At 35.7% G+C, this 72,089-nt stretch overlaps 1 long non-coding RNA gene and 2 pseudogenes across 1 annotated transcript; 2 read left to right on the top strand and 1 right to left on the bottom strand.

The window, feature by feature from the left end:
* Window positions 1–28,888: 28,888 nt before the first annotated feature.
* Window positions 28,889–30,256, bottom strand: LOC127135320 (uncharacterized). Its single transcript, XR_007808512.1, has 3 exons — window positions 30,039–30,256; window positions 29,503–29,936; window positions 28,889–29,414 (listed from the first exon to the last, which is right to left on the bottom strand). It is a non-coding gene; the product is annotated as an uncharacterized LOC127135320 (long non-coding RNA).
* A 4,194-nt stretch (window positions 30,257–34,450) lies between these two features.
* Window positions 34,451–37,599, top strand: LOC127136543 (MMS19 nucleotide excision repair protein homolog; annotated as a pseudogene).
* A 779-nt stretch (window positions 37,600–38,378) lies between these two features.
* LOC127136542 (MMS19 nucleotide excision repair protein homolog) lies at window positions 38,379–50,605 on the top strand (annotated as a pseudogene).
* Window positions 50,606–72,089: the final 21,484 nt, after the last annotated feature.

Raw genomic sequence — 72,089 nt, 5'->3', positions numbered from 1 at the left:
TAAAATTAGGAAATATTTTAATCAATAAATAGTAAATAATATATATATATTATTATATATATATATTATATATATATAATATATATATATATATATATATATAGAAGAGAGAGAGAGAGAGAGAGAGAGAGAGAGAGAGAGAGAGAGAGAGAGAGAGAGAGAGAGAGAGAGAGAGAGAGAGAGAGAGAGAGAGAGAGAGAGAGAGAGAGAGAGAGAGAGAGAGAGAGAGAGAGAGAGAGAGAGAGAGGAGAGAGAGAGAGAGAGAGAGAGAGAGAGAGAGAGAGAGAGAGAGAGAGAGAGAGAGAGAGAGAGAGAGAGAGAAGAGAGAGATATTAATTACTATGCACTGTCAGTGTCAATGTAAAAAATTCAACATTCAATGTCTATAATTAACCGACGGTGTAAAATCCTTTTACACTGTCAGTGTATTTTAATTAAATCCATATATATATATATATATATATATATATATATATATATATATATATATATATATATATATATATATAACAAGTTGTAAGTTGTTTGAAAAGTAGAACATGAAATAGACGAAATATATTATATGAAATGTATTATTTTAAAATAATAATAGTAAAAAATATGATATTAGAGAATACATAAATGAATATAATGTTTGAAAAAAATAGTGTAAATCAAATTGATTATTTTAGTTCGTTTCAATTTTTTAAAAGTAATAAAAATCAAATCAAATCAAATCAAATCGATGGAGATATCATCACTTTGGACATATAGTTTTTTCAACAAAAACTGGTCCAAATCAAATTTATTACACCCTTATAGATATTCATCTCGGATTTTGGCAGGATAATGCAAGGATAAGGGTTACGAGAAGTCGTATAAACCACCCAGGGTCGAGAATCTCCAGATATGTCTTTATGAGCATTTATAATCATGATCAACATGTCTAAAATATGTCTCTCGAGCTCTATAATGAATAAATATTTGTGTTTATGACCATTGATCGACATTAATACCTTTTGTCCATCATCCCCTTATCATAGTGGAATCACTCTATAAGCAAACTAACTTCGAATTAGAATGAGCATTGAGATCATTAAGTAGAAAAGTCACCACATATATATTGCCCGACTCAAGGGTCTCACATTTCTCCTTCAGCCCATCCCGCTCCCTAGAAAGATCGCATGAGCTCAAGACATCGTCCTGGTCAGCAGCTACTAGAGAAATCAAGGATCCTGCCTTAAACAAGGTACGAGAAGCATATGCAAAAAGACCTCGTATTTTAGATGTAGATAAGCTCCGAACAAAATTCAAATCCTCATTAGCCACGACAACAAAAAATTCCTCCAGAGTGCTTGGTACATGGGATGGAAGAATGACAGGAAGCTGGAAGAAAAAAATAAAAGCCTCCATCTTGGCACCCTCTAGCCAGCGAGCCCATTTAGAAGAACCCTCTTTAGTAGGGGTATATGGGTTATCACCCTGACTCCTCTTGATAGGAGATGAAGACGACTAAGGCTCATGAAAAGAAAATCCAGCTGTCGCAGTAGTCAATTGTTCCACCTCGGGGGTATAACCCAAGTAACATATGTAATTACCACCTGGACAGTCACTACAACCAGTGTCTGAACCCCTATAACAGGAGTAGAAGCAACAACATGAGCCACCGACATTCATCCAGATAAGCCAGTTGTAAGACCCTGGTCCTTGAAGAGTGCAAAAGCCTGATATAATTGTTCCATGTTATCTGCACGACATGTGTAATACTGTAAAAGAAATGCTCTGGATCCCCATCCTCACCAAAGAGTTTTTGCCTCTTGGCATGACCACGGGGACGAATAATCCCATAATAATGCATTTGTTTCTTACTTTGCTGAGAAAGGAGTACCTCGCATGAGAAGAGTCGAAGCCTTAAAGTTATGAAAATTTAAATGTGTAACAGTTGTTACTCCTGAAGGAAATGATCTCATAGAAGAGGACGAGGTTCAAGAAGGCAATGGAAATTCGATCTAAAAGTGGTAAAAAAATGTTTCCCCCCTTCTCTCTCTCTCCTCATATAAACGAAGGCAGTCGAACGAATTGGATTGAAAGCAAAAAGCAAGGATAAATCAACAGTCAAATTTCATCTTGGAAACTCACCCAAACTCAAGTACACTCAAGTGTACTATATACTACGTCACGCCACTCCGCACTTTTTCAAGTCACACGTCAAGAAAAAAAAGAAAAAACACTTCAATAATGGGATTGCATTTAATGCTCTCGTCCTCCACTATACTTTGACAAACCCAAAGCAACACATCACAACCGACGCATGGGCAACCATTTTAAAAAGTAAGCCACAACTACTAAAAGTCTCCCTTGGCACCCAGAATGCGCGACGAGTTTTGTGGGCAACTATTTTGTGTTGGCCAAAGGCCTCGGGGCCCACTACTCCATGCATGTTAAATGTCCAATAGTACAAGGACCACTTATTCTATTTGCTCTATCAAGCTCAAAGTATAAATACATTCATAAAAAATTTCAGCTACATAATCTCTAATCTCCACTTCCATTGCGATTATGGCAAATCTTAAACTAACTTGGACGTTGAAGTGCTAACTATACAGGTGCCCCCTAGGTCCACCGTAATAGAGGTTAGCAACGTCGATTCAAGATCGACGCCAATCAACAATGTCAATTCAAAATCAACATTTCCGATCTAAGAAGTACCGTGATCGCAACCTTTAATCCACGATATCGCATCGCAAAATTGTCGACAAAACTGCATTCCATCGTGACTTTCATGATTGCATCCATTTCTAATTCCGAAACAAATCAATATGAACTCTACGTATAAATAAGTCTTAAAAAAAATCCGTCAAAAATCATTTCTTAAAAAATAAAATAGAACTATAGTTTGGTTTTTAGCTAAGTATCATAAATAAAGACGGAACCTCCATATTACATCCTTTAATTAATTATAGTTGGTGGCATGGTGCTATCAACTGTGCAGTACGTTTCAAACATGTATCAGATGTATTTAATTATTAATAAAATGTGTTTTGTGTGAAAGCTGAGCCAATAATTAGCATCTTTTCCATGCCTAAAACTAGAGACAAAGCAAGGAATTTCATTTTTCAAACCTCTTTAAATTTAAACTTGAAGCATCCATACTCTTTCCTACCAAACTTGTGGGTTAGCGTCTTAGGAAGCTTATTAATCACTACTTACTAGTACAACTGAAAATTAATCAGATAATTATTACCTCATTTTCAATCAATCAACCTCGCTAAAATTCCTGGTCTACGATGAGCTGCACCAAGACATGCTTTTCCAAAGGTAGAAGAATACGCACATGCAAAAAGCATGATTGTGTTGGTGTGGCAGCGTGGCTATGTCAAAGTGTCGCAGCTACCTTTTTTGCTTCCTTAGAATTGTGTTGTTGCATGAACATTGATACAAGAGATGGCCCCGAAGATGATTCCGTTGTGCAACTCAATCTTATTCCTTTTGCAGAAAAGGAGGACTGTAATAGTGCCCAAATCTTGAAGCATAATTGAACTGCTAAAGAAGAACTTTACAGCTTAAAATCAGGCCAAATCAATGTTTGAGATGTATATAAAAGTTTTTACTCTCGATAAATAGTAGAATATCCGTTCTTAAATATTAGACGAGTGAAAAAAAATTACGAGAATTAAGAAAGTTGGATGTAGTAATTAATTTTTTATTATGTATGATTTTTTTTTTTGTATTTGTAATAAATTATTTTAAATTTATATAATTATTGTTGTAACAAAATAAAATGACATAATTAATCATCAAATTCTTTAATTTAATTTTTAATGTTTTATTTTAATCCCTTAACAGAAAAATGTTACAAAATAATCCCTTAAAAATCACTATGTTACCTAAAGTAGTTTCTTAACTAAACAAATATTATGAAGTAATCCCTTAAAAATCATTGTATTATCCGAAAGGGAATGTAGAGCGCGACTTTCTTTTCTTCTTCTTTTGTTAAACTTATTACATGATGAAAATAGTGATGTAAATAATAACTCTATTTAATCTTAGCTAATCATAGTTGTAACTGAATTAGGAGTTAAGTTAGGAGTTAAGTTAGGAGCTAAGTTATGAGTTAGTTAGTTCCCTAGTTTACTATATATATTAATTACACTTGTATATTGTAATTAGGTTTGTATAATGAATATACTTTCTTTAAATAATTTCTCTCCTCTGATATTCCAAAGTTAACATGGTATCAGTTTGAAACCTTTTTTTTCCGCGATTCATCTTCTTCCTTTTTTCGTTATTCAATTTCCTTTCTTGCTGAATCACCTCAACAATGGTGATTTCTTACTCTGATTTTGCTACCAATCCCTCCAATCCATATTATATGCATCCGAATGAGAATCCATCTCTTATTCTCGTTCAACCTGTGCTTGATAACAAGAATTATCAAATCTGGTGCAGATCGATGAAGGTGACTCTTATCTCCAAGAACAAGGTAAAATTTGTTGATGGCACTCTTTCTCCTCCTCCTATCTCTGACCCTCTCTATGAACCCTGGCTTCGATGTAACAACCTCGTCCTCTCATGGCTTCAACGTTCCATCTCTGAAGATATTGCGAAATCTCTCCTCTGGTGTGATCGTGCTTCTCTTGTATGGAAAAGTTTAGAGAATCGGTTCTCTCAGGGTGATATTTTTCGCATTGCTGATATTCAAGAGGAAGTAGCTCGTCTTCAACAAGGAATTCTTGATATCTCTTCGTATTTCACCAAATTAATGACACTTTGGGAAGAAATCGAAACTTTTCACCCAATTCGTGATTGTACATGTGCTATACCGTGTTCTTGTGGTGTTGCTGCAGATCTACGTAAATTCAAGGAGCAAGACAAGGTAATCAAGTTCTTGAAAGGTCTTGGTGATCAATACTCTCATGTTCGTTCGCAGATTATGCTGATGTCTCCACTTCCAACCCTAGACAATGCGTTCAATTTGATTCTTCAACAAGAACGCCTGTTCAATCTTGATTCAACCACTGATTCTTCATTTGAGAATCAATCGTCAGTGAATTACTCCTTTCAAACGCCTTCTCGTTCTTCTCACAACTCCGGTCGTGGTCGTGGCCGTGGATATTCCTCCGGTGGCCGTGGCAACCGGCTCTGCACTCACCGTGGTCGCACCAACCACACTATTGAGACTTGTTTCATCAAGCACGGGTATCCTCCTGGTTTTCAACATCGTAAGCAACATCTCTCATCACCTGCTGGAAATGCTTCTGTGGTGAACTCTGTTCAAGATGCTGGTTTTGCTCCAATTTCCTCATCATCATCTGCTTCCACATCAACAAATGGATCAAGTGCCTCTTTGTCCACGATTCAAGAGCAATATACTCAGATTTTACAGCTTCTCCAACAATCCAACTTGCAGTCTCATTCACCCTCTTTAGTTAATTCTCTTTTTGCTATAAATTCTGTCTCTCATACCTCTCCCTCTCCTTCATCTGGTAACAATCTCTCCAAACCCCAAGGAGATAATAATAGTCAATGATGGATTATTGACACTGGTGCCACTGATCACATCACTCATATCTTTGACAGTTATTTTTCCACATATCACATTGCACCCAAATCTATGACCATGCCTAATGGTGACACTGTTACTACCATAATAGCTGGTTCAGTTTTGTTATATGACTCCCTTGTTCTTCATAATGTTTACTATTTTCCTTCATTTCATGTCAACATTATCTCTTTTACTACTCTATTTGATTCCACCTTATATGATGTCAAACTCTTCCCTAATTGTTGTAAAATTGTGCAGCTACACCATCCCAAGATGACTGGATTTACAACTAGGAGGATTGGCAAATTGTATGTGCTTGACACTACCTCATTTCTGGATCTCTCTCCCACACCTGATTCTGTCAACAACTCCATCTCTACTCATTCACATTCTTCCAAACCTGATCCTGCCACCATTTGGCATTTTAGACTAGGACATTTAAGTTCTCATATACACAAATGTATTTCATCTCACTTTCCTTTTGTCACTTTCAATGACAATCATAAACCTTGTCATACTTGTCATTTGGCTAAACAAAGAAATTTACCCTTTGCTCACAGTAATACTAAATCTGTTGCCATTTTTGATTTAATTCATGCTGATATATGGGGACCTCTTTCCACCCCTTCCATATGTGGTCATAAGTATTTTCTAACACTTGTAGATGATTACAGCAGGTTTACTTGGACAATTTTCATGAAAAATAAAAGTGAAACCTGAACTCACTTAATTAATTTCATTTCTTTCATAGAAACTCAATTCAATAAGAAACTCAAATGTATTCGTAGTGACAATGGGTCTGAGTTTCTCATGACTAGTTTTTACCTTTCTAGAGGTATCATCCATCATAGGTCATGTGTTGAAACACCTCAACAAAATGGCATCGTGGAAAGAAAGCACCAACACATATTGAATGTTGCACGTGCTCTTTCTTTTCACTCTCACCTCCCTCATAACCTTTGGCACCTCTCCATACAACAAGCTATTCACATTATCAACAGGCTTCCCACCCCTCTTTTGAACAACCTCACCCCTTATCAAATGCTTCATTCTACTCCTCCCAGCCTTAATCATTTAAAAAGTTTTTGGATGTCTTGCATACTCCTTGACCTTACACAACAATAGAACAAAATTTGCACCACGGGCAAGAAAATCCATCTTTCTTGGATATAGGGAAGGCACCAAAGGCTACCTCCTTTATGATCCTCTCACCCATGAATTTTATGTTTCAAGGAATGTAACTTTCCATGAAACTATCTTTCCTTTTGCTTCACCTCCACCTGAAAATAATTCTGTCAGTATCAACCCTAATACAAATACCATTGACACATTTGACATTCTCACAGATATTCCACCATCCTTAACTTCACCAAATGAACCTACCTCTCCTCCATCTCTTCATGATTTACCTCCTCTAACACATGACATCACCTCTTCTCCCTCTCCTCACCAATTACCTCCTTTACCACATGACATAATCTCTCCTACTTCCCCTCCTGTACCAACCAGAAAATCTAACAGACTCACAAAACCACCAGCTTATCTCTCTGAATATCACTGCAATTTTCTATCCTCAATGCTGCCAGCATCTAATCCAGGTAACTCTCCTTACCCTCTTTCTTCTGTCCTATCCTATGACAAATTTAGCCCATGTCACAAACAGTTTTGCCTATCCATTAGTTCCCTTACAGAACCCAAAACCTATAAACAAGCCTGTAAGTTTGACTGTTGGAATCTTGCTATGAAATCTGAGTTAGATGCTCTTGTATCCACAAGCACTTGGTCTGTTGTTGATTTTCCTGCAGGTAAGCAACCAATTGGTTGCAAATGGGTCTACAAGATCAAACATCATGCTGATGGATCCATTGAACGATACAAGGCCCGTTTAGTGGCAAAGGGATACACTCAACTAGAAGGTGTGGATTATTTTGATACCTTCTCACCAGTTGCTAAGCTCACAACAATTCGCACCCTTCTATCTCTGGCTGCTATTAAGGACTGGCATTTAGAACGACTTGATGTTAACAACACATTCCTTCATGGTGATCTGCATGAGGAAGTGTATATGGATCTGCCTCCTGGGTTCTTGCCCCCTAATTCTTCTTCTAATACAGTCTGCAAATTACATAAATCCTTATATGGACTGAAACAGGCTAGCCGACAGTAGTTTTCAAAATTATCCACTGCTCTTATCTCCCTTGGATATTCACATTCATATGCTGACCATTCTTTATTCACAAAACTACATAATTCTCATTTCACTGCTCTTCTAGTCTATGTTGACGATATTGTCTTGACAGGTGATGATCTTCAGGAAATACATTCTGTCAAACAATTTCTTGATTCCACATTCAAATTCAAGGTATCTTTCTCAATCAAAGGAAGTATGCATTGGAATTGCTTGAGGACAGTGGTTTATTGGCTACAAAGCCTAGTCCAACTCCCTTTGATTACTCCTTGAAACTACATGACAGTGACTCACCCCTCTATGAAGATGAAACAGCCTATAGAAGACTTGTTGGCCAACTGTTATATTTGACTACAACCAGGCCTGATATTGCTTTCATTGTTCAGCAACTTAGTCAATTTATATCTAAGTCATTACAAGTTCATCACTCTGCAGCAATTAGAGTGCTCAAATACCTCAAAAGTGCTCCTGCTAAGGGATTGTTTTATTCTTCCTCCTCCACACTCAAACTTTCTGGTTTTGCAGACTCGGATTGGGCAAGTTGCCATGCTACTCGCAGATCAGTGACTGGTTACTATGTCTTCCTTGGCACATCTCTGCTGTCCTGGAAATCCAAAAAGCAATCCACAGTATCCAGGTCTAGTTCAGAAGCGGAATATAGAGCTTTGGCTAGCTTAACTTGTGAACTACAATGGTTACAGTATTTGTTTAAGGATCTTCACATTCCTCTTAATCAACCTAGCTCAGTCTATTGTGATAACAAGAGTGCAATCTATCTTGCTCACAACCCCATTTTTCATGAGAGGACAAAACATATTGAAATTGACTGTCATGTCATTCGTGAAAAAATACAAACTGGCCTCATTCACCTCCTGCCAGTTCCTTCTGCTGCACAATTGGCAGATGTACTTACCAAGCCATTGCCTGCTTCCTCCTTCAATTCATTGATTTCCAAGCTTGATCTATTAGACATTCATAGTCCAGCTTGTGGGGGGCTATTACATGATGAAAATAGTGATGTAAATAATAACTCTATTTAATCTTAGTTAATCATAGTTGTAACTGAATTAGGAGCTAAGTTAGGAGTTAAGTTAGGAGCTAAGTTAGGAGTTAGTTAGTTTCCTAGTTTACTATATATATATATATATATATATATATATATATATATATATATATATATATATATATATATATATATATATATATATATATATATATATATATATATATATATATATATATATATATATATATATATATATATATATGTTAATTACACTTGTATATTGTAATTAGGTTTTTATAATGAATATAATTTTTTTAAATAATTTCTCTCCTCTAATATTCCAAAGTTAACAAAACTCTTAGAATTTAGATAAATAATTAAAAATCAAAAGAGAAAAAAAAAGTCAGATTAGATTTTAATGTCCAATAAGACAAAAGTTAATATTTTTTCAAAAAACTAACCGCAGAGACCATTTAGATAACATAATGGTTTTTAAGAAACTACTTTATAATATTTTTTTAGTTAAAAAATTAAAACGAAATACTAAATTCTATTAAGAACCAAAATATCCATTAAATGTGTATGAAGGAAGAAGAAAGAAAGCAATAGCCACTAGCAAACTATATGTGAATAGATAAATGATTTTCGTGTTAAAGGAAAATGGATTGCATTGGATGATTTAGGCGATCATATACAAACAACTTCTTAACAAACTCAAAACTACCGTAACTTATTCTTCAAGTTATATAAGTAACTCAAATCAATCTTAACCAACAAATTATCTTTTATCAAACTTCATAACCAATATTTGTTAAAAAAAGTTTAAATGCATAATTCATGTTTGAAAGTCTTTTCATTTCTATAAGCTTCTTCAATTCCTCAAATTTGCATTTTTCAATAACTTTGTTAGCATGTCAACCAATTGCGTCTCAATTCTATAATATTTGATTTTTCTTCTTCGGAAGAAAGAAATCAGACATAATGTCTGAGGCAATGTGTATGACAAGCTAAATGCGTAGTAGACAAAATAAAAAATAAATATAAATAACACATAAATTGGTAACCTAATTCGGTGCAAAATAACCTACGTCTGAAGGGTGTTAACCCAAAGAAAAGAAATTCACTCTTAATTGTCAAAAGTACAAATTGGTCTTAGTTGAATCCTTCAGGTTCAATGCCTCTTTTTCTAATACTATTTGTGGGTTTCTATTCAGGACTCCTTTGAATATGAGACCCCTCTCACTTTCTCCCAAGCACTCTCCCAAGTGTTTAGACAATTACAATATAGTATTGAAATCAACTGTGGCTCAAAATAAACTTTATTCCTCTATATAGGAATGACAATAAGAATAAAGTTTCACAACATAAAACAAAAATGACTCAACTAAAACTCTCCTATAGAGTAGATTTTTCTCTCTCTAAGTTATGCGTTTTCACAAAGGAGATTTTCTCCTTATATAACAACAACCTAGCTAGAAAGCTCATTAGAGTTAGGTTTTGAATGCGTTTGACATCTCAAAAGTGCAAGGGATCAATCTTTAATAATGGTTGATTAAAAATCTTGAATGATCAAATCTGAATCTCTTGATATTAGTACACCCATTCTTGCTGATTTTGATTTAAATTAAACCTTACCAAAAATGCACATAATAAACCAAATCTTCATTATGATGATTGAGATCCTTGATTGATATAAATATTGAACAAATAAGAACACCAAATGAAATCTTGCTAACAAATATTTTTTGTCCAAATTCAAACACAGGCTAACACACTTATATCTCTAATAGAATAGAAAAGGAAACAAATCTTGAAAGGAAGAAATATACTTCAATTTATCTTGTGTCCCAAGCAAACAATCCGAGACAAGATTTCTAGGACATTGTGTTTGACATCTTGCTTTATGCATACAATTAATTTTAAATCTTCATTAAACAATTCCAATACAATCTTTACTTGATATGAATAAGAATTCTAACCTTTCAAGTAAAGGATTCAGAACACAAAGTCTTCCATAATTTGAGAATGAAGATTTTCTCGTTAGGAGCAATTCCAAATATTGTAATTCAAAAAAAATCAAATTAAATATCTTCATGAAATATTTATTTAATTTATTCTTCAATCAACATCTTTACATATCAATTTAAGCACAATCTTGGATAAAATAAATTTGAACTAAATCTTCCTTCAAAGCATATTCAAATAAATCTTTTCTTCAATGCAAATCCAATCACATCTTCTTTGATAAAACCAAATTTAAATATTTTAATTAATTCATATCCATTTAAATATTCTTCAACCAATATGAATTATGATTTAATAAAATCTTTTTACAAACTGATTTGGATTAACAAACTTCTTCCAAAAGTAATCTTCTGATCGTATTAGAATTGAAACTGATTTTCTAACCAAAAGTTGAAACAACCATATAATGTAGTCTGAATAGTACACGCATCAGAATGTCATACATGCTCAACACATCTTGCTCAATAAATTGTATTCAAAATTTAGCCAACCAATTGTAATAACAATATTCAAGTTTCAATTTGTTATTGTTTATCTGTTTTCTTAACAAATGAAATCTCATTTCAATGTGCTTACCTCTTTTATAGCTAATTGATTTTTTTTAATCGATGGCGGATTTGTTATCGACTAGCAACTCCGTTCTTACAACTTTATGATCCTTCAATTGTTTTAGTAACATCTCAATCAGTTGTAGTTGACAAGGTGCAAAGAAGGCTGTAACATAGTATGCCTCGTATGATGAATAAGAAACTATTTGGTTGTTTTTTTTAACTCCATGAAATGGGTGTTCCAACAACCAAAATAAAATTGTATACAATTATTTTCATGTTATCTTGATAAACTCCTTAGTCATAATCTAAGTAACATCATGCAATTGCTTCATGTATAAACTAGTAACAAGAGTCCTAGCCAAGAGATTAGGAGAGTTGATAAATAAGCTTATCTCTTCGTCTCAATCATCTTTTTTAAAAGGTAGAATGTTGGTTGATAGAGTGGTAATGATTAATGAGTTGGTTGATTCAGTGAAACACTCTAGAAAAGTCTGTCTTATCTTTAAAGTCGATTTAGAGAAAGCATATGACACTATCAGTTAGCGCTTCCTGAAGTATAGGCTTATCAAATTTGGATTTAATAATAAGTTAAGATCCTAGATTAGATTGTGTGTCTTCTTTGGTAATATTTCTGTGTTTGTCAACGATTCTCCAACCCAAGAAATTAAAATTCAAAGAGGTTTGAAGCAAGGGGATCCCCTTACCCCATTCCTCTTCCTCCATGTAGCTGAAGGTCTGAATGGGATGATCAGGAGAGCATTGGACTTAATACTTTTGTCTAGTTTTAGAGTTGATTCATCTAGTATTGAGATTTCCCATCTCTAGTATGCTGATGATACATTTATCTTGGTTGAGCCTTCAGTCGATAACTTTTGCACCTTAAAAGTTGATCTTAGGGGTTTCGAGCAGAAGTATCTTAGGTCCTCCTGAATTTTATCCTCGATGTTATTCCTATTTTCTTCCTATCTTTCATTAAGGTGCATGTGAAAGTTTGGAAGACCTTAGTGAGGCCTTCGAGGAGGTTCCTCTGGGGCGGTGTGAAAGGAGATTCTAAGATATCCTGGGTGAAGTGGTAAGATGTCTAGAAACCTAACAATAAAGGGGTTTGGGAGTTAGTTATATTTGGTTGGTTAATTTATCCTTATAGTCAAATGGATAATGAGACTTATCTCTAGTGTTTCGCGTCTCTCGTGTGATATTTTGTCTTCCCTTTATGGAGTACCTAGTTTTATTCCTTAAGCGGAGGTAGGATTTATGGGTTGCGCTTGGTATCTTCTTGATTGTGAGGTATGTCTCTTCTTGGGTCTAATAAGAAATATCCTTCTAAGTTATTTGAGAAACGTATAATTAGGAAGGTTGAATCATGTCTCTAGACCTCTTTTGGGGGTGACCCCAAGATCAGGAATATTCCTTTTAGATATCGCCCCTTTTTAGTCCATGAGGAACCTCTAGTTGTTGAATTCTTTTTGGTTCTCTGATATGTTCAACTTTCTTATGAGAGAGATATGTGGATTTATATGCATAATAGATAGGGTATTTTTTCAGTAGCATCTGCTTACCATCTCTAACAAAATTTATTTAGTATAGTTAAATATACACCCCCTGCATTTTTATTTATTTAGTTATTTATTCATTTTTTTCTTAATAAATATTATTATTAGGTTAATTCTTAATTAATGTAGGATTAGTATTGATACTTATTTTAATTAGGTTGATTAAAAAAATATAATTAAAAAAAATCAATTAAAGTTTTTATCTTATTAACAACAAATACAAAAAAAATATAATCTAAAATTTGATTAGAGTTTTTTATTAGGATAATTTTTATGATTAATGTTATGACTAATATTAAGATAGAAATTAGGGTTAATTAAGCTAATTAGATTACTCAATAATTAGGGTTAAATAATTAAGCAAAATATTAAAATATAATATTATTTAATTTTCTATTTTTATTAGATAAATATATGTACGAATATTATTTTCCTAAATTAAATTAACTATAACATTTTGCAATTAGCAGTCAATTAAAATCAATTCCATACAGTCAAACTATAAGTCATATGTCTTTGTGTATTGAGGCATTTTTTCAAATCAAACATCTCTGCACCCCTGATGCGTTGAGAATTTTCACAATCTTAAAACAACATACAAACAAATATTTTTTAGAAGAACTACGGTGCTCTGACCCTTCACCTAATGTGGAGATACGTAGGCATATAGTCTTAACACTCTAGGGAGTATGATAATCAAAAAACATTTTATATGTGCTCCCGTATAAATCAAACTATTTTCTTCTAAATAATAAAATTTTCTTAATAAATAAATAGATAAAAAAAATATATGCAAACATTCCCTTAAAAATACACACTAACCCTAGGATTAGAGAATGATCTCATTGAGTACAATGGAAGTAAGGGGTGCCTAACACCTTCCCCTTGCTTAACCGACTCCTGAACCCTAGTCTCACCCTTTAACCATAAGTTTTTATCATGATTTCCATGTTTCTTGGGAGCGAATAAAATATGGTGCCGACTCTGTAAATTTTCCAGCCGCGACACATTGATTGGAGTTGTTGCCTACGAGGGTGGCTTTGTCACCGCCTCTTTCGAATCTACAGGATGTTTTTCATGTATCTCAGCTTCGAAAGTACATTCTCGGTCCATATCATATAATCCAAATAGACAATGTGCAAGTGCATGATAATCTGATTATTGAAGTATTTCCTGTAAGGGTTGAGGATCGAGAAGTAAAACAGCTCATAGGTAAGGAGATTGTTTTAATGAAGGTGGTCTAGGGAGGACCTGCTTGAGGAGGTTTGACTTGGGGACTGGATAGTCGGATGAAGGAATCTTATCCAGATCTACTTTCGTTGGATAATATTTTAGGGTGAAAATCTTTTTAAGTGAGGGAGAGTTGTAACATCCTGATTTTTAAATCTAGTATTTTAATTAAGTATTGCTTTGTTTTATTCATTATACTTGAATTTTTTGTACTTTTCAGCATGTATGGGTATTTTGGTAATTTAATAATTATTGGGGTTATAGAATTGGAGAGCAGAAAATGAGATGGAATTATTGAGGTAATTATGAATAATTGAATAATTTAATTATTTTTGTAATAATTTGAGAAAGTAAAAAATTAAGAAATTTTGATTAAATATTTATTTGAATTAAATACTTATTTAAATTAAATATTTATTTAACTTAAATAATAATTTATGAAAATTTGAGAGTAGTGAAGAAATTAGAGTTAAATAAAATTGGAGGATTAAGTTGTAGGAATGAGATGTTGTGGGTAAATTTGAGAAATTGGCAAAACCTATTAGGTTATTAAATAGAAAAAATTGGGATTGAGAGAAAGGATGATTCGTGAAATTGGGAGAAACAGAGAAGCAATTGCTAGGAAACCCTAAGAAGAACTCTAGGAAGGAGAAGAAGTAGCTTAATCATAAACTCTACAATTCCAAGGTAAGGGTTATCTTATTGATGGGTGATTAGGCCGACATGATGGCGGGGGTTTCTTAGCCTCCCATCAGCGTCTTGGGGTAATGCAATTTCCCCTAATTACGTATGATCTGTGTAATTTTCCGAATTAAGGATTGGGTAAAACCTTATGGGAATATTCGATGATTTTTTTTGTAATGCGTTGTTGTTTCTAGGTTTACAAACATTGTTGTTGATTATGATGTTATTGCTATGAATATGTATATGTATTGTTGCGATTACATTTTTGAGTTTCAATTTTGTCCCGAGAATTCGAGCGACTTTTTTTAAGTTATATGGTTTCCCATTTTTTTGTCTGCAGAACCGTGTGTTTTCCCTATTTTTCCCAGAACTGTAACCAGTGTTTCAAAAAACTTCCAGATCCCATGAAACTAATTTTTCTAAAAAATGAGACATTTTTCAAGAAAAATCACAAATTAGAAAATTTAAAAACAGAGAGTTTTTCAGAAAAATAGAAAATTAGTTCGGGGGTGGAGGGCGGCGGTGGGAGCCGCGCCGCGGGTCTTCGGCCACTCGACTAGCCGCGCCGTGTGCGCCATGTGTCACCAACGACTATGACCAAAGTCGCGCGATGGTTTTGTGTAGGCTGGTCGCACCGAAAGTCGGCGGCCAGGGTGCGACTAGTTATTTTCGGACAAGTTGCGCGACATCAGACCACGCCGCAAGGTGACATCCGGTGGTGTCGTGCCGGAGTCTCGCAACGACGACGACAGTCGTGATTTTTCAGTAGTAGTGCTTTTTGGGAGTTTCGTGTGTTTTTCGGTTTCGGGTGTGTTTCGAAAGCTCTTCGAGTTCGGGAGTCTTTTGGTATTGTTTTTTAGCAACTTTTGATGATGGAACTGTTTTGTTAACCTTAAAGTTGCTTTTGAGCAATTTGAGTCAAACTGCCCACGCTTTATGCTTTGTAGAGTTATCACCTATGAAACCTTTACCTTTAGAGCATTTTGAATACTTTAGAGTACTTTTGAGTTACTCTCACTACTAAAAAAACACATATCACAATGATTAGAAAAGGGATACCACCACGTTGGACCAACCATTGTGAGGTAAGGTGTGATTGTATGTATGATACTTTCCAACATGATCGTGCGACCGTGATTATAAATCAAGTAGCACACTACCTACCACAAAAACACTTTAAACAAATGTTGTTGTATGTCTCAATCTATCACAACGGTTACTTTAAATAACCGTTGTAGTATGTCTTTTAATAAAATAAATAAAAAACGCAGTAGTACAACAACAACAACAACAATAATAACAATAACAACAAGAACAACAACAAGAACAAGAATAACAACATTAACAAGAAGAAGAAAAAGAAGAAGAAGAAGAAGAAGAAGAAGAAGAAGAACAACAACAACAACAACAACAATAACAACAACAGCAATAAGAAGAACAACAAGAACAACAACAACAACAAAAACAACAATAACAATCACAACAAAAAAAAGAACAACAAGAACGACAACAACTAACATTGCTAACTTAAATCTATGTTTTCCTTGTCTCATTCAAGTTAGAGAAGAGGCGATGAAGTTCTAAAATTTGTTAATGAAAGAAATGATGTTTTCGAGTTTTGATATGGAAGAAATGATGTTTCGAGCTTGGTTTAGTGGAGAAAAGGAGTGTTCTAAATGAAGAAGATGTTTAGAGGTAGAAGATGAAGTTCGTCTAAGTTGGAAGTTCATCTAAGTTTTAGGTTTCACGCAGATCACTAATGGTAGTGTCTTGAGCGTTGATACTCTCTAAATGGACGACAGAGATTTGTTTAAGAACGGTGAAGAAAATCAATAAACATGATTATATAAAGTGGCTTAAAAATAAATAAAAATAAAACTGTAGGTTCCAACCTATCACAATAGGTACTTTAAATAACCGTTGTTATATGTCTCAACCTATCACCACAGTTGTTGTATGTCTTTTAATAAATAAAAACAAACCTGTAGGTGCTAGGATTCGAACTCATGACCAGGCGCCACTTTTCACCACATTTGGAAGTTCCAACCATGGTGAAAAGTGGCTTAGAAATAAATAAATAAAAAATTGTAGGTGCTAGAATTTGAATGCATGACCAGACGCCACTTTTCACCACGGTTAGTACCTATGACCTTTGTGAAATGTCTTATAGTAAATACCAATAATAAAAAAGCGCAAAAAAAATTATTACCACGATTAATATGAAGACCATTGTAAAATGAGTGTTATGAAAAGTCTATTTTATAGTAGTGTCTAGAGTTACTTTTGAAAACTGAGAGGTGTTAAGATGTTTTGAGTTTCCCTGAGAATTTTTTATGAGTTGGAGGTTTGGGTAGTAAAATAAATTTTCCTTTTTTGATGAAAAATAAATAAATTTTAAAACCATAATTTTTTAGTATAGTAATCTAGAGGGATTATAGTGACAACCTTAATTTGACGATTTATGAGATTAGTAATTCGAAAGGATTACAATGACGACCTTAATTTAGATATTTTTTATTATTGGTAATCCGAAAGGATTATAGTTATAACCTGTGACTTGAAACCTATAGGCTCAAGAGTGGAACCTTCTGATGATGTTTTTGATGGTGTTAAATATGTTTATGAGCTTGATAATGGTCCAATGATGCTGACAATGTGTTTGATGATGTTAATGATGTTGATGATATTTTTGATGATGTTTATAATGTTGATGATGTTTTTGATGATGCTTATGATATTTATGATGTGGATGTTGTTGATGATATTGCATGCTTACATTGTACATGATCAAGCATGCATTTATTTTGGAGTCAGGTATAACTTTGGTCCAGTGATGGCCTGGTTCAGAGAGGGAGTATGGAAGTCTCACGTCCAGAGAGGGACACGATTCAAGAGGAGAAGGAGACATGGGTAAATCAGTAACATACCTCTGATCCCAAAAATCTGATACCACATGCATTTTTTATGAGGAGTTGGTGGCAATAGAATTGCATAATTACTTGACTTTGATTGTGTTTTTGGTGTGAATGTTGTACTTATGAATTTTTTATTACATCATGTTGATAAATTTCACCGTTAACATTTGTAAGGTGTATTCTTTCCCTTTTTTGTTGTTGTGGCATGTGTGCTCCTCTGGAGTACCGACAATCAGGTACTCAACAAGAGTAGTTGCTTGTGAGATGGAAGATGGCCTTGAAACTTTCTTTGTTTATTTCATATTTATCGTTATTTAGTTGGTCGTTATGCTCTGGTCTGTAACGTCGAGAATGAGGTATAATATTTGTTTTGGAGTTACTTTTGTTGAGTATATGATTTACATAATTATTTTATGTTTTGAGATATTTTGAATTCCGCTGCAAAGTTTTTGAAAAATATCCTTGAGGTTGCATGTTTTCCATTGAGTAGCATCCTAAGTTGTGGAAATTCTCTTTTATATTAAGATACGGGGTTTAGGGTGTTATATAGATCATGACTGCTGGTTTTAATCAAAGGGTGGAAAACACAGTTAACGTCCTAATGGTTGACCGGGGCGCCTAGTGGACTTCTAATTGGGCCCAATTCGCTTTTCCCACCCACTTTTTGCTTTGTTTCTTTTTTTTATTATATTTTTTTGTTTGCTTAAGTTGGACCTTGGATCATTTATTTTAATATTATTTTATTTTGTTTGCTAAGCTCTCATCCCCCTTATTTCTACTTCACCCCATTTCTTTTCTTTTATTAATTTTTTTATTTTATTTTTATTTCTTTCTTATTTTGTTAATTATTTTTAATTAATAAAATAATTAAGGAATAAACAAATAATAATTGAATAAATATTTTTGAACACTTTAAAACTATTGATTCAACGCCAAGTGAATTTTTCAAAACTCGTTTCTTTCGATTCAATACAAATTTAAAATATCGATTAACATCAAGGACATTTTTCAAATATCAAAATCAATTTTCACCATCATTTCAAAACTATCATTCATTTCGTTATTCGACATTTTCCCTTTCCTTCTTTGGAATAAATAAAGTTCGGTGGCGACTCTGTTCAATCATTCTGCAAGTGCTCGTAGGTCATATTTTTTGCGATGCGACACTTCTCTCTGAAGAAATCTATTGGCTACAAGTCTTGCTTTGTGTTTGGTTACTTCTCATTTGGATCCAACTTCACTTTATAAACCCACTACACATCAATTTCCTTCTTGTCTCATGGAAATTTTACTAATGACCAGGCATTGTTAACTTCTATGGACTTCAGTTCTTCATCCATCGCCTGCATCCATTTTGAGTCTTTCAATGCCTTAATTGGATTGACTGGCTCAATATCTGCATATAAGGCGTAATGGACAAGTTCACCTTCATCATCGACCATATCATCTGATGAAATCACACATTCCTACAACCTTACATGCATGTTTCTTATTCTTTAAGGTCTGCTTATGTCTGCTTAACCTCTGACTTCTTCTTGTTGAACTTCTCTGTCAGCCTCACTAATTGGTTCATCACATATAGTTTCCACTGAATCCTTCTTGACATTGTCTTTCCAATTCCATTCCTTCAGCTCATCTATGGTCACATCTCTGATGATTATAACTTTCTTGTTCACTGGGTTGAACAGTTTGTATCCACCAATTGAGTGATATCCTATCAAGATCATCTGGATTGACTTGTTATCAAGTTTCATCCTCATCTTGTTAGGCACATGTCTATGTGTTATTGATTCAAACACTTTCAGATGACTTAAGATAGGCTTGAAACTAAACCAAGATTCTAATGATATTATTCCTTCTAGCTTTTTAGTCAGATATCTTCTTAGGATGTATGTTGCAATTGACATAGCCTCACCCCATAGTTCATTAGGTAAGTACATGCGTCTTATCATACTTCTCACCATATTCATGATGGTTCTATTTTTCCTTTCTGCACTTCTGTTTTGCTATGGAATGTAGGGTGACACCACCTCATGCACAATCCACTATTTCTCACATAAAGCAGCAAAATCATTTGAAACATATTCTCCACCACCATCAATTCTCAGAGTCTTGAGCTTTCGACCATTTTGTTTCTCCACCATAGATTTAAACTTTGTGAACACCTCAAGCACATCACTTTTCTTGATTAGGTATGTCCACAGTTTTTAACTGAAATCATCTATAAATGTGACAAAGCATATGTTACCTCCAATCGAACCCACCTAGATATGGCCACACAAATCTGAATATATCACTTCAAGAATTGCCTTGGACTTGCTTCCTGCATCTTTGCTGAAGTTATTCTTGTGTTGCTTTGCTTGAACACATTTTTCACACACTTCATTTGGAATATCAATTTTTGGTAATCCTGAAACCATGTTTATTTTCTTCAAATTTCTAATGTCTTTGAAGTTGAGATGGCCAAGTCTGTAGTGCCATAACCATTCATCTCTACTACCTGTAGTTTCCAGACTCTTGTGCTCCATCACATTTAGTTCAATCTTGAAGTTTATGTTCTTAGACATGGGTGCTTTGAAGATTAACCTAACATCTGATTCAAAAACTCTCACCATCTTATCTTTGATCAACACTTTGTAATTTTTCTCGATCAGTTTCCCAATGCTGAGCAAATTTCTTTTCATGCTTGGTATGTACAGTACATTGGAAATTACTGATCTTTTGCCATATTTCCTCATGATCAGAACATCGCCAATACCTTAAGTAGCCAGGGTATTGTCATTTGTGAATTTCACCTTGTTTTTCATTGAGGGACTTATGTTAACAAACTAATCTTTCCTTTTAGTCATGTGTGACGAGTATCCTGGGTCTAAGTACCATTGATCCTTAAATATTTCTCCATCTTTCATTTGGCCATCAACAACATCTCTTATTCTTCTTCTTCGTGTTTTGCAAGTCTTGCAATACTTTCTTAATTTTCTTTCTTGACTCCTCGACATTGACTTGCATAATGTCCATACTTCTGACAGTTATAACACCGAATATGGCTTTTGTCAGGTTTTCTTCCATCGCCCATTCCTCTACCTGCACCACCACCTCTGTGATTGCTTTGGTTTGAAGATTGTCTATGATTTGATGAACTACATTCTTGTTGGTTTTCTCTACGAGCCGAATTATTGTAACATTCTCTACCTTTCTTACCATTCCATCTTCCTTTGTCTTTCTTTCTTTTGTTGAATGCGTCTGTAGAGCTATATCACTGTTTGTCCTACTTGCAGATCTTTCAGCCATTCTTTATTCATGAGATTCAAGCGTCCCTTGAAGCTCTTCTTTTGTAATGCTTGATAAATCATTCGATGCTTCTATGGCTACTACCACATGATCAAATTTTGGAGTAAATGACCTTAAGATCTTTGTAACTACTGATCTTGATGTCAACACTTCCCCACACATCTTGATTTAATTCACTAGACTTTTTACCCATGTGAAGAAATCAACGATGCTTTCACTTTCTTCCTTTTGAAGAAATTCATACATTTTTTGTGAGTTTGTAACCTCCCTTCTTCCACCTTCTCAGTGTAACACCCCGATAAAAATAAGATAATTATTTAAATTAAGTTAATAGTATATTTATTAATTTAATTAAATAATTGGATTATTATTGGAATATTATTGGGATTATTATTATTATTATTATTGGAATAAAAGTTGGAATTAAAAAAAAAAAGGTCCCATTTGGTAAAAAGAGGTTTTTACGTGAAAACAGAGAAACGACTCAAAAGTGGAAAAGGGAAAAGAACCAGAGAACAAGGGTTGAAGAGAGGAAGAGCTCGAAGCTAAAGGATTGCCGGATTAACTCAGGTAAGGGGGGTTTATCATCGTTTAATGGGTATTATGGGATAATATGTAATGGGTAGTGATAAACCATTGATTTGACTCTAATTGGAATGATGCTTGATGAAATTGTGAACTTTTGGATGAATGAAATTTGGATTATAATCGAAGGAAATTCGTAGGAATTAGATGTAATAGTGTTAGAATTTGTGAAATCGAATAAGGTATGATTCGTGTTAGATGATATAACGAACGATGTGTAAAAATTTGGACTGTGGAAGGTTGAATTGGATAGATCTCGTAGCAGAGAAAACCATAGCAGATCTGGAAATTCTGGTTTCTGGTCATACGCGTATGGCACTAGGCAATACGCGTATGAGGTGGTCTGATACGCGTATGGCACTAGGCAATACGCGTATGGATGAGGAAGATGATGTTTTGAACGTGGTTTGGTCTCTGTTGGTACGCGTATGGGGAAGGGGTACGCGTAGCATACGCGTATGAGATGGTGTTACGCGTATGGGTTTTGGTCAGGAGATGGGCCATACGCGTATGGGACTATGCAATACGCGTATGGGCAGATTTGTGATTTTTCTGGGCTGTTGTTATGCAGTTTTTGGTTGTTCAGCTGAGTAATGTAATTTGGCTGAGGTATGACATATTAGGGATCATTTCCCGTTGTTTTGAGTAGTATAGGTATTAGTAGAGTGTGCTAATACTGTGGTTGTTATTTGGCATGATCTGATATGCTTATGTGATAAAATACTGATGATGTGTGATGGTATGTATGATGCTGTGAATGTATCAGTTATGTGTGTATTTGTGAATAGACTGTTTTATGGCTTAGAGTGTGAGCATATGTCTATTCTTGAATTGTTGTTGATGATTTAGCATTGCTAGGTGATTAGCATGCATATTGTGGCCTTTATGGTGGTAGCTAATTCCCATGGTGAGGAATTAGTGAGTAAATCATTGTGGATTGTTGTTGATGTTTGCATGCTAGGTGATTAGCGTGCATATCATAGCCCTTGGGGTGGTAGCTAATTCCCATGGTGAGGAATTAGTGAGTGAGTCACTAGGTCTCAAATGAGTGGGACTAGTGAGCTTGGTAGCCGTATCTGGATTTGATCGGTGAGGTTGAACTATATGTTCACGAATAGTCGGTACCGCATGCATGGAGTCTCATTGCATATTGTATTGTATGGCGTATAATATGAATGGATGTATTCCAATATTATACGTGTGTTTTGTGGTTGAGTTGAGTATGATTTTAGTTGATATTGCCGTTGCTGAATGTAATGATCTGATTAGGGTGATGAATGTGTGAAATTACTTAGCATTACATGATAATTTATAATGCTTATTATATCGATTGAGGAACTCACCCTTACAACTATTTTTCAGGTAACGAGCAGTGATTGAGTAGAAGCTAGTGCTTGGAGTCTAGTGTAGTCTCCTTAGTGGGTCATGCTCTGGTAGATGTAACATCGGGACGGGATGTTTTACTTGTTTTTCATTGATGATTGTTGAACAAGTTACATGTAATGTGTTACATGTTTAGCATTGTTGTTAGACTTTATCCGCTGCGAATTATGCAAATGTTTTATTTTGATTAAATAAATGAGCATGACAGAATATTTTGGAAAACGGTGTGAAGTGTCAAGTGTGACACCCTTTAATTGCATATCTACTCTGATTTATGTTTTGATGTTTTAATTTAAATTTGGGGTATTTTAGAAGGGTGTTACATTAGTGGTATCAGAGCATGGTCGGTCGAGTCGGGTCGTAATTATTCTGTTTCCCTGTACGTGATAGGTGTTGTGTAACCCTATCAGTACTTATTGTTTTAGCTTGTTGGGTTTTCAGAATAGAGATGGCTGGAAGAGGAAGAGACGATGCTGCGATTGCTGAGGCTCTGGGTATGCTAGCTGGAGTACTTGGAGGGAATCTGAATGTTGTGGGAATGGGAGCTGCTCGTCAACTGAGTGAGTTCCAAAAGAACAATCCTCCAATGTTCAAGGGAGCATACGATCCAGATGGCGCTCAGAAGTGGTTGAAGGAGATCGAGAGGATCTTCCGAGTGACTGAGTGTGCCGATAACCAGAAGGTCAGGTTCGGTACGCATATGCTGTCAGAGGAAGCAGATGATTGGTGGGTTGCTACCCGCACTGAGTTGGAATCTGCTGGAAGTGCTGAGATCCCTTGGGCGGTGTTCAGAGAGAGATTCCTGAGGAAGTACTTTCCAGAGGATGTCAGAGGAAAGAAAGAGATTGAGTTCTTAGAATTGAAGTAGGGCAACCGGTCTGTTACTGAGTATGCTGCTAAGTTCACAGAACTGTCGAAGTATTACACTCCCTATAATGAGGCTACTGGGGAATTTTCAAAATGTGTGAAGTTTGAGAACGGGTTACGTCCCGAGATCAAGCAGGCTATTGGGTATCAGCGGATTAGAGTGTTTTCTGACCTGGTGGACTGTTGCAGGATTTTTGAACAGGATACCAAGGCTAGAGCAGAGAGCTATCAGCAGAGGGTTGATAGGAAAGGCAAGAATCAGAATGATCGTGGGAAATCGTATGCAGCTGGCAAAGGTTTCCAGAGACAGAGTGGGATGAAGAGGCCTAGTGGGGGAAGACTCCAGTGCCCCTGCCAAGTGTTTCAGGTATGGTCAGGCTGGACATCGTATCCATGAGTGTACCCGTGCTGAGAGGAAGTGTTTCAAGTGTGGCAAAGGTGGTCATTTGGCTGCAGAGTGCCGGTTGAAGACTGTGACTTGTTTCAACTGTGGAGAGGTGGGTCATATCAGTCCACAGTGTCCTAAGCCGAAGAAGGAGAACCAGTCGGGAGGCAAGGTTTTTGCTTTATCGGGTTCTGAGATTTCTGCAGATGATCGTTTGATCCGAGGTACGTGTTATATAAATGGCTTTCCTCTTGTAGCTATTATTGACACAGGTGCGACTCATTCCTTTATATCTTTGGATTGTGCTGTGAAACTTAAGTTAGAGATATCTGAGATGCATGGTAGTATGGTGATTGATACTCCTGCGAAGGGTTCAGTGACTACTACTTCAGTTTGTTTAAATTGCCCTTTGAGTATTTTTGGTAGAGACTTTGGGATGGACCTCGTGTGTCTTCCACTAGTGCAGATTGACGTTATTCTGGGTATGAACTGGTTGGTGTGTAACCGAGTTTATATCAACTGTTTTGATAAGACTGTGATCTTTCCTGAGATTGAGGAAGGAAAGAGTTTGTTTCTATCTACAAGGCAGGTGAATGAGGCAGTAGCAGATGGGGCCGAGTTGTTTATGCTGTTAGCGACTTTGGAGGCTAAAGATAAACTGGTGATTTGCGATCTAGTCGTGGTGTGTGATTTTCCTGATGTGTTTCCTGAAGAGGTGAATGAATTACCGCCAGAGCGTGAAGTTGAGTTCTCGATTGATTTGGTACCTGGTACTAGGCCGATATCGATGGCTCCGTACCGTATGTCTGCTGTTGAGTTAGCTGAATTGAAGAGTCAGTTGGAAGATCTGTTGGATAAGAAATTTATTCGTCCGAGTGTGTCACCGTGGGGTGCACCGGTGTTATTGGTTAAGAAGAAAGAAGGTACTATGAGGTTGTGTGTGGACTACAGGCAACTGAATAAAGTGACGATCAAGAATCGGTATCCTTTGCCGAGGATTGATGATTTGATGGATCAGTTGGTTGGTGCGAGTGTGTTCAGCAAAATAGATTTGAGATCGGGGTATCATCAGATACGTGTGAAAACTGAGGATATTCAGAAGACTGCTTTCAGAACAAGGTATGGACATTATGAGTATTCTGTAATGCCTTTTGGTGTGACGAATGCGCCTGGAGTATTTATGGAGTATATGAATAGGATTTTCCATCCGTATCTAGACAAGTTTGTTGTGGTGTTTATTGACGATATTTTGGTGTATTCGAAATCTGAAGAAGAGCATGCTGAACATTTGAGAGTGGTTTTAGGAGTTCTACGAGAAAAGAAGTTATTTGCTAAACTGTCTAAGTGTGAATTTTGGTTAGAAGAGGTTAGTTTTCTTGGTCATGTGGTTTCAAGAGGTGGCGTTGCTGTTGATCCTTCTAAGATAGAAGCGGTATCTAAGTGGGAAGCTCCGAAGTTAGTTTCTGAGATAAGGAGTTTTCTTGGTTTGGCTGGTTACTATAGGAAGTTCATTGAGGGATTTTCTAAGTTGGCGTTACCGTTGACGATGTTGACTAGAAAGGGGCAAGCGTTTGTTTGGGACTCAAAATGTGAAGAAGGTTTCCAAGAGTTAAAGAGAAGGTTAACTACTGCTCCTATTCTGATATTACCGAGTTCGTCGGAATCATTTGAGGTTTTCTGTGATGCTTCATTGTTGGGTTTGGGTGGTGTGTTGATGCAGAATAAGCAGGTTATAGCTTATGCTTCGAGACAACTGAGGGTTCATGAGAGGAGCTATCCGACACACGATTTAGAGTTGGCAGCTGTAGTATTTGTTCTGAAGTTATGGAGGCATTACTTGTACGGGTCAAGATTTGAGGTTTTCAGTGATCATAAAAGTTTAAAGTATTTGTTTGATCAGAATGAGCTGAATATGAGACAGAGGAGATGGTTAGAGTTTCTGAAAGATTATGACTTTGGTTTGAATTACCATCCGGGTAAAGCAAACGTAGTGGCTGATGCATTGAGTCGGAAATCATTGCATATGTCTATGTTAATGGTTAAAGAATTGGATTTAATTGAGCAGTTTAGAGACTTGAGTTTGGTGTGTGAGAGTACTCACAATAGTGTTAAATTGGGAATGTTGAAGTTAACGAGTGGTATTCTGGATGAGATTAGAGAGGGTCAGAAATCCGATGTGCTTTTGGTTGATAAGTTGACTCTAGTGAATCAAGGTCAAGGTGGTGAATTCAGAGTTGATGAGAATGGTGTTTTGAAATTTGGTAATCGGGTGTGTATTCCGGATGTTACCAAACTTAAGAAGAGTATTCTTGAGGAAGGACATCGTAGTGGCCTGAGTATTCATCCTGGAGCTACGAAGATGTATCATGATTTGAAAAAGTTATTTTGGTGGCCGGGAATGAAAAGAGAAATTGCGAGTTTTGTTTATTCTTGTTTGACTTGTCAGAAGTCGAAGATTGAGCATCAGAAGCCGTCTGGGCTAATGCAACCGTTGGCTATTCCAGAGTGGAAGTGGGATAGTATCAGTATGGATTTTGTTTCTGGTTTACCGAGGACAAGTAAGAATTTTGAAGCTATTTGGGTGATTGTTGACAGATTGACAAAATCGGCTCATTTCATTCCGATCAGAATGGATTATCCGTTGGAGAGATTAGCTGAGTTGTATATTGAGAAAATTGTAAGTTTGCATGGTATTCCGTCGAGTATTGTTTCGGATAGAGATCCTAGATTTACATCGAAGTTCTGGGAAGGTTTGCAGAGGGCTTTGGGAACTAAGCTGAGATTGAGTTCTGCATATCATCCGCAAACTGATGGTCAGACTGAGAGGACGATTCAGTCACTAGAGGATCTTTTGAGGGCTTGTGTTTTGGAAAAGGGAGGTGCTTGGGATTGTTATTTACCTTTGATTGAGTTTACCTACAACAATAGTTTTCATTCGAGCATTGGTATGGCACCGTTTGAAGCTTTGTATGGTAGGAGATGTCGGACACCTTTATGTTGGTATGAGTCCGGTGAGAGTGTTGTGGTTGGACCGGAGATTGTTCAACAAACTACGGAAAAGATTAAGATGATTCAGGAGAAGATGAGGATTGCTCAGAGTCGTCAGAAGAGTTATCACGACAAGAGGAGGAAGTCACTTGAGTTTCAAGAGGGAGATCATGTGTTTCTTCGTGTTACTCCGATAACTGGGGTTGGTCGAGCTTTGAAGTCGAAGAAGTTGACACCTCGATTTATTGGTCCTTATCAGATTTTGGAGAGGATAGGGGAGGTAGCCTATCGTATCGCTTTACCGCCGTTGTCATACCCCGATTTTGATCCCGAAATTTTTCCATTTTTTCCTTTTATTTTTGCATTTGCATACATTCATCAGTATAAAGTGGATTTTAATATCTTGACTTTTTTTTTATTTTTTTATTTTTAATTTGATTTTAATCTCAAATTAAGTTTAATTCCAATTGTCAATTTAATCTTAATTGTTTATTTTTACTAACGATTAAAACTCTAATCGATTTTTAATTTCCAAATGAATGTTAGAGTTGATATCAAAGTAATTTTAATGAATTATAGATTAATTTGATTTTAATTTGATTTTTGCTGATTTGTTATTATTAATTAAATTGATATTCAAACTAATGTTGGATTATTCCTAAAAAAAATCCACATCCATTTTCATTATCCATTTGGAACCAAAATCCATTTCATATCCATATCCATTTTTACAATCAAATATCCAAAATCCAACATTAGCATACATTAAAATAATAGCAATTAAAAAAAATAAACAAAACGCTACACCAAGCCTAGCGGCCAAGGGAGCAGCTACAAGAGCCAATCAACATTACTCAGAAACTTGCAGTTTGCGAGGTTCACGGTGCTGCACTGAGCAAACTCTATAGTGCCGAAATGGACTGGTACCTAACACCTCCTCTCATCACTCAAATGGGAATGTGTTTGCTGCAAATCAAGTTCCAAATGCTACAAAACAACGGCAACACATGACCGACTGGTATATCTAACAACATGCTTAATTGGGCAGCAGGTGGAAGTCCAGGTGAAAAATAGGTCTATACACTCTAGAATATTTCATGCAACAAATACAGCCAAAGATTTTGGAATCATTTTGAAAATGACTCGCTTGACAAAAGATGCTTTTTCCCAAAGGCAGAATCCTGCTGCAGAATTTATCGGCAAGGCTTCTTCGAAGCAAATGTGGTAAAACCTGTACAACAAAACATTCAAATTGAGCCTGGTTTAAACATTTTCGAAAATCACAATCAAAGAAAATCCCAAAGAAAAAACAGCAATAGTAATGATCAACCAGCATTTTCCAAAAATGATGATGATTTTGATGATGCTTTAGAGGATGAACGAGGGAGAGAAGAGCTGGAAAGCTACCTGGCTGCAGCTGGATTGAAATGCAAAATTTTGTCTCAAACGATCTAGGGAAGTTGAGAACTGAAAATATTAAGACTATATTGAGTACTTTATCTGCACATATAAGAGTCAGAGTGTAACATATCCAACATGAAATCAATTTTGACATATTATGATGATTGGAGTTACTCTTGATATTGGTCTCATGGTCTTTGCTTTAGACTAACATTGGAAGGGTCAACATAAATGCCTTCAAATGTTAGTACAATGTTACATTAGATGAGCATATATCAATAGAAGAAAGACCTGACAAAGTCTGATGATATATTTCAGGGGGTTCAAGGTAATGCTGATAACCCTTACAAACCCAGCTTATCTTTATGCGTTCCAGAACAAAAGTCTACTAATTTGCAGAATGCTTCCATGCTTTCTGATCTGCTCATTCCTCTCATTTGCTAGCTTTTGGATCTGCAAATTATTCAACTTCTGTTAGTTCGCAGCAATTGATAGACCATTCAACTTTTGAGCATTACAAATGATACAATAAATTAGTTGTCGGTCATTAACACTGGACCGAGCAATCTCGAGAAAATCTTGTTCGTTGTTCACTACAGGACAGTTTCTATCTCCTTTTCTCTAATGTCAACTGGCTTTCATGATCCATCACCCGCAGACATGGTTGTAAACCTGCAGAACATATCAGGCATGTACACAAAATGCAGCACCCAATCTATCCATTCCAGATTTGCAAAATAATTGCAATTTATTTGTTGCATCAGCCCGTCAGTTGGCAAAAGCTTTGGAAGTTCCATTGGTTATCGATTTAGGATACACAAAGAGATATGTGCGGTGCCTACAAACATCAGAAGTGGTAAATAGTAGGAAAGACTTGATAGATTACAGCAAGGAAACAAGTTAAGGAGAAGTCTTCAGTTTCATACCACAGTGGAAGCAAATCCAAGGCCATCCTCAAAAACTGCATTAGTTCAAGCAACCTGTTTTATTTCCTTGCAACCGCTTGATCTTCAATTTCCTGCACAATATTAACCACAGTGATATCAGCAGCAAGCAAGCAAATATTAAACAGTATCAAATAGAAGACACCGAGTCGCAGGCCAAATTCCTTCCGGCAGGTTGTCAATTTTCGGATGATTCTCTCTTGGGTTCTACCAAACCGATACCAAGACATAGAAACTGATACAAGCACCAATAACAATACAGAGTGAAGAAAACGCAGAAAATAGCAAAAGAAAAGCGATGATGAGTTTGAGTTGGAGTTGTTTATCACTTGCAAACCAACAACAATAATTCAGAAGATTCAAGATAACAACTCATAGTGTTTTTTGCTGTTGCATTTCTCCAATGTTCAATGTTACTGCAGTAATACAAAAACAATTGACAAGCATTAGAATCCAAAATTTTCCAAATTGAGCATAAGGATAAATCCAAGAGAAGGAAAGAGGTCAAAGTAACCGACCTGCTGGCGTTGAACCGGAGGCCAAACCTTCTGATATTTCCATGCAGAAGGTGATTCAAAACCTTTCCTGAAAGGTGTTCCACCAAATATGCTAGACGTTTCAAATTCTCCATCGTTTTTACTTTGATCCCCCGAAGTCTCCTCTGGAGCTTTTGCTCGAGTAACAGAAACTGTAAGATCTTCATGCTCCTTTGCACGAACACAAGGAGAGCTAAACCTTGAGCGCTGATTCTCAGAAGATGGCTTTGAAGGAATGCTCTGGTTTGGAGCTATTTCTGAGTTCCTATTGTTCATGCTTCTGGGCGTTATAACACTAGAACCTAGAACTCTGTCTCTAAAACCAATTTCATCAGATGAATATAATGAAAGGTCGTTCCTATCATGTTCAGACAAAACACCAGAAGATTGTTGCACAATCTCAACAGCAGCAGTAGCATCAATCTTCATTTTAGAATCAACATCAAAAGGAGCCTCGGAGTTTTGCTTTTGCAATGAAGACAGAGAGAGTATATCTGCTTCCAAACTAGAAAAGGCTTTGGACAACAGAGTATATTAGTGATGATAAATCAAGCCAATGCTCCGAATTCACTGCGGTAAACCAAATAATGACTGAGTCGGTTAAGTTCAGAAAAATAACCCAAAACAGAGTTAAGACAAAAGCGATTAGAAAAAGCTTAAGCTCAAATTACCTTTCCAAAAGATAGCATCGAACAAGACAACTCGTTTCTGAGCAGCAAAAAAAGTGCTTCTGAAAGCTTTCTCCTTTGAACATCAATTGCACCAACTGAAACCCTAATTTGCAAGCATAAATAGAAAAGCAGAGATCAGCACGAAAAAAAAGAGAGGGAGGCGGAGAGAATTTGAAGGAAAAAACCCTAATACTCAGAAGCGGCCGCAAACAAGATACCGCGAAATCCTAATCCCCCAAGCCAAAGGGGACCGATTGAAAGAAGCAAAGCAAAAGGGGGGCGATTGTTTACCTGAGCAAGGTGAGCTTCCCGTTTTTTTCTGTACGATTGATTGAGGGAGACGGAAAAAATTGAACGAGGGTAGCGATAAGAAAGCGAGACGCTGGAGAATGAGAGAGCATCGCGAGAGAGAGGGAGGCGGCCATTAGGGTTTCCTCCAGAGTGGGAGTTTTTCCTTGGTTTTGGTTCGGGCGGGTCAGTTGAGTTCCGACCCGGAGCTCATAACCCGCCTCAGAGGCCCAAGTTTCCTGTAGGCCTTTCGTTCATGGGCCTTGCTTTTTTTTATTTTGAATTTATTTCATTTTAATTCGTGTATTATTATTGATGGGTGAAGAGTTATTCCAACCAACCGCCTCTGGCCTGGTGGTTGAGATTTCTCCCATCTCCCATTAGGTCACCAGTTCGATTCTGGGCTTAGGCGTGCTGTTCTCATTTTATTTATTAATAAAATAATGTTAGTTTAGATTTTGTAGGATATAATTAGAAATTTTAAATAATATTAGTTTAGATTTTGTAGGATATATTTAAAAATTTAAATTAGATTTAGGTTTAGAGTAAAATACTGGTTAATTAGGTTTTTTTAATTTTAATTAGGTTTAATTAGGATAGTCCAATAGTTTCCTATTTATTAGTTTTTATTTCCTTTTTAATTTTCCTTAGTTTATATATTTAAATTAGTACTTAAATATTAATTAGTTGTTAAGTGGCATGGTGGAGAGGAATTGGTTTCTAGATCTTTAATGTAGTGGGTTCGATACTCTTAGGTGTAGTTTTTCATTCTTTTAATATTTCTTTTATATTTATGCTTTACTATTCATTTTTTTTATTATTATTCTTTGTTTAATACTATGATTTGTTTTTTTCTTTTAATTGCATCATGCATTCGAAACCATTTTTTTTAACTTATAAAAATCATATTTCCTCGATTTAATATCGAGCCCCCTTTTTTTTCACACCCTTGTAAGTCGATTGCTTTTTAAGCATCGCCATCAACCTCTCATGGCTTACTCTTGGGCCTTCTTACAATGAGCTCTTAAGCAACATCAACGTAACTTTCAATAATTTCAAACCTCGATACTTTGATTATTTTAATTTAATATTCAAATCATCTTCTTAATAAAGTTGGAAGAAAAAGATTACCTGGATGGAATGTCCAGTCGTAATCCCGAATATTAGGCTCAAGCTGTAAGAGCTTGCAAGCCATTAATATTCGTCTTCACTCTAATATTCAAATCATTTTTGTAAATAAGACGTGAAGAAAAAGGTTACCTGGATGGAATGTCCAGTCGTAATCCCGAATATTAGGCTCAAGCTGTAAGAGCTTGTAAGCCGTTAATATTCGTCTTCACTTTAATATTCAAATCGTCTTCTTAATAAATTTGGAAGAAAAAGATTACCTGGAGGGAATATCCAGTTGTAATCCCGAATATTAGGCTCAAGCTGTAAGAGCTTGCAAGCCATAAATATTTGTCTTCCTTTTAATACTCTAATATCTAAACCATTTTCTTAATATGGTTGGAAGAAAAAGATTACCTGGAGGGAATATCCAGTTGTAATCCCGAATATTAGGCTCAAGCTGTAAGAGCTTGCAAGCCATAAATATTCGTCTTCCCTCCAAAACCTTCATAAATATTCGAATCATTTTCTTAGCAATATTGGAAAGAAACAGACTGCCTGGGTGGAATGTCCAGACGTAGTCCCGAGTATTAGACCCAAGCTGTAAGAGCTTGTAGGTCATAAGTACTCGTCTTTCAAACTCCAAATTACTTAATTCCTATCTTAACCTTTTTCAATAAAGGTGGAAATGGAACATGGTGTATACCATGCACTCCTGAGGCTAGGATTCGAGATGTATATCTCGCTCATCCAAGTTCTCGCCATCACTCAAAATACATCCAACCAATCAAACCTTTTTCTCGCCGCCGTGCGATTAATCAGAAAATCTTTTTCATAAATGAAAGATATATTGTCTTAAGTGACACAAAACAATGTTTCGGCCACGATTGTTGAGTAGAGATAAATGACGCTTTTCCGAATGTAGATTTATAAATCCGTTCGATGTGTGGTACGCGTCCACTCCTCATCTGTTTTGGGTAAAACGATGTTTTTTGTCGATTAATGCAACATAGCTTTCGCTAAAATCGACCAACAAACAAACATTTTTCTACCCAGAACTACGTAAGCCTTGATTTCTCTTTCGAGATACGTAGGAGCAGGATTTGTAAATCTTGTCAGGCCCACTAATAAAAAACTTAGGTTTAGTCCTTCGTTAAAAAAAATCCAAAAACATTCTCTTCTCATCTTTTCTTTCTTTCCCACCTAATAAACTGAAAAGCCTAACATTTCAAACTAACATTAATGCACACAACTGACCTAATGGTTCCCGTTGAGTACAACGGACGTGAGGGGTGCTAATACCTTCCCCTTGCGTAATCGACTCCCGAACCCTGATATTGGTTGCGATGACCATATCTTATCCTTTATTTTGTCTTGGGTTTTATCGATATTTCCCCTTTCCTTTTTAGGAATAAATAAAGTTCGGTGGCGACTCTGTTCAGTCCATCATTGCGAGCGTGCGATCGCGCTTCGCTTTGAAGTCGTATCCCCATTTTTTCGAGGTGCGACAGACAGCATAAGGGCTGTCAAATGATCAATCTCAGGCCTGGTGAAAGTCTTCTACTTTAACAGTTTCTCAAGTTCAATTAATCCACCTTGATCTGAGTCAGAACAATTAATTTGAACATTACTTTCACCAACTGCTCCTTGCTGATTTCCAGGAGATTTATTAGCAACCTGTCTAGCTTCTTCTTGAAGACTGTCCTGCCAGTAACTTCAGTAATATGTCCACTCCTCCAGGTTGAATTGTTGAGTTCCAGAATCCCTCAGCACCGCTGGAGAGATTTTTCAATGTTCCTGTCAATAAACTTTCAACTACATTTTCCGTTTTCAAGCCAATTCGCAACTACTCCAAGGCACGGCTATTACTCCTTCAGTTGAAAATATTTTGGAACCAACGTAACCTTTTCCTTAAACCGATCATTTCCCCCAAATGCAGTCTTAGAGCCTCTTACTCAAATCTTAAGCAAAGCAAACAAAACTCAAAGATGTGTAAAACATATCGCTACACCTCCTTGTACACAATTTGATCAAACCATGTTTATGGGTGTAAGTTTTTTAACGCAGCCTGACCAGTTATTACACCAAAGTAATAACTGATTTTATCACATGATAAAGGATTCCATGTCTTGCTTGACCAAGGGAAAATAATCAATCTATCTCAAGACAAATGGTGAGGCCCAAAGGTTTATGGAATAGCAGGTGGTGACAAGTCTACATGAAACGAGTTGGTGGATAGATTCATGACCAGATGAAATGATCATGAGGAGAAAAGAAAATGAATGACCGATGAGAGAAAAATAAAAATTTCAGGGCCAAAATCGGGGTATGACACTGTCAAGAACTCTGATGCATGCATTCTCTTCTACACCAGTTTTTGGACCATTTGTTATTCCTCTGTTTCTTGAGAAACTTTCTTCTTCACTACATTCAGCAAAGATTGATCCCTTACAATATCTTAGAGCTTGCTCCGTCAAGTATGGATCCGAGAGAATTGCAAAATATGCTAAGGCGGTTTGGTCTTCATTAAAAGACACCATAAATACTTACTTGGATGAGCCAGATTTGTCTTTTAGTCTAGCACCCATAGATGGTATTGACTTTCCAAAGAATGAAGTTGTAATTGAAGCTCTGTCCCTCCTTCAAGAGCTTATTGTGCAAAATAGCAGTCAGTTAATTAGCTTGATAATTGATGATGAGGATGTCAATTTTATTATCAATAACATTTCCTCTTATGAGAATTACAACACTATTTCTGTACAAGAAAAGAAGAAGTTACATGCTATCGGTCATTCATTTTGGCCCTGAAATTTTTATTTTTCTCTCATCGGTCATTCATTTTCTTTTCTCCTCATGATCATTTCATCTGGTCATGAATCTATCCACCAACTCGTTTCATGTAGACATGTCACCACCTGCTATTCCATAAACCTTTGGGCCTCACCATTTGTCTTGAGATAGATTGATTATTTTCCCTTGGTCAAGCAAGACATGGAATCCTTTATCATGTGATAAAATCAGTTATTACTTTGGTGTAATAACTGGTCAGGCTGCGTTAAAAAACTTACACCCATAAACATGGTTTGATCAAATTGTGTACAAGGAGGTGTAGCGATATGTTTTACACATCTTTGAGTTTTGTTTGCTTTGCTTAAGATTTGAGTAAGAGGCTCTAAGACTGCATTTGGGGGAAATGATCGGTTTAAGGAAAAGGTTACGTTGGTTCCAAAATATTTTCAACTGAAGGAGTAATAGCCGTGCCTTGGAGTAGTTGCGAATTGGCTTGAAAACGGAAAATGTAGTTGAAAGTTTATTGACAGGAACATTGAAAAATCTCTCCAGCGGTGCTGAGGGATTCTGGAACTCAACAATTCAACCTGGAGGAGTGGACATATTACTGAAGTTACTGGCAGGACAGTCTTCAAGAAGAAGCTAGACAGGTTGCTAATAAATCTCCTGGAAATCAGCAAGGAGCAGTTGGTGAAAGTAATGTTCAAATTAATTGTTCTGACTCAGATCAAGGTGGATTAATTGAACTTGAGAAACTGTTAAAGCAGAAGACTTTCACCAGGCCTGAGATTGATCATTTGACAGCCCTTATGCTGTCAAGAACTCTGATGCATGCATTCTCTTCTACACCAGTTTTTGGACCATTTGTTATTCCTCTGTTTCTTGAGAAACTTTCTTCTTCACTACATTCAGCAAAGATTGATCCCTTACAATATCTTAGAGCTTGCTCCGTCAAGTATGGATCCGAGAGAATTGCAAAATATGCTAAGGCGGTTTGGTCTTCATTAAAAGACACCATAAATACTTACTTGGATGAGCCAGATTTGTCTTTTAGTCTAGCACCCATAGATGGTATTGACTTTCCAAAGAATGAAGTTGTAATTGAAGCTCTGTCCCTCCTTCAAGAGCTTATTGTGCAAAATAGCAGTCAGTTAATTAGCTTGATAATTGATGATGAGGATGTCAATTTTATTATCAATAACATTTCCTCTTATGAGAATTACAACACTATTTCTGTACAAGAAAAGAAGAAGTTACATGCTATCGGTCGTATTCTCTATCTTACTGCCAAGACTTCCATTCCTTCCTGCAATGCCGTGTTTCAAAGTCTTCTCTCAAGAATGATGGATAATTTGGGATTTTCTGCTAGTAACACCGATGGCTTGCAAAATGGTGGTAGTTTTGCCTCACAAAGTGTTAACTTCGGATTCCTCTATCTTTGTATAGAACTACTTGCAGGATGCAGGGAATTAGTTACTTTGTTTGAGGAAAAACATGGGACATATTTCACCATACTTCATAGTTTCTCAGCATTTCTATTTAATGCCTTTGGTTCAGTCTTAGCAGTAAGTGATGACAGATGTCCCCCTGATCGTGATATATACATTGGAGTGAAGGGTTTGCTGATTCTGGCAATGTTTCATCTAGATGTTTTCCCAATACCAAAATCAACATTTGAGAATATTTTGAAGAAATTCATGGCAATTATCGTAGAGGATTTTGACAAAACAGTACTATGGAATGCCACATTGAAAAGCATTATTTCATATTGGTTTGTTTGTTCAAAACTTCAGTGAGTCTGAAAAAGCTATGAGCTACAGGAGTTTTGTTGTAGACAAAATTATGGAACTACTATCGCTTGATGATATTGCTCTACCTTTTTCACTCAAAGTAGAAGCATTATCCGATATAGGCATGACTAGCATGCAAAATATGCTTACAATTCTTCAAGGGCTGGAAGGAGCTATATTTGCCAATCTATCTGAGGTCTATGTCCATAAAAGTTTACAGTCTATTGAAACTGCTGTTCAACTTTTGGAGTGCTATTCTTGCAAGCTACTTCCATGGATTCATGAACATGGGGGGTGCAGAAAAGTTTGTAGTGCAATTTGCTGTGGAGATTTGGAGCCAAGCAGGAAATTGCATGGATTTTAATTCTCCATTTGAGGATAAAGGCCTTCAAGTTCAAGAAACTCGGTTAGCTCGCCGGTAATTACTAGGAATTCTTCTTATGGACGATCACCGTACTCATGTAGATTGTCTGATTTCTCTACCATCAGATTTCAGTTTGTCCCTAGATGCATCTCATCCAAATTACAAGCACGAAAAGCTTGCCTTCAAAGATCAAGCCAGTTCGTTCTGGAGACTAGTTAAAATGAACTCTCCCAAAGGGCTTTACGCTTTAATTGGCTCAATCGGTTCATTTGTTTGTGGGTCACTTAGCATTTTTTGCTTATGTTCTTAGTGCTGTTCTTAGTATCTATTACAATCCGGAACACAGATACATGATTCGAGAAATAAATAAGTACTGCTACTTGTTGATTGGTCTTTCATCAACTGCATTTATCTTCAACATATTGCAACACTTCTTCTGGGATATTGTTGGCGAAAATCTTACGAAACGTGTGAGGGAGAAAATGCTGGCTGTCGTGCTTAAGAATGAAATTGCCTGGTTTGATCAGGAGTAAAATGAAAGTGCAAGGATTGCTGCAAAGAAAGAGCCATAGAATCACAGCATTAACACAAAAAAATCAAAACCAAGCTTGATCAAAGACCTGCATTTATCACAGTTCATGTCCAAATCACTATAGGCTTCAGATAAATAATGCAGGATTCTCGTAAGGAAATGCAACTTATCTTTCCAAATCTTACACAAACGAGGCCAGAGATACTTTTGAGACGCAGCTGGAACTGGACTGGGCGTGCACTCTTCTGACAGTAATTGCAGAATACGAATTGCCGGGAGAAAACCATGAAGAATAATTCCCAAATTCTGTATTATTTGTTCTGGTGCTATGAACAGAAGTTGAGAATGGGATAGTACTTTTCATCTGCGGAGTACGAGTGGGGACTTCGGTGCTAACTTCATCAAGTCCTGGTCCATTATTTAAATCGAAGTCTCTTGAGACACTTCCACCATTAGATAACCCACTGGACAATGAAGGTTGTTTACTTGGTAAAGGAATATCCATTTTGCCTATAGAGAAAGATCCAGCTTCAGGAGTCTCGTCCAACCTGTTTAGATCAAGATCGAATCCCACAGAGCTGCGGTCATGAGCACCAGACTCTAAGGAACCCCGATAAGCAACGTCCTCAAAACTGATTTCATCCGCCACCTTTAAATCAAAATCTAAGGGAGCGCGGTCTGCTAGCAACGTGGTTTGCCACTTTATTGAGGCCAAGCCTCCATCCTAGAAACATCCCTGTAACCAAAATTAGTTGGTTAGAAATCAAGTTTCCCGCATCAATGTCAAAACACCATAATAGAAGAGAAACATATGGGAACGGAGAAAGTGTCTCACATTGTGTTGATGAGCTTCAAGGACACGAACGGATTAAAAGTGCTCTTGCTCATATTGGTAGTCATGTGTTTTTAAAGATGCTTCTGGTGGACAACTTCATTCAAGCAGACTCGCACCTCAAAAGGCTTTCACAACAGACTCCCTGCAAACATCACAATAAGTCAGCATAATAACCTTGCAATCAACCTGCAATATTGATCCAACCTTCAACAACTGATAACCGGTTTTTCGATTGAGTGTCTAACAGAATTCAATTTCAATTCAACCAATTCCTAACCAACAACCTATATATTTCATCATAACTGATTCATTCACTTGGGACTCACATCCAGAAAATAAAACTCACCCACAACCCTGTGCAAATTCATGAACCCTCCAAACCCGAATTCACTGCAGTAAAAAAAAACATGTTAGACAAGGCAGTAAAAATTCAAAAATCCCAAATTTGGAATCAAGACAAATTCAAGAAGAAAGTGCACGGATCATATTACCTTTTCCAGACTAAGCACCGAAATGAGGCAAACCAACTGAGCACCCTAAAAGATTTCGCAGGGGTACCCCTTTTGATCTGGGTAACCAGCTCAAAACCCTAAATCGGGTGAGTATAAAAGGAGGAAGAAACCCTAATCAAGAAAAAAAATGGAGAAGAGGATATCAGCCGAAAAACCCTAGGATTAAAAAAAACAGCAAGGAGGCGGAAACGAAAGGACTTTGACGAAAAGAAGAGGAGAAACGGCGAAACCCCATAGGGAATCCGCGAACGACTCAAAGGGTAAACCAAAGCAATAGTGAGGAAAAGCATTACCTCCGTTTTCGTCGATCAATCCAAGCTGCAACGGGTTAGTGCCATCTTTGATCTATTTCGCCTTTGACATAGCTTCAAGATTATTTTTCTCGCGTGTTCGCATTACTGTCATGTTGCTAATTTTCTATTGTTGTTCGAAAATGAATCTAATTGTTGAGCAAGAGAAGTGAGTGTTTTAAGCAGAGAGAGATTGAGTCGGAAGCGAAGTTGAATGGTTTTGTTTTCATTGTCTGCTGGTTTATTTGAACCCTATCTTATCAAGGCTTTAAAGCCATTAATGGTGATGCCTTTCCCACTGCCCAAAGCTGGTTGTTTCATTTGACTCTCCTTTACTTTTCCAAGTTTCCACGTGACTGTTGGTTTGAAAATGTCATTCCCCACGTGTCCCCCTTACAGCAGGCGGTTGCTCTCTTCCTTTTCGTCTTCCCGTGGTATTCCCACGTTGGGCAAGGAAATGAATTGGGTTTCCTTCGACCCGGACCCAGTCAGTCTAAGGGACTGTTGGGCACTTGGCTTTGTCTTAGCCCAAGTTCCTATGGCCCATTTCACTTTTTTTTAGTTAGTTTTTGTTATTTTATTTATTCTGGGCCATATATTTGTTTCGCTATTAATATAACAGCTGACTATTCGTGGCCTCGTGGGGATGGAGATAGCTAATTGCCTATTTGGTTCTGGGTTCAATACCTGGGCATGTTGTTTGTATTTTTAGCATTTTTTGTGACTCTCTCATATTTCTCTTAATCCTCACATTTAATTACTACTTAATTAATATGTTTCTTTTGTTTATTCATTTTTATTTTTAATATAACTTAATTGATTTTTTCTTTCTTTGGGATTTATGTAAAATATAATTTTTTAGGTGAGGTGTGTTTAAATCATGATAAGTCATCTTAATGGCTTTGATAAAAAGAAAAACCATTCAAAAAAATAATAATGATAAATATCACATAATAACATAAATTTGGTATCCTTTAATTGCATCCTTTTTACAATGAGCTCTTAAGCAACATCAACTTTACTTCCAATAGTTTCAAACTTCGGTACTTTAATTGTTTTAATTTAATAATCAAATCATTTTCTAAATAAAAAGCGAAGAAAAAGGTTACCTGGATGGAATGTCCAGTCGTAATCCCGAATATTAGGCTCAAGCTGTAAGAGCTTGCAAGCCATAAATATTCGTCTTCTCTCTAATATCCAAATCATTTTCTAAATAAAATGCGAAGAAAAAGGTTACCTGGATGGAAGGTCCAGTCGTAATCCCGAATATTAGGCTCAAGCTGTAAGAGCTTGCAAGCCATAAATATTCGTCTTCTCTCTAATATCCAAATCATTTTCTAAATAAAATGCGAAGAAAAAGGTTACCTGGATGGAAGGTCCAGTCGTAATCCCGAATATTAGGCTCAAGCTGTAAGAGCTTGTAAGCCGTTAATATTCGTCTTCTCTTTAATGTTCAAATCATTTTCTAAATAAAAAGCGAAGAAAAAGGTTACCTGGATGGAATGTCCAGTCGTAATCCCGAATATTAGGCTCAAGCTGTAAGAGCTTGCAAGTCATAAATATTTGTCTTCTCTCTAAAACACCTGCAAATATCTTAAACCATCTTCTCAATAAAGTTGGAAGAAAAAGATTACCTGGAGGGAATATCCAGTTGTAATCCCGAATATTAGGCTCAAGCTGTAAGAGCTTGTAAGCCATAAATATTCGTCTTCCCTCCAAAATATTCATAAATATTCGAATCATTTTCTTAGCAATATGGGAAAGAAACCGACTGCCTGGGTGGAATGTCCAGACGTAGTCCCGAGTATTAGACCCAAGCTGTAAGAGCTTGTAGGTCACAAGTACTCGTCTTTCAAACTTCAAAATACCTAATTCATACCTTAATACTTTTTCAATAAAGATGGAAATGGAACATGGTGTATACCATGCACTCCTGAGGCTAGGATTCGAGATGTATATCTCGCTCATCCAAGTTCTCGCCATCACTCAAAATACATCAAACCAATCAAATTCCTTTTCTCGCCGTTGTGCGACTAATCAAAAACCTTTTTCATAAACGAAAGGTATATTGTCTTAAGTGATACAAAACAATGTTTCGGCCACGATTGTTGAGTAGAGATAAACGACGCTTTTCCGAATGTAGATCTATAAATCCGTTCGATGTGTGGTATGCGTCCACTCCTCATCTGTTTTGGGTAAAACAATGTTTTCGTCGATTAAATACAGTATAGCCTTCGCTAAAATCGACCAACAAACAAACATTTTTCTACCCAGAACTACGTAAGCCTTGATTTCTCTTTTGAGATACGTAGGAGCAGGATTCGTAAATCTTGTCAGGCCCACTAATAAAAAACTTAGGTTTAGTCCTTCGTCAAAAATCCAAAAACATTTCTCCTGTCTTCTATTCTTTCATTCCCACCTAATAACTGAAAAGCCTAACAATTCAACTAACATTAATGCGCACAACTGACCTAATGGTTCCCGTTGAGTACAACGGACGTGAGGGGTGCTAATACCTTCCCCTTGCGTAATCGACTCCCGAACCCTGATATTGGTTGCGATGACCATATCTTATCCTTTCTTTTGTCGTGGGTTTTATCGATATTTCCCCTTTCCTTTTTAGGAATAAATAAAGTTCGGTGGCGACTCTGTTCAGTCTATCATTGCGAGCGTGCGATCGCGCTTCGCTTTGAAGTCGTATCCCCATTTTTTCGAGGTGCGACAGATGGCTACTCTGCTGGGGACAAGAACATCCCTAAGTGAGTCAAGCCTAGTTAGGTCGTTTGTGTGCCTTTGTCTGTTTACCTATATGGCTTTTCTTTATTGTTTTTACTATCTCTATTGTTATATTGATATAAATCTGCTGTATTGGTTCGATTACGGCTTGGTACTTGGATATTCTGGTTGCAAACCTTGTGGGAAAGACTTTTTACCCGAGTCTTGAGTAAAAACATAAGATAGGACGAGGTTGAGTAGTGCGGGTCCGCGAGATGTATTTCTCGTTGGGTCGGTACGAGAACCTCACTTAGAGTAGATTCTTGAGAGGATGTTGTCGCTCGGCAAGTAAGTTGCCGTAAGCTTCGATATTTTCTTTAGGATCCATGACTCTGAGAACCATTTGTAGAACCTTAGTTCTTTGCCCAACTAGGAAAGATGGTTGCGTAGTGTGGGTCTGCGAGATGTATTTCTCGTTAGATCGATACGAGAACCTCACCTAGAGTAGATTCTTTAGATGGAGTTGATGCCCGGCAAGTAAGTTGCCGCAGGTAGCAAACAGTCTAATGGATCCATGACTCTAGGAACTTTTTCAAAAAACCTTAGATCTTACCCGGTGAGAACCTATTCTTGGAAAACAATCTGATTCATCAGTACCTCAGACTTTTGAACCCGTGTATGAAAAAACAAATGTGCATGGCTTGCATTGCATTCATTCGCATTCCATTGCATTTGCATCTCATCATAACGCATGGCCTTCTCCAGACGAAATACCAAAAAAACTCATCCATCTTTTGTCCGTGAAGCAAAGTGATTCTCAACACGCGTTTAGAACAAAGAACCATGTCTCAGGAAATGATGGACGAGCTAAGGAAAAGCCAAGAAGCACTGAAGGGGGAACTTAATCTTTTGAAGATCCAAATGAGATGGGTCTTGGAAACCCTGCAAGTCTTGTTGGGAGGAGAGGGTCACCCAATATACGCTGCTGCAACAAAGAGAGCTACTACGCCACATCCATCTGGTGTTACCCCAGGTCAAGGGAAGTTCTATGTGGCAACTCCTCATTTACCAGTATATGGACCTCCCTCAAGGCGTCATCATCAACATCCTCTGGCTATTGCTCCTCAAAGTCACCAAAACCAGGTTCAAAACAAAAACCAGAATCAGAACAAGAGGAACAAGGATCACAATGATTCGATTCCGGTACCATATAGCAAGCTCTACCCGCTACTGATCCAGAATGCTTTGGTGACCCCTCGAGCTCTCGCACCTGTGTCACCATACCTGCCATGGTACAATCCAAATGCAACATGTGAATTCCATAAAGGGGCATTGGGACATGACCTAGACTCTTGCTGTGCGCTAAAATATTTGGTACGAGGACTGATTAACAAGAAGAGCTTAGTTTTTGAAGAAGATCACCCGAAGATCAAGTGCGAATACCATACTGGAACAATGGGGCACTCCATCGAGGAATGCAAGAGTTTTAAGCTCAAGCTGCAAGGTTTGATTGATATAAGGTCACCAACACTCAAGGAGGAAGGCTCAAGAACATATACCTTAGTTTCTGGGCCAGGTAATGAGAAAGGGAAAGGACCCTTGAAACCCCTTAAGGTTTTGTACCACAAGGAAGATGTCAGGGATATGGCTAATGAGCTATCATTGTTTCCTGGTAAGAGCATTGAGATACCGTCTTGGATTTCCAATGTCGCGACCCATATCAATGAAAGAAAGGGAGAAGTGAGTAAAGGATCCAAGAGAGTTGCGTGCAACGATGAGATTGAAGGAAAAGAATTTGAAGATCATCCTGCCAATGTCAAAAAGCTTGTTGATCCCAACTTTCAAGTGGCTGAAAATGAGCAGTTAGCAATGCCCAAAGTGTTGTACCAGCAACCCCCACCTTCTGGTCTTCATTGCCAACAATCCTGGTTTACCCCTCATCCAAATCAACAAGCCCAAGGCCCGAGGTATCACAATCAGCAAAGGCCTCAAGGTAACTTGGAAAGGAAAAATGATCCTCAACATCCGGTCTTCATGACATACAGCCAACTCCTACAACCTCTGATTCAAAACTCGTTGGTGGTTCCCAAGTCTCTTAAACCGGTTCCACAACCTTACCCACCCGGGTATGACCCAGCTAAGAAATGTGGATATCATGCCGGATCAGAAGGGCACTCAACTGAAGACTGTGACGCTTTCAAAGCCAAAGTACAGCAGCTGATTGACAACAGGTACATAGCCTTTCAAGAAGGAAGCTTGGTGGTAAATGTTAACCCATCGACCGGATAAGCGCGAAGATCTCAAAGGGTGTCCCCCTAAGTTAATGGATCAAGATTGAAGAAGTCATTCCCTAAAGCTGGCAATCATTTGGCTGTTTCAGCATTTCTTTTGTAGTTTCTTTGCATGTTGACTGTTATTTGCTTTTAAGCATTGTTGTTTTCTTTGAATTGGTAAGATTAATGAAATGTTTATGCATCTTTTGAATTGATCCATTCGTATTCACTCGTTTTTCATTTATGTTAAAAAACAAAAACAAAATACTCCTCTCATTCACTTTTGTTTATCAAATTGTTGTGTTAACAAAGATTGGAGGGAGGATGATGAAAACAAAACACCTGAAATTGTTGTGGTATGCTTTTGAGTAAAACCTTGTCGATGATGTAAGGCATTGTTTCAAATCCCCAAACACTGAAGTTATAAGGAGTGAATCCCTAGACAACCACTTTGAGCATAGAAGTTGGTGTTTATTTCGGATCTAAAACCCTTAATCTTAACCTGGGGCAGGGTAGTTATGTTCAGATAGTTTGATCATGCAGTCGATCTTTCAAAAAATCGTCCATATGTACACCCTCCAATTAGGTTCAACCACATGTTATCCTTCGCGCACGTGTTGAAGTGTCGAAGAAGCTAAGAAAAGTTAAAATTAGTGTTGGTTGATCCTTATCCACCAATAATGTGGCAGTCAATACCTTTAAAAAAATAAAATAAAAAGCCTGCTAAGTCAAAAACCACAAAATGACTTAGGCAAAAGTTGGGGGCATCCCGATGGACCGAAAGCGTCAAAAAAAAAAAAAAAAAAAAAAAAAAAAAAAAAAAAGCGGTCCAGGCAAAATTAGGGATAAAGAAAATCAATCAAAAGAGGTCATTAAATCCTCGACAAAAAATATGGTGACTGCCATTTCAAGAAAATTCGTCTTGAATCCTCATCACACCTTCGAACCCTCTTGGAAGTCGAATGCGTGTATTGAATTAACTGAACGTAGGAACTGGAGATCATCAAGAAGAAGGGGTGGGTAAAAAATAAATTTTGAGCCTTATATCCTTTTGTTTCAAAAAAACCGTGAACCAGACCACGTTACAACCCTTAAAAGACCTAATTGAGGCAGGGTTTATTTTGAAGGCATACTATAACAAGGCTGTGTTAACCTGACTCCAAACGATTTTTGTTAATCATTTGATGGCACCAACTTGCATACTGTGAATGACTTGATCACCATTGTGTTCTTATCAATGACTCGTTCACTGTATTTCACCCATTTATATCAATAAACTTTGATTTCAAATTTTTGCATAAACATTGCATTAAAATTACCATTTTTTTTGAATGCACAATCTTATTTGCAAGTCAACACTTAGCGTCAAAGAAATTCCAACAATATACAGTTGAAGAACTTGATGGAGTGAAAGAAGTCTAGTCAAGGGCAAATCACTTTGAGCATCAGTTAATTCGAGCTAATCACTCCATGGTTCAGTTAGCCAAGAGTATTTTGCTTTAAGACTTAGGCTGGGGCAAGCCACCTCAGAGCTCAATGAGTCCAGCTATCCAAAGGACAATCAATCAAGAGTCTACCATTCCAGCATTTGGTTAGTCAAGTTCGGACCGCTGCAAGTTACAAACGCTTGGGGCATGCCATCTCGAGGTAGTCTCATGGCAGGTTGTTTCCAAACCCACTCTCAAGGTTAACATTGCCAAAGTCTCAACAAACTGGGGCAAGATGAGCCACAGAGGGGCAGAACCTCTTTCTTCGTGCTTTCAAACTGCTCAAACAAATTCTGCCATACGTCAACAACTATCGAGTTTAAGACGAGTGCCTGAAAATTATGCTAGCACGATTCATTGATCCTCCAAAAGGATCCATTGGCTAAGTTGTGGCTATCAAGCTGGATAGAATTCTCCTTTGACAACATCTATCACAAATATTTGGTTAAGTTCTCGGTGTTGAGGAATCATGAGCCTCCATAAAAAGCCTTTACCAACTCCCAGTCCACTCAGGTGTCAGCATCCTCAAAATCATGATCATTCATATATCATGCATAAAAGGAAATTCAAATCATGCATAGCCGAAATGTACTTCGTGCTCATTTTCCATTGACCCAGGTCTTGTTGTCGATCCTAGATCCTTTGACCTCTAATTCCAGTTTGTATTTGTTGCCCTTAAACCAACATTCGGTCTTCCCGGTCATTTTCAAGTCCAATTGTTGTTGGCAAAATCCGTTAAAGGGTGGTTGTAGTCCATTGCTTACGGTCAGAGTCCAATCCTTTTTATTCCGGGGTCCGTTCATGCTTGAACCTACTCTGAAGATTCTTTGTTCAATCCTATTCAGGTCTTATACGAACCTGTCATTGAACCTTTTTATTCCGGGGTCCGTTCATGCTTGAACCTACTCTGAAGATTCTTTGTTCAATCCTATTCAGGTCTTATACGAACCTGTCATTGAACCTTTTTATTCCGGGGTCCGGTCATGCTTGAACCTACTCTGAAGATTCTTTGTTCAATCCTATTCAGGTCTTATACGAACCTGTCATTGAACCTTTTTATTCCGGGGTCCGGTCATGCTTGAACCTACTCTGAAGATTCTTTGTTCAATCCCATTCAGGTCTTATACGAACCTGTCATTGAACCTTTTTATTCCGGGGTCCGTTCATGCTTGAACCTACTCTGAAGATTCTTTGTTCAATCCTATTCAGGTCTTATACGAACCTGTCATTGAACCTTTTTATTCCGGGGTCCGTTCATGCTTGAACCTACTCTGAAGATTCTTTGTTCAATCCTATTCAGGTCTTATACGAACCTGTCATTGAACCTTTTTATTCCGGGGTCCGGTCATGCTTGAACCTACTCTGAAGATTCTTTGTTCAATCCCATTCAGGTCTTATACGAACCTGTCATTGAACCTTCTATTCCGGGGTCCGGTCATACTTGAACCTATACTGAAGTTTTTTCTCTGTTTGTTCAATACCATTTAGGTCATGTATGAACCTGTTGTTGAACCCTCATTCCGGTGTCAGGACATACATGAACCTGCTCTGAAGTTTTTCCAAAGTTTGTTCAATACCATTCAGGTCATATCTGAACCTGTCATTGAGCTTTATTCCGGTGTTAGGTCATGCTTGAACCTACTCTGAAGATTCTTTGTTCAATCCTATTCAGGTCATGTACGAACCTGTCATTGAACCCTTATTCCGGTGTCAGGTCATACATGAACCTGTTCTGAAGAGTTTTCTCCTTGATTATTCCCCAGCGTTGTCAGGTCTTATATGAACCTGTCATAGCATCTTTTTCTTTATTCGGTTGTATTCTAAGTGCCGTTTATCAAATCTCACTTTGAATACTCCCCAGTGTGTGTCTGATTCGCCAGCAGGACTGTTTTCCCAGCAAGTTGTTTCTTACCGTTTGTCTGTCCCCCTGTGGATCATCAGCATTCCCCACAGTTTGGTCTGCCCAGTAGCATCTCCTGTCAAGGGTCCATCATATCCCTAGCAGATAAAATTACAAAAAAAGAATCATACATCCATGCATATCCATGCATATCATGGCATATCATATCATATCACATCATGTCATAGGGATTCAGGATCAAAATCCGGGTCTTCTTAGTATTTAATCATCTTCCACTATGATCATATGAAGAGTGTCCTGCTTCATATTCTCTAGTTGAAGATACTTAAATAGGGGCAACTGTCATACCCCGATTTTGGCCCTGAAATTTTTATTTTTCTCTCATCGGTCATTCATTTTCTTTTCTCCTCATGATCATTTCATCTGGTCATGAATCTATCCACCAACTCGTTTCATGTAGACTTGTCACCACCTGCTATTCCATAAACCTTTGGGCCTCACCATTTGTCTTGAGATAGATTGATTATTTTCCCTTGGTCAAGCAAGACATGGAATCCTTTATCATGTGATAAAATCAGTTATTACTTTGGTGTAATAACTGGTCAGGCTGCGTTAAAAAACTTACACCCATAAACATGGTTTGATCAAATTGTGTACAAGGAGGTGTAGCGATATGTTTTACACATCTTTGAGTTTTGTTTGCTTTGCTTAAGATTTGAGTAAGAGGCTCTAAGACTGCATTTGGGGGAAATGATCGGTTTAAGGAAAAGGTTACGTTGGTTCCAAAATATTTTCAACTGAAGGAGTAATAGCCGTGCCTTGGAGTAGTTGCGAATTGGCTTGAAAACGGAAAATGTAGTTGAAAGTTTATTGACAGGAACATTGAAAAATCTCTCCAGCGGTGCTGAGGGATTCTGGAACTCAACAATTCAACCTGGAGGAGTGGACATATTACTGAAGTTACTGGCAGGACAGTCTTCAAGAAGAAGCTAGACAGGTTGCTAATAAATCTCCTGGAAATCAGCAAGGAGCAGTTGGTGAAAGTAATGTTCAAATTAATTGTTCTGACTCAGATCAAGGTGGATTAATTGAACTTGAGAAACTGTTAAAGCAGAAGACTTTCACCAGGCCTGAGATTGATCATTTGACAGCCCTTATGCTGTCAAGAACTCTGATGCATGCATTCTCTTCTACACCAGTTTTTGGACCATTTGTTATTCCTCTGTTTCTTGAGAAACTTTCTTCTTCACTACATTCAGCAAAGATTGATCCCTTACAATATCTTAGAGCTTGCTCCGTCAAGTATGGATCCGAGAGAATTGCAAAATATGCTAAGGCGGTTTGGTCTTCATTAAAAGACACCATAAATACTTACTTGGATGAGCCAGATTTGTCTTTTAGTCTAGCACCCATAGATGGTATTGACTTTCCAAAGAATGAAGTTGTAATTGAAGCTCTGTCCCTCCTTCAAGAGCTTATTGTGCAAAATAGCAGTCAGTTAATTAGCTTGATAATTGATGATGAGGATGTCAATTTTATTATCAATAACATTTCCTCTTATGAGAATTACAACACTATTTCTGTACAAGAAAAGAAGAAGTTACATGCTATCGGTCGTATTCTCTATCTTACTGCCAAGACTTCCATTCCTTCCTGCAATGCCGTGTTTCAAAGTCTTCTCTCAAGAATGATGGATAATTTGGGATTTTCTGCTAGTAACACCGATGGCTTGCAAAATGGTGGTAGTTTTGCCTCACAAAGTGTTAACTTCGGATTCCTCTATCTTTGTATAGAACTACTTGCAGGATGCAGGGAATTAGTTACTTTGTTTGAGGAAAAACATGGGACATATTTCACCATACTTCATAGTTTCTCAGCATTTCTATTTAATGCCTTTGGTTCAGTCTTAGCAGTAAGTGATGACAGATGTCCCCCTGATCGTGATATATACATTGGAGTGAAGGGTTTGCTGATTCTGGCAATGTTTCATCTAGATGTTTTCCCAATACCAAAATCAACATTTGAGAATATTTTGAAGAAATTCATGGCAATTATCGTAGAGGATTTTGACAAAACAGTACTATGGAATGCCACATTGAAAAGCATTATTTCATATTGGTTTGTTTGTTCAAAACTTCAGTGAGTCTGAAAAAGCTATGAGCTACAGGAGTTTTGTTGTAGACAAAATTATGGAACTACTATCGCTTGATGATATTGCTCTACCTTTTTCACTCAAAGTAGAAGCATTATCCGATATAGGCATGACTAGCATGCAAAATATGCTTACAATTCTTCAAGGGCTGGAAGGAGCTATATTTGCCAATCTATCTGAGGTCTATGTCCATAAAAGTTTACAGTCTATTGAAACTGCTGTTCAACTTTTGGAGTGCTATTCTTGCAAGCTACTTCCATGGATTCATGAACATGGGGGGTGCAGAAAAGTTTGTAGTGCAATTTGCTGTGGAGATTTGGAGCCAAGCAGGAAATTGCATGGATTTTAATTCTCCATTTGAGGATAAAGGCCTTCAAGTTCAAGAAACTCGGTTAGCTCGCCGGTAATTACTAGGAATTCTTCTTATGGACGATCACCGTACTCATGTAGATTGTCTGATTTCTCTACCATCAGATTTCAGTTTGTCCCTAGATGCATCTCATCCAAATTACAAGCACGAAAAGCTTGCCTTCAAAGATCAAGCCAGTTCGTTCTGGAGACTAGTTAAAATGAACTCTCCCAAAGGGCTTTACGCTTTAATTGGCTCAATCGGTTCATTTGTTTGTGGGTCACTTAGCATTTTTTGCTTATGTTCTTAGTGCTGTTCTTAGTATCTATTACAATCCGGAACACAGATACATGATTCGAGAAATAAATAAGTACTGCTACTTGTTGATTGGTCTTTCATCAACTGCATTTATCTTCAACATATTGCAACACTTCTTCTGGGATATTGTTGGCGAAAATCTTACGAAACGTGTGAGGGAGAAAATGCTGGCTGTCGTGCTTAAGAATGAAATTGCCTGGTTTGATCAGGAGTAAAATGAAAGTGCAAGGATTGCTGCAAAGAAAGAGCCATAGAATCACAGCATTAACACAAAAAAATCAAAACCAAGCTTGATCAAAGACCTGCATTTATCACAGTTCATGTCCAAATCACTATAGGCTTCAGATAAATAATGCAGGATTCTCGTAAGGAAATGCAACTTATCTTTCCAAATCTTACACAAACGAGGCCAGAGATACTTTTGAGACGCAGCTGGAACTGGACTGGGCGTGCACTCTTCTGACAGTAATTGCAGAATACGAATTGCCGGGAGAAAACCATGAAGAATAATTCCCAAATTCTGTATTATTTGTTCTGGTGCTATGAACAGAAGTTGAGAATGGGATAGTACTTTTCATCTGCGGAGTACGAGTGGGGACTTCGGTGCTAACTTCATCAAGTCCTGGTCCATTATTTAAATCGAAGTCTCTTGAGACACTTCCACCATTAGATAACCCACTGGACAATGAAGGTTGTTTACTTGGTAAAGGAATATCCATTTTGCCTATAGAGAAAGATCCAGCTTCAGGAGTCTCGTCCAACCTGTTTAGATCAAGATCGAATCCCACAGAGCTGCGGTCATGAGCACCAGACTCTAAGGAACCCCGATAAGCAACGTCCTCAAAACTGATTTCATCCGCCACCTTTAAATCAAAATCTAAGGGAGCGCGGTCTGCTAGCAACGTGGTTTGCCACTTTATTGAGGCCAAGCCTCCATCCTAGAAACATCCCTGTAACCAAAATTAGTTGGTTAGAAATCAAGTTTCCCGCATCAATGTCAAAACACCATAATAGAAGAGAAACATATGGGAACGGAGAAAGTGTCTCACATTGTGTTGATGAGCTTCAAGGACACGAACGGATTAAAAGTGCTCTTGCTCATATTGGTAGTCATGTGTTTTTAAAGATGCTTCTGGTGGACAACTTCATTCAAGCAGACTCGCACCTCAAAAGGCTTTCACAACAGACTCCCTGCAAACATCACAATAAGTCAGCATAATAACCTTGCAATCAACCTGCAATATTGATCCAACCTTCAACAACTGATAACCGGTTTTTCGATTGAGTGTCTAACAGAATTCAATTTCAATTCAACCAATTCCTAACCAACAACCTATATATTTCATCATAACTGATTCATTCACTTGGGACTCACATCCAGAAAATAAAACTCACCCACAACCCTGTGCAAATTCATGAACCCTCCAAACCCGAATTCACTGCAGTAAAAAAAAACATGTTAGACAAGGCAGTAAAAATTCAAAAATCCCAAATTTGGAATCAAGACAAATTCAAGAAGAAAGTGCACGGATCATATTACCTTTTCCAGACTAAGCACCGAAATGAGGCAAACCAACTGAGCACCCTAAAAGATTTCGCAGGGGTACCCCTTTTGATCTGGGTAACCAGCTCAAAACCCTAAATCGGGTGAGTATAAAAGGAGGAAGAAACCCTAATCAAGAAAAAAAATGGAGAAGAGGATATCAGCCGAAAAACCCTAGGATTAAAAAAAACAGCAAGGAGGCGGAAACGAAAGGACTTTGACGAAAAGAAGAGGAGAAACGGCGAAACCCCATAGGGAATCCGCGAACGACTCAAAGGGTAAACCAAAGCAATAGTGAGGAAAAGCATTACCTCCGTTTTCGTCGATCAATCCAAGCTGCAACGGGTTAGTGCCATCTTTGATCTATTTCGCCTTTGACATAGCTTCAAGATTATTTTTCTCGCGTGTTCGCATTACTGTCATGTTGCTAATTTTCTATTGTTGTTCGAAAATGAATCTAATTGTTGAGCAAGAGAAGTGAGTGTTTTAAGCAGAGAGAGATTGAGTCGGAAGCGAAGTTGAATGGTTTTGTTTTCATTGTCTGCTGGTTTATTTGAACCCTATCTTATCAAGGCTTTAAAGCCATTAATGGTGATGCCTTTCCCACTGCCCAAAGCTGGTTGTTTCATTTGACTCTCCTTTACTTTTCCAAGTTTCCACGTGACTGTTGGTTTGAAAATGTCATTCCCCACGTGTCCCCCTTACAGCAGGCGGTTGCTCTCTTCCTTTTCGTCTTCCCGTGGTATTCCCACGTTGGGCAAGGAAATGAATTGAGTTTCCTTCGACCCGGACCCAGTCAGTCTAAGGGACTGTTGGGCACTTGGCTTTGTCTTAGCCCAAGTTCCTATGGCCCATTTCACTTTTTTTTAGTTAGTTTTTGTTATTTTATTTATTCTGGGCCATATATTTGTTTCGCTATTAATATAACAGCTGACTATTCGTGGCCTCGTGGGGATGGAGATAGCTAATTGCCTATTTGGTTCTGGGTTCAATACCTGGGCATGTTGTTTGTATTTTTAGCATTTTTTGTGACTCTCTCATATTTCTCTTAATCCTCACATTTAATTACTACTTAATTAATATGTTTCTTTTGTTTATTCATTTTTATTTTTAATATAACTTAATTGATTTTTTCTTTCTTTGGGATTTATGTAAAATATAATTTTTTAGGTGAGGTGTGTTTAAATCATGATAAGTCATCTTAATGGCTTTGATAAAAAGAAAAACCATTCAAAAAATAATAATGATAAATATCACATAATAACATAAATTTGGTATCCTTTAATTGCATCCTTTTTACAATGAGCTCTTAAGCAACATCAACTTTACTTCCAATAGTTTCAAACTTCGGTACTTTAATTGTTTTAATTTAATAATCAAATCATTTTCTAAATAAAAAGCGAAGAAAAAGGTTACCTGGATGGAATGTCCAGTCGTAATCCCGAATATTAGGCTCAAGCTGTAAGAGCTTGCAAGCCATAAATATTCGTCTTCTCTCTAATATCCAAATCATTTTCTAAATAAAATGCGAAGAAAAAGGTTACCTGGATGGAAGGTCCAGTCGTAATCCCGAATATTAGGCTCAAGCTGTAAGAGCTTGCAAGCCATAAATATTCGTCTTCTCTCTAATATCCAAATCATTTTCTAAATAAAATGCGAAGAAAAAGGTTACCTGGATGGAAGGTCCAGTCGTAATCCCGAATATTAGGCTCAAGCTGTAAGAGCTTGTAAGCCGTTAATATTCGTCTTCTCTTTAATGTTCAAATCATTTTCTAAATAAAAAGCGAAGAAAAAGGTTACCTGGATGGAATGTCCAGTCGTAATCCCGAATATTAGGCTCAAGCTGTAAGAGCTTGCAAGTCATAAATATTTGTCTTCTCTCTAAAACACCTGCAAATATCTTAAACCATCTTCTCAATAAAGTTGGAAGAAAAAGATTACCTGGAGGGAATATCCAGTTGTAATCCCGAATATTAGGCTCAAGCTGTAAGAGCTTGTAAGCCATAAATATTCGTCTTCCCTCCAAAATATTCATAAATATTCGAATCATTTTCTTAGCAATATGGGAAAGAAACCGACTGCCTGGGTGGAATGTCCAGACGTAGTCCCGAGTATTAGACCCAAGCTGTAAGAGCTTGTAGGTCACAAGTACTCGTCTTTCAAACTTCAAAATACCTAATTCATACCTTAATACTTTTTCAATAAAGATGGAAATGGAACATGGTGTATACCATGCACTCCTGAGGCTAGGATTCGAGATGTATATCTCGCTCATCCAAGTTCTCGCCATCACTCAAAATACATCAAACCAATCAAATTCCTTTTCTCGCCGTTGTGCGACTAATCAAAAACCTTTTTCATAAACGAAAGGTATATTGTCTTAAGTGATACAAAACAATGTTTCGGCCACGATTGTTGAGTAGAGATAAACGACGCTTTTCCGAATGTAGATCTATAAATCCGTTCGATGTGTGGTATGCGTCCACTCCTCATCTGTTTTGGGTAAAACAATGTTTTCGTCGATTAAATACAGTATAGCCTTCGCTAAAATCGACCAACAAACAAACATTTTTCTACCCAGAACTACGTAAGCCTTGATTTCTCTTTTGAGATACGTAGGAGCAGGATTCGTAAATCTTGTCAGGCCCACTAATAAAAAACTTAGGTTTAGTCCTTCGTCAAAAATCCAAAAACATTTCTCCTGTCTTCTATTCTTTCATTCCCACCTAATAACTGAAAAGCCTAACAATTCAACTAACATTAATGCGCACAACTGACCTAATGGTTCCCGTTGAGTACAACGGACGTGAGGGGTGCTAATACCTTCCCCTTGCGTAATCGACTCCCGAACCCTGATATTGGTTGCGATGACCATATCTTATCCTTTCTTTTGTCGTGGGTTTTATCGATATTTCCCCTTTCCTTTTTAGGAATAAATAAAGTTCGGTGGCGACTCTGTTCAGTCTATCATTGCGAGCGTGCGATCGCGCTTCGCTTTGAAGTCGTATCCCCATTTTTTCGAGGTGCGACAGCCGTCACTTGCGAATTTGCATGAGGTTTTTCATGTGTCTCAGTTGAGGAGGTACATTCCTGATCCGTCGCATGTTGTCCAAGTAGATGATGTACAGGTGAGAGATAACCTGACTGTTGAAACATCACCTATGAGGATCGAGGATCGAGAGTTGAAGCAGTTGCGGGGTAAAGAGATTGCTTTGGTAAAGGTAGCTTGGGGAGGACAAGCAGGTGGCAATATGACTTGGGAACTTGAGAGTCAGATGAAGGAGTCTTATCCGGAGTTATTCGCTTGAGGTATGTTTTCGAGGACGAAAACTCTTTTAGTGGGGGAGAGTTGTAACACCCCGATAAAAATAAGATAATTATTTTTTAAATTAAGTTAATAGTATATTTATTAATTTAATTAAATAATTGGATTATTATTGGAATATTATTGGGATTATTATTATTGGATTATTATTATTATTATTGGAATAAAAGTTGGAATTAAAAAAAAAAAGGTCCCATTTGGTAAAAAGAGGTTTTTACGTGAAAACAGAGAAACGACTCAAAAGTGGAAAAGGGAAAAGAACCAGAGAACAAGGGTTGAAGAGAGGAAGAGCTCGAAGCTAAAGGATTGCCGGATTAACTCAGGTAAGGGGGGTTTATCATCGTTTAATGGGTATTATGGGATAATATGTAATGGGTAGTGATAAACCATTGATTTGACTCTAATTGGAATGATGCTTGATGAAATTGTGAACTTTTGGATGAATGAAATTTGGATTATAATCGAAGGAAATTCGTAGGAATTAGATGTAATAGTGTTAGAATTTGTGAAATCGAATAAGGTATGATTCGTGTTAGATGATATAACGAACGATGTGTAAAAATTTGGACTGTGGAAGGTTGAATTGGATAGATCTCGTAGCAGAGAAAACCATAGCAGATCTGGAAATTCTGGTTTCTGGTCATACGCGTATGGCACTAGGCAATACGCGTATGAGGTGGTCTGATACGCGTATGGCACTAGGCAATACGCGTATGGATGAGGAAGATGATGTTTTGAACGTGGTTTGGTCTCTGTTGGTACGCGTATGGGGAAGGGGTACGCGTAGCATACGCGTATGAGATGGTGTTACGCGTATGGGTTTTGGTCAGGAGATGGGCCATACGCGTATGGGACTATGCAATACGCGTATGGGCAGATTTGTGATTTTTCTGGGCTGTTGTTATGCAGTTTTTGGTTGTTCAGCTGAGTAATGTAATTTGGCTGAGGTATGACATATTAGGGATCATTTCCCGTTGTTTTGAGTAGTATAGGTATTAGTAGAGTGTGCTAATACTGTGGTTGTTATTTGGCATGATCTGATATGCTTATGTGATAAAATACTGATGATGTGTGATGGTATGTATGATGCTGTGAATGTATCAGTTATGTGTGTATTTGTGAATAGACTGTTTTATGGCTTAGAGTGTGAGCATATGTCTATTCTTGAATTGTTGTTGATGATTTAGCATTGCTAGGTGATTAGCATGCATATTGTGGCCTTTATGGTGGTAGCTAATTCCCATGATGAGGAATTAGTGAGTAAATCATTGTGGATTGTTGTTGATGTTTGCATGCTAGGTGATTAGCGTGCATATCATAGCCCTTGGGGTGGTAGCTAATTCCCATGGTGAGGAATTAGTGAGTGAGTCACTAGGTCTCAAATGAGTGGGACTAGTGAGCTTGGTAGCCGTATCTGGATTTGATCAGTGAGGTTGAACTATATGTTCACGAATAGTCAGTACCGCATGCATGGAGTCTCATTGCATATTGTATTGTATGGCGTATAATATGAATGGATGTATTCCAATATTATACGTGTGTTTTGTGGTTGAGTTGAGTATGATTTTAGTTGATATTGTCGTTGCTGAATGTAATGATCTGATTAGGGTGATGAATGTGTGAAATTACTTAGCATTACATGATAATTTATAATGCTTATTATATCGATTGAGGAACTCACCCTTACAACTATTTTTCAGGTAACGAGCAGTGATTGAGTAGAAGCTAGTGCTTGGAGTCTAGTGTAGTCTCCTTAGTGGGTCATGCTCTGGTAGATGTAACATCGGGACGGGATGTTTTACTTGTTTTTCATTGATGATTGTTGAACAAGTTACATGTAATGTGTTACATGTTTAGCATTGTTGTTAGACTTTATCCGCTGCGAATTATGCAAATGTTTTATTTTGATTAAATAAATGAGCATGACAGGATATTTTGGAAAACGGTGTGAAGTGTCAAGTGTGACACCCTTTAATTGCATATCTACTCTGATTTATGTTTTGATGTTTTAATTTAAATTTGGGGTATTTTAGAAGGGTGTTACACTCAGCACCTCTAAACGATTTCTCCAGGATGTCTCATGCTTCCTTTGTTAAGCCTACATCACCAACTTTCTCAAAGTTGTCTAGATCAACACATTGATGGATTATAAAGAGGACTTTATAATCTTTCTTCTTCAAATCTTTATGCACAACCTTTTGTTCATATGTAGCATCTTCTTCAATGGGTGCTACTTCATTCTTCACAAGATCCCAAATATCTTGATAACAAAAGACAATATTCATCTGCTTACACGAATTCTCATAATTCTTACCATTCAAGATTGAAATATTTGCTGGAAAGTACTTGTTCGAATGAGAAGTCATTGTGTTATACTTCCCAAGAATAGCTTATAAAGCTTTAGATACCATATGTTGGAATTAAACCCCAATCTTTGAGATAATCAGAATCAATCTTGATGAAAAAGAAACAATATTTTTGATTGATCACCTCTAGTTCTTCACTCGTCACTTGAGTGATTTAATCACACATTGATTATAAGATGATTCTGCCACACAAAAATTTGATGACAGAAGATAATTTGAGAGAGATAAGAGAGAAATATAAAAATTAGAATTTTGGAAGAAAAAATTAATTTTATTGAATGAATCTATCTAAGTTTCTCTCGATCTTCTCTCTTTACAAATATAGAGTATCTCCCTATTTATAAATAATCTCTCTAACTAACATAACTCTTACAAAACAAATACTAAGTTTTACTACTAAAAATTGTATTCTATTACTACTCTATGGAATCTACCGCATGTTTAACCTAAAGAATTACGTATTAAACAAAGAGAATGAACAATTAAATTTTTGTTTAAAAAAATATATAATTTTTATCATTAAATGTAAATCGTATTTGAAGTGTGTTTAACACTAAATATGCAAGCACATGTGCCTAATAGATTCAGAACTTTGGTTATTATCAAAATTACTTTTTAAAATTTTGTACAAAAACAACTTTAAAGAATGTCTATATCGAAAGAGATGAAGTATTTCTTTAATGTAAATACCAGTACGAAAGATCGTGTGATAGTTAGTGATGAAAGCGATGATTTGCTCTGTAATTGTTCCCTGAAAGTGAAGAACTAATTGCTTCGACCTTTCGCATGCAACAAGAGGCAGATAAAATAGATGTATAGCTGAAGTGAGAGGAATGTTGTAGCTATCAAAAGTAAAGATTGGATGAGGAAAAGAAAGAAAACATCAACCTTTATCACTGTTTTTTAAAATTAATTTATCAACAGGAACTAAATATTGGATCAGTATATGTTTGTATAATAGTAAATGCTAAATCATCCTAAAGTAGACTATTTCTCAAAAATAAAAATAAAAAGAAGAATGAACAATTTTTATGATTTTTTTTTCAAATAACCAACTTATTCAAATTATATACAAAATAATTATCTTTTCAATTTATTTATCAAACTAACTATGTTTGTGAGAGCATGCGCCATTACAATTGACGCATACATGTAAAAGAATGTCAAATGTAGGAGCATGTGCCACTACAATTGGCGCATACATATAAAATGTTGGAGCATGTGCCACTGCAATTGGCGTATGCATGTAAAATGTAGAAGTATGCACCACTGCAATTGACGTATACATGTAAAATAATAATGAGTAGTCACATGCATGCGCCAATTGCAGTGACACATGCTCCTACATTTTACATGCATGCGTCAATTGCAGTGGTGCATGCTCTTATATTTTACATGCATGCGTCATTTACAGTGACACATGACATGAGTACAGACTCATCAATGCATGCGTCATAGCAAATAACGCATTTGTTTTTTTATTTTTAAAAATGATTATATTGATAAATAATTTAAAATCGTGGTTATTTCCGTATTATTTTTGAAAAAAGTGGTTATCTTAAAAAAAAAAAAAAAAAAACAGTTTTATGTGTTTCTTCTTTCTTTTGCTTTTAATGCGATCTTTATTAGTCTTTCTGAGTTTTCTTCCTCAAGACCTCGACTCCTATTACTATTCTAGTAACCTATAGATTCTCTAGCTATAACAATGGAGACTTTATTTTTAAGATTATAGCATGCCTTAAATGTTCATCACCCTACATTCGCATCTTAAAGATTCAATAGGAATCTAGTACTTCTTAACTCCAAGGTTGGTACCTCATAGTTTTTCTTTTTGCAACTGATTCAAGCTATAAACGTAGGTAACTAATCATTCCTTTCAATTCCATTCTTTCTTATGAATTTCTTTTAATCTATTAATAGAGTTATAATAATTATTATAAACCCATCCACATAATTGAATGATCTCTTAACCTCGGAATGAAATATTCTTTAAATGGTAAATACATGTCCTACGTTATCTTTACATTAACAATAGAACATAAAAATCCATTTAGCTTTTAGAAAAACAAATATCGACCCATAATGTTGGTCTGGAAAGTTTTCTAAAATGTGTACTTTCTGAAAAACGTTAGCGTCAACTTTAATATTTTTAAAATGTTTAAAAACCATGTTTTATTTTATCATGCCAAAAACTTAGAATTCAAGATATTTCACCTTTTGAAAATCATAAATAACAAATGAAATTTAAAAAATACTAGAAAGTTTATCAGAAAAAAGTATGTTGTAAATTTAGCCACACAAAAAAAGGCTACAATCAATTTTTTTTAGTTTGTCAAATCAGTTTATTTAAATAAATACATATTTTATATCACTATTATTATCATTTTACTTTAAATTATTGTCCATTTAGAATTTTAGATAAAAGCTAGTAAGGTAAGCTGGCCCTAAACCATTTAAAGGTAATAAATGTTGGCTTCAAGATAAGGTGTTTAATTCAAGATAAGGTATAATCGTATTTTCTATAAATTTTTAAATAAAATAGTGTACGCTAATTTTTGTCAAATTTGATTTATTTATTTTTCAGGAGGTTGGTTCTAGATCATGGAATTTACATGGAGAAGGAAATATGAAGAATGCTAGTTAGTTACATTAGACTTATTAGTTTATGTGTTGTACTACCTATTTCATATTATTGGTACTGTACATTACAATAAGAAGAAAATATGAAGAATGCTAGTTAGTTTACATTAGACTTACTAGTTAGTTTCATGAAGAATGCATGTTAGTTCCTTACTGATGGCACTGGTACTGCACGTTAGAATTTTTTAACAAATGAAAAATAAAATAGACAATGACATTACTCCAAAAAACCAATAGAAGATGATTAGAAAAATAAACATTAAACATCACAATCATAAAGAAACATAGCAGTACAATTCTTTAACAGTGCAATAGAAACAACAAAGAAACATTAAACATCATAAAAATCCAAATAAGAACACACCTAGTTTAAATAATCTAAGTAAATTTTTATCATATCTTTAACCTCTTCTTTCTTGACACCAAAGTTCAATGCTGGTAATTTGTTCAGATCAAACTCATCCATATCTAAGTATTCAACAATGGTGTTTTCATTTGTTGGAGTTAGAGCATTTTCACTTTCATTCTTTGGAGTGATATTTTCTGCACTTTCATTTGTTGGAGTTTGAATTGTTTCAGGAACTTTATTGTCTTCGATACATAAATCAAAAGATGGAAACTCATTAGCTAAATGATGTGGGTTTGCCATTTTTAGAGTATAAAAAAAAAGGAAGAACAAGACTCATGGAGTTTTGTACAAGATGATACTGCACCATTTATAATAGGATATGACTTTTCAAAAGCCAATGATAACAAATGCAACGTTTCAGAATAAATGCTCTTTTGGAAGTGTAAAAAGTGGAGTTATTATAGGAATAAACATGAATATTGAAAAACTAAATTTGAGGGTAAAATTGGAATGGTATATTTAATTGTAACCATTGTAATTAATTTTTGCTTATATTTGAGACTCCAAATTTTTTTATTTTTTTTGCTTACATATGAGACCGGAGAGAGTATTATTTGAAGATTTTTTAAGCTGTAAGTTTGTAAAGAAAGGAAAGAGAGAATTTAAATAAAATAAAAGGAAGGATAGAGAGATTTAGGTAGAAGGAGTTTTGCGGGGTTTAATTTTATTCATTATATAAAATACTTTTGATTTGATGAAATTCAAAAATTATATTGGAGAAGAGATTTCAATTATAATCAATATTATAATAATATTTTAAAAATAAAAAATATATTAGTGATAAATATTTATTTATTATTTCATACAAAAACATTTTTCAAAAACTACTAAAAACCTCAATATTTTTTAAATCTTCTTTTCCAAAATCCTATTTTCATTCTCTCCTACTCTCTTAACTCACAAAGAGATACTTAAAGATATTATAGTTGAAAATAATGGTGTTAAAAATCGAATCGACACAATAGAAAATCATTAATTAAATTAAATTAAATTGAAAATCACAAAAAAATACATTTGATTTAGATGTGTTTGAGCAATTTTCTAACAAAATCATGCGATTCGGTTTGATTTTGCGGTTTGTATCTTGCAAACCAGAACAAAATCAAACAAAACTCCATTATATTACAAAATCTTCCAAACTATTATATTTTTTTAATTCTTTAGAAAACTCAACAAATACTATGTACATATTTTAGCGTAATCTTTGTATGATATTTATTTTAATTTACATATCAATAAAAAATAAATTATTACTATTTATTTATAAATATTATTATTTTTATTTGAAATGAAATTGTTATATTTTGTTTTCATTTTTAATTTGTTGACATTGATAAGGATAAGATTAAAAAAGTATTTAATTTACATTACTTTTGTACCGTTTTATATATAAAGTGTTAATAGTATTTCAAATTTATTTAAGAATGTCGTTTCATATATTTTCTTTAGACATAAGATAAAATTGTAGTACGCAATTCATATTTATGTATTAAATTATAAACTTATTTTAATAACTATAAATTTATTTTTTGGGAACACCAAACATAAATTTATATTGTCCTTTACATGTATATGTCTGGATCAATAAAAATCTTGTTAAAAACCGAACCAATCGAACTAATCTTAATTACATTAGTTTGATTTACTTTGCTTTGGTTTGGTTTGATTTTATTTATAAAATTCAACCGGACAACACATTTTTTCTCTTAAGATTATGATGACTTTTAGTATCAAACCTGTCCAAACCGCATCATAAACATCCGTAATACCGGTCTTAATTGTAAAGAAAAAGTTGAATCAATAAAAAATTAAAATTGTGGAATAAAAAGTTGTAGGTTAGTTAATTCACATATTAATGAGATAACTCAAGTCATCAATGATAAAGATGCTTTGGCTGGTGTGCATGATCAATTCGTTGATGCAAATTAGAGAAAAATCACTTTTTAATATAAGGGACCCATATATTAATAAAAGAAAGAGAGAGAAAAAAGAGAATAGGAAGATTACAAAATAAAGAACATTATTTTGTAACGATCATCCAATTTCATCCATAAACCCAAATCGAACTATAAATTAGTCATACTATTCCCTATTCACCCTGTATCTTTTCTTTTTATTTGGTACCGACAAACCTTTATAAACCCTATTTATTTCAAAAATGGTTTTTTTTTCTCTCTACATAAATGTTGCATTTATAGACGAGGGTTGAAAAAAATCATATGTCTAGTTAATGTTGGAATTAAATCAATAATAATTAATCACATTCATTTCTACATATTATGTGATATACTTTAGTGCGAAATAGAATAGATAACAGGAACGTATATATAACTATAGAATTTAAGACATGTTAGTATATGAGAGAAGAGATCGCAGGAATACCTAGATCTATTGATAAAAATTTTAGTTGATGGTAATTTTGAAAGTTAAAAGACAAACAACGACAAACAACGAACATTTTTGGTTTGTATGGTTCTTCCTCAACTAGTTCTTCCTCAACTAGTACTCATAATGCCTTGAATACTCTTCAGATGAAGAGAAGAGATAAATTGTTTGTGTATGGTATAATGAGACCATAATCTATATATATTGTGATGATCAATTAGAGATTTCATTATTTGCAAATGAGTCATTATAGTATTCATTCATATTTAAGTTCATATTCAATTATTTAATTAATTAATTAAATAATTTCTAAATAAAATTTAAATAGCCTTTTAATATTTGATCACATAACTATTTAAAGCTCTTAATTTGATAAGTAACTAATATAATTAAAATATATATGTCACGTAATCATTATTAAAATATAATTAAATAATATTTAAATTATAAAATATTTCAACAATTAAAAACTATTACTATTGGATTTTTTTATGAAGCTATTATTATCGTGAAGAACTAGGGCTATAATGAAGTTAATTTTAGATTATGAAGAAATAGTGACAGGATGGATGAATGTTTCAAACCAATGTTCCGATATTCACATGTGATGAATATTGGTATACATTCTCATGCTAATAAAATTGATGGATATACATTCTCATACTAATGTACAACAATGAGTTGGTGAGGAAGAGAATGGTTACATTAGCAATGAAGAGGTTAAGGAAATAAATTTGGATGATAGCGAAGAAACAAAGGCAAATGATTAGGGGTTTGTGGAGGTGGAAAAATATTTGGAAGGTTATTCAAGATCCGTAATTGATCATAAAAAATATAGAATTAAATAAAGTGCATTCTGTTGGTATAAATCCTAGATGTCAATAATTTTATTAGAATTTTGATATTTTTATCGAATTATCCATTAATAATAAGTCATTTATTTATAAAAGTAATAAAGTTACTAGAATAATAGTTTACTTGATGAGACAATAAATGTGACTTAATCACGAGAACTCGTTAAACATAAGGACATTATTCTTAATATCTGCAGTTAAGCTTTATTGTGAAGTGAGATAATATTAAAGCATTGAGACTATTATATTGATGAATTGATGATTGCATCTCACAGATCATGGATAAATAGTTATCAAGTCTTTACATATATATACATATTAGGAATAATAATTATATTGGATTGACCCACCATGAAAATACTACATATAATGTTATTCAAGTGTCGTAAGTTATTTTCAAGGTGATAATGATTTGTAACTCCCTTCGACTTGAAACTACTATGGACCTTGATATGGAGTCAAATACTTTATTTTTGTTCAAACATTGTATGTGATAAAATTATCACAAAGACAGTTGATGGCTACTCCATAAATCATACAAAGGGACATGAGTGACCGAGACGGAATTTTCCCATCATGCATAACAGAATAAATGTCTAAGGGCCCGATATTGAATTGGACAAGGGTGATATGGTATATGTGTTATGTTCATTATATGCATGAGGTATAAAAAGTAATTGTACACATAAACATTATCATCAAAAGGTTTTGTCATATCACATGATATTTTTTGTGACTTGATAATAGTAGTGTGTTGTTAGATACCGCTTAATGTTTATTATATTAAATGTGATTTAGTATAGCTGCCAACGTCAGGAGAACTTTCAAAGTCGCACATGTAAAGACTTATTGATAAGAGGAAATAAATAAGTGAAGCTTATTTGATTGTACAGTATTGCAATGCACTAACATTAATTAGAAAAAATTTAGTACACTGTAAGGTACGATGTACTTATATGAAATATGGTACACTATAAGTTACGGTGCCCTTAAGTGTGCTTGTTTAGCTTGCTTCCCATATAAGTGGTTCTATAAATAAAATCCTTGTGTTGAAGTATTTACACTTGATAAATTCAATTTTTGTGAAACCCTGGCTATAATCTCTCTCTCTCTCTCTCTCTCTCTCTCTCTCTCTCTCTCTCTCTCTCTCTCTCTCTCTCTCTCTCTCTCTCTCTCTCTCTCTCTCTCTCTCTCTCTCTCTCTCTCTCTCTCTCTCTCTCTCTCTCTCTCTCTCTCTCTCTCTCTCTCTCTCTCTCTCTCTCTCTCTCTCTCTATATATATATATATATATATATATATATATATATATATATATATATATATATATATATATATATATATATATATATATATATATATATATATATATATATATATATATATATATATATATATCAAAGTTTTCATTCAGAATGACTAGCACGGATATTGAAGGAACTTTGTTTGTGTAAAGTGAGTAGATGTATTGTTGTTCGTTTAGTGTTCGTGATTCTTCTCTGAAATTTGTATCAACGATTAATTACCACAATAGGTAACCATTTTATTAATGATAATGTTTATTCATAAGGATAAACTTAAGGGAAATTTTTATTTTCCAATCAGTATTTTAATCGTGATTTCCTTCAAGTTGAAGCTTAAATCACTAGCTACTATAAGATTTGTTGGTGGTTATAAAAGAAAAGCTAACTTTTAACAAGTTGATGATAAAAAAATATTTTAGGGATGGTTTAGGAAGTTCCGGCCTCAATACCTATGATAATGAGAGTGGGCTTAAATATATAAAAGGTTTAAAAATACAACAAATTAAGAATTGTGACTTTAAATTTGACATGTAATTTAATGATTAAATAAATTTAAAAATGTAATTATAATGGTAACTTTTGAATGTTATAGAAATCAATTTTATGAAAAATAATAAAGTTAGAGTGAAATGTAGGGGATAATGTTGTTTATTTAACTCACGAACTGAATCTTGGTTGTACACCAGGATGACCAAGAACTTAAGAGATTTTAATATTGGGCTGATCTCGAATCGAAACAAGCTTTTGAAACTGAGATGATGTAGAGGTGCATTCGTGACCATCAGGCTATGGATAAACCCGACGTCAATTGAAAAATCAGAGTCGCCACCGCGCCTGATTTATTTCCAAAGGAAAAGGGAAAAGTACGAACAAAAACCCAAAGATGAGAAATTTTCAAATCAAAACTAATAAAATGCCAGAGATTACAGGTAAGGGGGTTGGTTACACAGAGGGAAGGTATTAGCACACAAAGTGTCCTAGGTACTCCTATGGAGTTTTTTTTTGTGCAAGTGTTTTTGTTGAAAATATGTTTGATAAAATGGAGTGGGAGGATGAGAAAAGAATTTATTTATTATATTTTTGTGTTTGACAAGACCTTTGGTCTTATACCTACGTACCAACATGAAAATGAGGGATCAAAACCTCGTAATTCGTGGTAAAATTTTCAAAGGAGTTGGTGAATTGGTTTTAATCAAAAGTTTAACAGAAAAAAGGCACAAAAAGGCCAAAGACTTGAATGAGATTATTAATTCTTTTGGTATTTTTTTGAAATTTTAGGTCAATATGATGAAGTTTATTCACAAGTTTGATTTAAGATTTTTTTTTTGAAAATCAATGGCATAAGACCAAAGTTTCTACTCATTAAAATATGTCTAAGTTTGAAATCACAAGCAAAGAAGATTAAAAAAAAAGAGGGAGAGATTTTGAAATTAAAGAAAGTGGGAGGAGATGAAGAGATTACCCTAGACAAAAATTAAAAGTTAAGAGTTGAAAAGATCTGACCGATGGAAAGTAATCCACAAGACAAGAATGTCATATAGAAACTCATTTCCTTTGGACTATTGAGCAAGCAACAAGCATAAGCAAACATCCAAGTAGATAATAATGAAGACCACGAAATCAAATAAAGATAGCCATAATATCCAAGCAAGCACTCCAATAGCAAGCAGTCTTCAAATGTCTTCAAAGGCATTAGATGAAATATTTCCTTAGTAAACTCACAGAAACAACCATCAGACACAATCAATAATAACAATAAAACAATCAAGCATAGAGACAAAGTGACAGATGAACCCAAGAGCACTCAGGATTTGCATAAGATGAAAGGCACAATCAAGATGGTTCAGTCTCAAAATAATGGCATTGGCCAAGTCCTTCAGAGAATAGGGGATGTTGCCTACTTCTAAGTCCAAGAGTTCAGATCAAGTCCAACAATCCACCAAGATATTTTTTTAGAGTTTTTGTTATTTATTAAGTATTTTAGGGTCTTAAGACCACAAACAAAACAAAATCAAAAGCACACAATATATACAAGTACATACGATATGGCTCAAGTGAGAAAAGTAAAAATGACTAAAACATAAACATCTTACATGAAATATAAATGGCAATGAATGATAAAGGTACTGAAATTTAAATTGCATTAAGTAAATGACTTGAAAGTAAAGCAATATTAATAAGAGAACACTCAACCATCCATTCACAAGTATGAAGACATGAACCAAGACATCATCCATGAGAAGGGCTCCAACTTGAATAAATCAACAAGTATGCCACTAGCTCTCATGAATAGAAAAAAGGTCAAGTCTTCATACAATGCCATGAAGAATTGGAGACTTACAATCTCACTTACTAGAATGCTATGAATTACGGGACAAATTTAGCTTTATGTTAAGCAATTGTAATTGGACTTATATAGAAGTCACAACTATCTGAGGCCGAGCAATAAATATATTGGTGTTAATGCATGTTAGAGAATTGGTACAAAGAACCAAGCTCCTAAAACATACCACACACTAAAATAAAGATGGGATGGACCTATCTCAATCCAGCTCATGTTGATTCATCTGACACAAGGTCATTGATGAACCAACTAGCATTTGGACATTAGAGAAATCATTGGTCAATGGTGGATTGGGGAAGAATAGGGATGAAGATGAAGAGGGGAGGGGAAATAGGAACCCAAATTGATCACAAGAGGAAGTTCATCTGATCAATACTATCCATTCATCTTTAGGGATGAAATAAACATTTCATCAACCCCCTAAATCCAATAGTATTGATCAAATAAAAGTTCGAATCAACCATGATCAAGGCCAAACAGAAAGTCAAACATCACAAGGTCAACCAAATGGCTCAACAATATTTTTAAACAATTAAAAAATTAAAAATCAATTTTAAATAAATGGCCAAGGAATTTATCCTAGGTCAAAAAAGGTCAAAGGACCTTAGACAAAAAAATTCAGATTTTTTGGAGAGTCAGAAGTATTTTAAAATATTTAAAATCAAGTCAAAAGTCATTTAATTCACAAAAAATATCAAAATTAATCCAAAAAATTATTTTAATTCAAAATATGGAAGATAAAAGTATTTAAAGATTTTCGGTGAAAGTCCCATATTTTTTGGGTTAAAAATAAAACTTCTATGAATAAAATAAAATAAATGGATTAAACATAAAATCAGAAAAAAAAGCAAAAAAAACAATGGCCATCAGATCTCCCTCATTAATTGAGGTGACAGATCTGATGGCCACGCGCTTAGGGTGTATGGAACACTTGAGTCAACGTGTTGCAGGATGGGTAATTAAAACCAATGGCCAGGATTAGATCATTGGACCATAATCAGATGGATGTGAAGCTACCAACACACCACCGGAGCCCTAGCTCCGATCATCTTCTCTGATGGACCTCATCGGACTGGTCCACCATGAACCTCCATTAAAATGAAAAATGAGTACACTATTTTAAAGAGAAAATCACCAGGAATCCAAATCTGACCTCAAAATTCTCCAATTCCAAGTATATTGAAAGATACATGGATTTTAAAATTGAGGAGTATGAACTGAGTTGCTTCATTTTGACATCAAAGTAACTCAATCTTATTTCCTGCATTAGTAGGTCTTCAGACAATCAAAGATCAATCAAAATGGTGGAGAAATGAGGGAGAATCGAAGAAGAGAAAAATCTGAAAAATCACCTTTAGTTTGCTTCAATTGAGCTCGATCTTGCTTTCAATTTGGCTTGGCTTGCTTTATCCACTTGCAGGAAATTATTTGGATGCAAAAATGGCTTGAACCCTTGGAGTTTCAATCCCAAAACAGAAGGAATTCAAACTCGATTTCAAGAGAAATTATCAAGATGTTCTATCAATGGAGGGTGAGGGTGTTTGCAGTTCAAACCTTGGGCCAAGGGTCCTTGATTCTGAGCAGAATGTGTTGTATTTTTAGGCTTGGCAATTGATTTTCACACACTTCCATTCAAATGCCAAAAATAGCAATTCTAGTGTGCATGCTAATGTAACGGGGTATTCGTTACCTTATGGTTTATTGACTAAACCAAAAGTAAACGTACAATTCGAGTCGCCACCACACTTTTATTTGTCCAAAGGAAAGGCTAAAAAGCAAACAAAAGCCAAGTAAGAAGTTTTATCAAATCAAAAACTAATAAAAATGTCAGAGATCTAGGTAAGGGGGCTGATTATGAGATGGGAAGGTTTTAAGCACCCAAAACATTCTTAGTACTATAAGGGAACCTCTTTTTGCAAATATGTGTTGTAGGTTGGTATTTGTGAAAATATGTGCAAAGATTGGGGGGATGAGAAAAGAATATTATATTTACAATTTTGTTGTTTGAATGGATGAACCCATTGTCTACGTACCATCACAAAGGTAGGATCAAAACCTCGTAGTTCGGGGTAAAAATCTCAAAGATTGGTGAATTGATTTGACCAAAAGACTTAAGGTCTTTTGTTATCAAAGGGAGAAAACTCAACCTAAACCAACAATCCACCATGTGAGGAAGGATTCAACATGCCAGTGAGGGGTTAACCCTATAATAAGCATGGAAGACTTATAATCCAATCACTAAGGATGAGGTGAGATTTACATCAACCACTATGATAACTCAAACCTATGAGTAATGTTTTTTTGAAAAGGTTTTAATAAGGTGGCCATTAGAACCACAAAAAATCAAATTAAAGTGGGTTATATTTACAAGTTAGATTTATTTACAAAATGAAGTCAAAGTTGGATTAGGATTCATTCACAATGAGTATTAATGAAAAGATTTTGAAAAAGTCAAAGGCATAAGGCCTAGGTTTCTAGTTTGAAACAAAGTCAAAGTTTGCACAAAAAGAGTTTGGCTTGGGTTAGAGTGAGGAGAAGAAGAGAAGGGCTAGACCTAAATCATACAAAGATAAGGGAAGAGATAAAACCCTTGGAGTTCCTTTTCTTGAAATCATATAGATGATTCAAGATGCTCCTTTCCTTTGGATTTAACAAACAACTCAAGCAATCAATCAAATATTTAGATTCAAGCTCCTAGGATCTCCATTTGGCTTGTCTCTCTTAACTTGGCTACTCGTGACAATGGTCCTCCTTACTATCTCAAGATGGAACCCCTATCACACAAGAGCAAACATTAAAAAGTTCACAACACAATAAGAGGAATGGACAAAGAATGAGTTTTGGAAAGAAAGTCACTTGAAGTCAACTTTTAAATTAAGCATTCTAAAGGCATGAGGCCCAATTGCTCTTCAACAAGTTTAGCATTTTAAAGGCATGAGGCCTAGTTGCTCTTGAACTCCTTTAAGCATAGGTAAGGTCCTTATTCTAAGTCCTTTCTCCTTTTTGCATTGGGTTCACACAAACAAAGACAAAACAACCACAAGACAACAATATATTTATATACAATAATGAGCTCAAATGAGCAAAAGGAAAATGGCATAAACATAAAATATGTGCTCAAGTGAGCAAAATGAAAAGCAATATGAATAAATGAGCAAGAAAGTAAATTGCATTAAAATAAATTGCAAGAAATTAAATGCTCAAATTTAAAGTTAGTAATTAGTATGGTTAATGTTAGTGTGTCATAAGACAATTTAGCACTATGTTAAGCAATCGTAAGTGGACTAATGTAGTAGTCACACCTATCTGAGGCCGGTCAATAAAACTATAGGCAAATAAACACAAGTTAGAGATCATGACCAGTAAGCCAAGCTCCTACAACTTGCCATGCCAAAAGAAAAGAGAAAGGCCTTGTATGGACTTTAGGTTTTTTGCTTGACCAAGAAGCAACCTATCTTGGACACAAAGCAACTCACTTGATCTTGGATCAAGTTGAGTTTGATTTGGATCAAAGAAGGTTAAACCTCTCATATGTCAAGACCAACCATAAGACATTAACTCATTGGCCAAAATAAAAGAAATAAGATGAAGATGAAATGAAATGGACAAAAGTAATAAAGTGTCAAACACAATTGGTCAAAAGTGAATCAAATCATCATCAACCAATGTAAAACAGAAGAGAAATGAAGATTAGAAGTCAACAAGTCCGACATATTTTTTTGGTATTTTTGGAATTAAAATAAATGCAAAATTAAAATGGACAAAATTTGGTCAAACCTCAAATTCAATTCAAATCAACTTAAGCAAGTCCAATTAAATTCTCATAGGTCTAACATGGTCAAAGAAGGTTTGACAAATTTTTTCAACAATTTTTGAAATCAGAAACTATTTTAAAATAATTAAAAACAATAAAAACAACACAATATGAATTAAAATCTCAAATAAATCTCAAATCAACTAAGAAATTGATGAGACTATTTTTCATTGACTTATTATGATCCATATGTGTTAAGAAAATATTTTTGGATTTTTCAGATATCAAAAAGTATTTAAAATGAATTAAAAACTATTAAAAACCAAATAATTCACAAAAAATATTAAATGAAGTCACAAAAATAATTAAAAATCAAAATATGAAACTAGATTTTTCAAGAAATTTTCTGCCATTGGTCTCATATTTTTGTGACTTCAAATAAAATATTTATGAATTTTTGAAAATAAAAGGAATTAATGAAATTAAAACAGAAAATAGAAAAATAGCAAAAATCAGCGCCCATTGGATCCGTCTCATTAATTGACGTGGCATGATCACACGGTCCAGAGACGCGGTCATATCATGTTCTCCAGTCAAGCGCATCACTGTTAGATACTGCCGCTGTTCAGCAGTTGTTAAGGTCTTAACTTATAGTAACAAGGGGGTTTAAGTTTTCGGTTACGGTAGCTTGCATAAAAAGTAAGAAATTGCGGTAAAAGTTTTGGTTTTATGATTTGAGAAAGATTGTCAAAGTTAGGGTTCGACGATCACTTTGCAT

This window comes from Lathyrus oleraceus, chromosome 4 (genome assembly GCF_024323335.1).
Source record: "Lathyrus oleraceus cultivar Zhongwan6 chromosome 4, CAAS_Psat_ZW6_1.0, whole genome shotgun sequence".
Taxonomy (NCBI): domain Eukaryota; kingdom Viridiplantae; phylum Streptophyta; class Magnoliopsida; order Fabales; family Fabaceae; genus Lathyrus; species Lathyrus oleraceus.
Note: the sequence above shows the minus strand (reverse complement) of the source record. Positions and strands in the feature narration are given on the sequence as shown.